The sequence below is a fragment of the Bufo gargarizans genome, chromosome 2, assembly GCF_014858855.1.
Source record: "Bufo gargarizans isolate SCDJY-AF-19 chromosome 2, ASM1485885v1, whole genome shotgun sequence".
In the NCBI taxonomy this organism is placed as follows: domain Eukaryota; kingdom Metazoa; phylum Chordata; class Amphibia; order Anura; family Bufonidae; genus Bufo; species Bufo gargarizans.
This window is the reverse complement of record NC_058081.1, coordinates 703,273,610-703,345,451: the sequence shown is the minus strand read 5'-3', so window position 1 is coordinate 703,345,451 and position 71,842 is coordinate 703,273,610. Positions and strand designations below refer to the sequence as shown.

Genomic DNA, 71,842 nt, shown 5'->3' with positions numbered 1-71,842 from the left:
TGCATTGAGGAGTGGGGTAAAATTTCCTCAGACCGATGTCGAAGACTGGTAGATGGCTACAAGAACCGTCTCACTGCAGTTATTTCAGCCAAAGGAGGTAACACTCGCTATTAGGGGCAAGGGTGTCCTATCTTTTTCCTCAGTTAGAATAGGCATTTTTGTAGAATGACATTTACAGAAGATCTTGAAAAGACTTTTCTTCAGTTTTCTTTGTTTAGTCGGATTACTTTAATCTCTCTGTATTGTTGAAACGGAGATGAAATAACCTTTTATTAAAAATGTTACAAAAAACCACATGCTTTCAAAGGGTGTCCTAATTTTTTCACATGACTGTATATCTTAATATGCACCTTGTGTTTTGTCGTGCGCGTGAATCAGTCAGCGCCGACCAGCACCCCCATAAACCCCGCCCACCCCCTAAGCCCCACCCCACCCGATCCCTGGAAAAATTGTCTAACATGAAACTGGTCCTTGGTGCAAAAAAGGTTGGGGACCACTGTCATAAGGGAAACAGGTTCTTGGCAATAACCAAAGACAATTACCTTTCTCAACTGGTTCAGGACCCGACTAGAGGGACGGCCATACTGGACTTAGTATTAACCAATAGGCCTGACAGAACAACAGACGTGCAGGTTGGGGGACACCTGGGAAATAGTGACCATAAAGTAATAAACTTCCAATTATCATTCAAAAGAGCGTTTCTACAGGGAGGAACAAAAATAGCAAACTTCAAAAAAGCTAAATTTAGCCAACTAAGAGAGGCCATAGGCCTAACTAACTGGGACAAAGTCCTCAAAAATAAAAAAAAATACAGCCACAAAATGGGATATTTTTAAAACCATCCTAAAATCTATTTGTGAGAGGTACATACCGTATGGGAATAAAAGGTTAAGGAACAAGAAAAAAACAATGTGGATAAATAGAACTGTAAAGAAAGCAATAAATGACAAAAAGAAAGCATATTAATCACTAAAACAGGAGGGGGGCGAGGAAGCACTGAATAACTAAAAGGAAAAAATAGAATACCGTATTTTTCGCTTTATAAGACGCACATTCTCCCCCAAAACAGTTGAGGGAAAATGTCTGTGCGTCTTATAAAACGAATACTAGAGAGCGCTTCCATTATGGAAGCACTCACTAGTGTGTATTAGGAGCGGGGAGCGAAGCACCGCAAGCGCAGGTAATACTTACCCTCCCTAGTCTGTGCCTCGGCTCCTCTTCAGCTGTCGCGCTCCCATCTTCCCGGCCTGTGCTGCACTGTCCTGACCCCGTACAGCATCAGGACGTAGTGCGCGCACTATGACCTGGCGCTGCACACAGTCATGTGACAGTGCAGCGCAGGTCTGGAAGATAGGAGCGCGACAGCTGAAGAGGAGCCGCAGCGCAGGACAGGTAAGATGATTTTTTATGCTAGTCTGATGGGGGTACTCGATGGGCTATTCTGAGGTCTGGGGGTACTGATGGGCTATTCTGAGGTCTGGGGGTACTGATGGGCTATTCTGAGGTCTGGGGGTACTGATGGGCTGATCTGAGGTCTGTGGGTACTGATGGGCTGATCTGAGGTCTGTGGGTACTGATGGGCTGATCTGAGGTCTGGGGGTACTGATGGGCTAATCTGAGGTCTGGGGTACTGATGGGCTGATCTGAGGTCTGGGGGTACTGATGGGCTAATCTGAGGTCTAGGGGTACTGATGGGCTAATCTGAGGTCTGGGGTTACTGATGGGCTGATCTGAGGTCTGGGGGTACTGATGGGCTGATCTGAGGTCTGGGGGTACTGTTGGGCTATTCTGAGGTCTGGGGGTACTGTTGGGCTATTCTAAGCTCTGGGGGTACTGATGGGCTATTCTGAGGTCTGGGGGTATTGATGGGCTGATCAGAGGTCTGGGGGTACTGATGGGCTAATCTGAGGTCTGGGGGTACTGATGGGCTATTCTGAGGTCTGGGGGTACTGATGGGCTGATCTGAGGTCTGGGGGTACTGATGGGCTGATCTGAGGTCTGGGGGTACTGATGGGCTAATCTGAGGTCTGGGGGTACTGCTAGGCTAATCTGAGGTCTGGGGGTACTGCTAGGCTAATCTGAGGTCTGGGGGTACTGATGGGCTAATCTGAGGTCTGGGGGTACTGATGGGCTAATCTGAGGTCTAGGGGTACTGATGGGCTAATCTGAGGTCTGGGGGTACTGATGGGCTAATCTGAGGTCTGGGGGTACTGATGGGCTATTCTGAGGTCTGGGGGTACTGATGGGCTAATCTGAGGTCTGGGGGTACTGATGGGCTGATCTGAGGTCTGGGGGTACTGATGGGCTGATCTGAGGTCTGGGGGTACTGATGGGCTAATCTGAGGTCTGGGGGTACTGATGGGCTATTCTGAGGTCTGGGGGTACTGATAGGCTAATCTGAGGTCTGGGGGTACCAATGGGCTAATCTGAGGTCTGGGGATACTGATGGGCTAATCTGAGGTCTGGGGGTACTGATGGGCTAATCTGAGGTCTAGGGGTACTGATGGGCTAATCTGAGGTCTGGGGGTACTGATGGGCTAATCTGAGGTCTGGGGGTACTGATGGGCTATTCTGAGGTCTGGGGGTACTGATGGGCTAATCTGAGGTCTGGGGGTACTGATGGGCTGATCTGAGGTCTGGGGGTACTGATGGGCTGATCTGAGGTCTGGGGGTACTGATGGGCTAATCTGAGGTCTGGGGGTACTGATGGGCTATTCTGAGGTCTGGGGGTACTGATAGGCTAATCTGAGGTCTGGGGGTACCAATGGGCTAATCTGAGGTCTGGGGATACTGATGGGCTAATCTGAGGTCTGATTGGGGGGTACTGATGGGCTAATCTAGGGTCTGATGGGCTAATGAGAGGTCTGGTGGGGGTCTAATGTGAGGTCTGATAGGCTAATCTGAGGCCTGATGGGGTCTGATGGGCTAATCTGAGGCTTTATGGGGTCTGATGGGCTAATCTGAGGCCTGATGGGGGGTCTGATGGGCTAATCTGAGGTCTGACAAGGCACTGAGTGGGTTTATATGAGGTCTGATGAAAAATATTTTTTTCTTATTTTCCTACTCTAAAATATGGGGTGCGTCTTATCATCGGGTGCGTCTTATAAAGTGAAAAATACGGTATGTAAAAAACAAATAAAAGCAGCCAAACTAGAGACCGAGAGATTATGTCACGGACGGTGTACAGGAAACAAGGCAAAGCAACATGTATAAATGACTCGCTGGATCCAAAAGCTAAGGAACCAAGGGAGACCCCTGCAGAAGACCTGGCACTTTCCCTGGCTGCTCAGCCTATGCAAAGATCCTAATGGTGGAGGTTTGCATATCCACGAACCTTGACTATAAAGCCCTGAGCACCCTACAATAGTGAGGGGACACGACCACCGGCTCCCTACACAATATACGGAGGGAGTCAGGGTCACCTGGGATCCAGCAAACAGAAAATAACAGATAAAGGTACAACACTTAGCTTTGTAGCAAACAGGAGAACAAAGTCAGCATGCACACACACTCCAGGAAGAAATATAAGCCGCCCAGAAAAGCATTCTGGGGAGGAATTTAAAGGGAAGCAATTAGTCCAACACATGACAGCTGAGAGAGGCTAACGAGAGGAGGAACTGAATACCACAACACAGAAACTCAAGGAGGAGGTTCTGAAAGGCCTCTGTCAGAGCTTCTCAGCTGTCTGGTTGTGACAGTACCCCTCCCTCTACGAGTGGACTCCGGACACTCAGAACCCACCTTCTCAGAATGGGACCTATGGAAAGCCCTGATGAGACGAGAGGCCTTAATGTCCGTCACTGGGACCCACATCCTCTCCACAGGACCATACCCCTCCCAATGAACAAGGTACTGAAGAGAACCGCGGACAAGACGAGAATCCACAATCCTAGAGACCTGAAATTCAAGATTCCCATCAACCATAATCGGAGGAGGAGGCAAAGGCGAGGGTACAATGGGTTGAACATAATGTTTCAATAAGGACTTATGAAAAACATTATGGATCTTCCAAGTCTGAGGAAGATCAAGACGGTATGCAACAGGATTGATGACAGACAGGATTTTGTAAGGCCCAATAAACCTAGGACCCAACTTCCAGGAGGGAACCTTCAATTTGATATTCTTGGTAGACAACCACACCAGATCACCAACATTCAGGTCCGGACCAAGCACACGTCTCTTATCTGCCACACGCTTATATCTCTCACTCATGCTCTTTAGATTATCCTGAATCTTTTGCCAAATAGATGACAAAGAGGAGGAGAATCTGTCCTCATCAGGTAAACCAGAAGACCCCTCTCCCGAGAAAGTCCCAAACTGCGGATGAAACCCATATGCACCAAAAAATGGTGACTTATCAGAGGACTCCTGACGACGGTTATTTAAAGCAAACTCAGCAAGGGACAAAAAGGAACACCAATCCTCTTGATTCTCCGCCACAAAACAGCACAGATATGTCTCCAGATTCTGATTGACGCGCTCTGTCTGGCCATTCGACTGCGGGTGGAAAGCAGAAGAGAATGACAACCGAACCCCCAAGCGAGAACAGAAAGCCTTCCAGAATCTGGAAACAAACTGCGTGCCCCTATCAGAGACTATGTCTGAAGGAATACCGTGCAATTTGACAATGTGATCAATAAATGCCTGCGCCAGCGTCTTAGCATTGGGCAAACCAGGAAAAGGGATGAAATGCACCATTTTGCTAAAACGGTCCACCACCACCAGAATCACGGTCTTCCCCGAGGAACGAGGCAGGTCCGTTATGAAGTCCATGGACAGATGTGTCCAAGGACGGGAAGGAATGGGTAAGGGAAGGAGAGGACCTGATGGCCGTGAATGAGGGACTTTGGCACGAGCGCAAGTCTCGCAGGCTGCCACAAAACCCTCAACCGACTTACGAAGCGCAGGCCACCAGAATCTCCGAGCGATGAGATCCAGTGTGGCTCTTATCCCCCGGGTGCCCAGCAAGGACCGTATCGTGGTGTTCTTTAAAAATCTTGTGTCTTAAAGCGAGAGGCACAAACAACCTCCCAGGAGGACAAAGATCAGGAGCCTCTGACTGGGCTGCCTGCACCTCTGCCTCCAATTCAGGAAAAAGAGCAGAGACCACCACACCTTCAGCCAAAATGGGACCCGGGTCTTCAAAATTCCCGCCTCCCGGAAAACAACGTGACAGGGCATCTGCCTTCACATTCTTAACTCCAGGGCGGAACGTGACAACAAAATTAAACCTAGAAAAGAACAAAGACCATCTGGCCTGTCTCAGGTTCAGACGCTTGGCTGACTCCAAGTAGGCCAGATTTTTATGGTCAGTAAATACGGTAATAGGGTGTCTGGCTCCCTCTAGCCAATGGCGCCATTCCTCAAAAGCCAACTTGATGGCCAACAATTCCCTATCTCCCACATCGTAATTTCTCTCTGCGGAGGAGAGTTTTCTTGAGAAAAAGGCACACGGTCGCCAATTGGCAGGAGAGGAACCCTGAGACAAGACCGCCCCCACACCCACCTCAGAAGCATCAACCTCAACTATGAAGGGTAAAGAAACATCAGGTTGCACCAAGATGGGAGCGGAAGCAAAACTCTCCTTGATATCAGAAAAAGCCTTACGCGCCTCTACTGACCAAGAAGAAAAATCTACCCCCTTTCTGGTCATATCAGTGAGTGGTTTAACAATAGAAGAATAATTCAAAATGAACTTCCTGTAATAATTGGCAAAGCCCAAAAAACGCATCAGTGCCTTTTGATTCTCAGGAAGCTCCCACTCAAGCACAGCGCGGACCTTCTCGGGGTCCATGCGAAAACCAGAAGCGGAGAGAAGAAACCCCAGAAATTGAATTTCTGGAACCGCAAACACACATTTTTCCAGTTTCGCATATAATTTATTCTCCCGCAGGATGAGCAAATGTTCCTTATGAGTTTTGAAATCAGGAGAAAAAATCAAAATGTCATCCAAATACACCAATACAAATTTTCCCATCAAATGATAAAAAATGCTGTTCACAAAATGCTGAAAAACGGCTGGAGCATTCATCAAACCAAAAGGCATAACCAAATTCTCAAAATGGCCCTCAGGGGTATTGAAGGCCGTCTTCCATTCGTCCCCTTCTCTGACCCTGACCAGGTTGTATGCCCCTCTTAAATCTAATTTGGAAAATACTTTAGCCCCAACAACCTGGTTAAACAGGTCCGGGATCAGAGGAAGCGGATAAGGGTCACGAATTGTGATATTGTTCAGCTCCCTGAAATCCAGACAAGGTCTTAAAGAACCATCTTTTTTCTTAACAAAGAAAAAACCAGCGGCAACAGGTGACTTCGAGGGTCGTATGTGTCCCTTTCTCAGACTCTCAGAGATATAAGCACGCATTGCGATCCTCTCAGGTTGGGAAAGATTGTATAAACGAGATTTAGGCAGCTTGGCGTCTGGGATGAGATTAATAGGGCAATCGTACTCCCTGTGCGGGAGCAAATCCTGAACTCCACTCTCAGAGAAGACATCTGAAAATTCAGAGAGAAAAGATGGTACAGTCTTAGTAGCAACCTCAGAAACAGATGTCATGAGGCAATTCTCTCTGCAAAAGTCACTCCAACCATTTATTTGCCTCGCTTGCCAATCAATGGTGGGGTTATGCTTAGTGAGCCAGGGCAGCCCCAACACCAGAGGGGTAGGTAAACCGCTAAGAACGAAACATGACACATCCTCAACATGAGCATCACTCACAATTAAACGGATATTGTGAACTATGCCCTTTAATGATTTTTGAGAAAGTGGAGCGGAATCGATAGCAAAAACAGGAATATCCTTTCCCAAAGTGCGCACCTGGAAACCATGAGTTATCGCAAATTGATTATCAATGAGATTGACCGCTGCTCCACTATCCACAAAAATCTCACAAAAAATGTTCTTGCTCTCTAGCGCCACCCTAGCCGGCAGGACAACTACAAGCAAATGGAAAACCTTCAATTTCCGCCTCAACCCTGCCAATAGTAACAGACGGAACATTTTTAAAATATTTTTTCCTGTTTGTTTCTTTATTACTCCCAGAAAACTGCCTGAATCTCCTAGAGGGACAAATATTTGCCAAATGATTTATACCTCCACAACAAAAACAAACCCTCCCATGCGAGCTGAATCTTCTATTGTAAGAAGCAATCAACCCCAGCTGCATGGGCTCCTGCTCAGAAGGGGCTGACGGCGACTGAGACCCCTGCGCACAGAATGGGACCGCTGCACTGTCCTGGGACTGAGTTTGACAGGAAGGGGACATCTCTCCTCTCTCTCTAAGACGCCTGTCAATACGAACGGCCTGAGACATAGCAGAGTCCAGAGAAATAGGCCTCTCATGAGAGGCAAATGCATCTTTCAATCCCTCTGAAAGACCATGGCAAAATTGACTTCGGAGCGCAGCATCATTCCAACCAGTATCAACTGCCCATCTCCGAAATTCTGAGCAGTATATTTCTGCGGATTGTTTACCCTGGCATAATAGACGTAGTTTAGACTCAGCCAGAGCAATACGATCCGGATCATCATATATCTGACCCAGGGCTAAAAAGAATTCATCCACTGAACGGAGAGGCCGTGCCCCCTCCGGCAGCGAAAAGGCCCAAGACTGAGCGTTACCCCTGAGCAGCGATATAATGATCCCCACCCTCCGTTCCTCATCACCAGAGGAGTGGGGAAGAAGGCGAAAATGGAGTTTGCAAGCCTCTCTAAAACGCACAAAATTCTCACTACCCCCGGAGAACGTATCCGGTAGCGAGATCTTAGGCTCAGAACAAACTCCATGAACGCAAACTGAACCGGTCACTTGAAGCTGAGAAAAAGTCTTTGTCACAACCAGACAGCTGAGAAGCTCTGACAGAGGCCTTTCAGAACCTCCTCCTTGAATTTCTGTGTTGTGGTATTCAGCTCCTCCTCTCGTCAGCCTCTCTCAGCTGTCATGTGTTAATTGCTTCCCTTTAAATTCTTCCCCAGAAGGCTTTTCTGAGCGGCTTATATTACTTCCTGGAGTGTGTGTGCACGCTGATCTGTCCTCCTGTTTGCTTCAAAGCTAAGTGTACCTTTATCTGTTAATATCTGTTTGCTGGATCCCAGGTGACCCTGACCCCCTCCGTATCTTGTGTAGGGAGCCGGTGGTCGTGTCCCCTCACTATTGTAGGGTGCTCAGGGCTTTATAGTCAAGGTTCGTGGATATGCAAACCTCCACCATTCGGATCTTTGCATAGGCTGAGCAGCCAGGGAAAGTGCCAGGTCTTCTGCAGGGGTCTCCCTTGGTTCCTTAGTTTTTGGATCCAGCGAGTCGTTTATACATGTTGCTTTGCATTATTTCCTGTACACTGTCCATGACAGTCTTACGGAGATCAGCTACCTCCAATGAAAGACCCTGGAAGCGTTCAGCCAAAAGTGAAACCGGATCCCTGCTAGAGACGGTTCTGGGCGGCTTATAATGTCACGGACGGTGTACAGGAAACAAGGCAAAGCAACATGTATAAATGACTCGCTGGATCCAAAAGCTAAGGAACCAAGGGAGACCCCTGCAGAAGACCTGGCACTTTCCCTGGCTGCTCAGCCTATGCAAAGATCCTAATGGTGGAGGTTTGCATATCCACGAACCTTGACTATAAAGCCCTGAGCACCCTACAATAGTGAGGGGACACGACCACCGGCTCCCTACACAATATACGGAGGGAGTCAGGGTCACCTGGGATCCAGCAAACAGAAAATAACAGATAAAGGTACAACACTTAGCTTTGTAGCAAACAGGAGAACAAAGTCAGCATGCACACACACTCCAGGAAGAAATATAAGCCGCCCAGAAAAGCATTCTGGGGAGGAATTTAAAGGGAAGCAATTAGTCCAACACATGACAGCTGAGAGAGGCTAACGAGAGGAGGAACTGAATACCACAACACAGAAACTCAAGGAGGAGGTTCTGAAAGGCCTCTGTCAGAGCTTCTCAGCTGTCTGGTTGTGACAGATTAATTGCCAAAGAGGAAATCACAGAAATAAGATAATAATGCGCTTAGTAAAGTAGATGCAAGCACTATATATGGACAAAGTCCTCACTCTGATATGATAATATCTGAGACACTTAGCCAATATATTTTGATCAAAACACATCTGAGCCCGCCTACCGAACGCCAAGGTGGTCTCAGGTCAGGCAGGTCCTACACTAAACCTGCCTAAGCCGTTGGGCTTCTATGTTCAGGAGCGCAGACGCCGCACATAGAAGAGAGCAAAACTAACCCTAAAATGTTTTCAATTATATAAATGGTAAAAAGTATAAATCTGAAGGTGTCGGACCTCTACAGAGTAATGAGGGGGGAGTTGCAGAGAGCGATGAGGAGAAAGAAAAGCTATTAAATATTTTTTTTCTCCACTGTATTCACTGAAGAAAATAAACTGTCAGATGAAATGTAGAATGTAAAAGTTAATTCCCCATTAAAAGTGCCCTGTCTGACACAGCGGCGTCTTAACCACTTTCCGTCCGCCCATAGGATATAAATGTCCTATGGGTGGATCTCTATTTCTGAATGGACGTTTTAAAACGTCCGTTCAGAAACAGCAGCTGCATGCTAATCGTGCAGCTGCTGATCGGGTTGCCCGCTGTCAGTGACAGCAGGGCAACCCAGAGATAAGGCAGGGACAGTTCCCAGGTGTCGCTGCCTTCTGGATCGCTGCAGACACAGCGCTCACTGAGCGCTGTGTATGCAGAGCAGGAAGCGCTATGCGCTTCCTGTTCCGGCCCGGCGGTCACATACCGGAGCGTGCAGGAGCTGTGTGAGGTCTTACAGAGACCTCGATCAGCCCTGCTCTGAGGCTGTACAGCGCAGAATAACGCTGTACAGCCTCTCTGGGGGGTGCATTTCTCCTGTAACTGGGGCTACTATGTCAGCCCCAGTTACAGGAGAAATCAACAGTGAAAAAAAAAAAGAAAAAGTGAAGTAAATGTCCCCCAGAGGTCTTGTATGACCTTATGGGGGACGAAAAGTGTAAAATAAAAAATAAAAAATAAAGGGTTGAAAAAATAAAATAAAAAAAGTTTCACATGTAAAAAAAAAGTCCCCAAGTAAGGAATATTTTTTTTTTTTTTAAATAGAAAAAATTAAATAAAATAGACATATTTGGTATTGCCGCGTCCGTAAAAACCAGCTCTATAAAAATATTACATGACCTAACCCCTCGGGTGAACACCGTAAAAAAAAAAAAAAAAAAACTAACAATTTTTGTCACCTTACATCACAAAAGGTGCAACACCAAGTGATTAAAAACGCGTATGTCCCACAAAATGGTACTAATAAAACCGTCACCTCATCCCGCAAAAAATGAGCCCCTACATAAGAAAATCTCTTAAAAAATAAAAAAAACTATAGCTCTTAGAACATGGAGACACTAAAACTTAATTTTTTTGGTTTCAAAAATGCTATTATTGTGTTAAAGTGAAACAAATAAAAAAAGTATACATATTAGGTAGAAAAAAATAAAGGGTTGAAAAAATAAAATAAAAAAAAGTTTCACATGTAAAAAAAAAAAAGTCCCCAAGTAAGGAATAAAAAAAAAGATTTTAAAAATAGAAAAAATTAAATAAAATAGACATATTAGGTATTGCCGCGTCCGTAAAAACCAGCTCTATAAAAATATCACATGAGCTAACCCCTCAGGTGAACACCGTAAAAAAAAAAACTGTGTCAAAACAAGCAATTTTTCTCACCTTACATCACAAAAGGTGCAACACCAAGTGATCAAAAACGCGTATGTCCCACAAAATGGTACCAATAAAACAGTCACCTCATCCCGCGCAAAAAATGAGCTCCTACATAAGAAAATGTCTCAAAAAAAAAAAAAAACTATAGCTCTCAGAACATGGACACATTAAAACATAATTTTTTTGTTTAAAAAATGCTATTATTGTGTAAAACTTTAATAAATGAGAAAAAGTATACATATTAGGTATCGCCACGTCCGTAACAATCTGCTCTATAAAAATGTCACTTGACTGAACCCCTCAGGTGAACGCTGTAAAAATAAATAAATAGAAACTGTGCTAAAACAACCAATTTTATGGTCACCTTGCCCCATAAAGTGTTATAATGAATGATCAAAAAATCATATGTACCCAAAAATAGTACTAATAAAACTGGCACCTTATCCCCTAGTTTCCAAAATGGGGTCACTTCTTGGGAGTTTCTACTGTAAGGGTGCATCAGGGGGCTTCAAATGGGACATGGCATCTAAAAACCATGTGGAGTTCCTTTTCTTCTGCGCCCTGCCGTGTGCCCATACAGCAGTTTATGACCACATGTGGGGTGTTTCTGTAAACCGCAGAATCTGGGTAATAAATATTGAGTTTTGTTTGGCTGTTAACCATCGATGTGTTAAAGAAAAAATTTGATTAAAATGGAAAATCTGCCAAAAAAGTGAAATTTAAAAATTTGATCTCCATTTTCCTTTAATTCTTGTGGAACGCCTAAAGGGTTAACAAAGTTTGTAAAATCGGTTTTGAATACCTTGAGGGGTGTAGTTTCTACAATGGGGTCATTTATGGGGGTATCCACTATGTAGGCCCCACAAAGTGACTTCAGACCTGAACTGGTCCTTAAAAAGTGGGTTTTGGCAATTTTCTTAAAAATTTGAAGAATTGCTTCTAAACTTCTAACGTCCTAAAAAAATAAAATGACATTTCCAAAATGATGCCAACATAAAGTAGACATATGGGGAATGTTAAGTAATAAATATTTTATGAGGTATCACTTTCTATTTTAAAAGCAGAGAAATTGATATTTTGAAAATTGCGAATTTTTCAAATTTTTGGGTAAATTTGGGATTTTTTCATAAATAAAGGTGAAATATTTTGACTCAAATTTATGACTATCATGAAGTACAATGTGTCACGAGAAAACAATCTCTGAATGACTTGGATAAATAAAGGCGTTCCAAAGTTATTACCACATAAAGAGAGATATGTCAGTTTTGCAAAATTAGGCCTGGTCAGGAAGGGGGCAAATGGCCCAGATTGGAAGTGGTTAAAAAGATTAAAATAGTAGTGATGTCCCGAACAGTTCCCGGCGAACATAGCTTGTTCGCGTTCGCCGCTGCGGGCGAACATATGCGATGTTCGGTCCGCCCCCTATACATCATCATTGAGCAAACTTTGACTCTGTACCTCACAGTCAGCAGACACATTCCAGCCAATCAGCAGCAGACCCTCCCTCCCAGACCCTCCCACCTCCTGGACAGCATCCATTTTAGATTCATTCGGAAGCTGCATTCACAGTGAGAGGAGGGACAGTGTAGCTGCTGCTGATCTAATAGGGAAAGCGTTAGCTAGGGCATTGTTCTGTGTCCACAGACTCATCTGCTGTAAGGACAGCGTCCAGACAGCACCCCAAAAAGCCCTTTTTAGGGCTGGTACATCAGTCTGCTTTTTTTTTTATTTTTTTATATATATATATATATATATATATGTATATTGCAGTTGCCTGCCCGTGTGTGAGAGGCTGCAGGCTCAGTCACAGACAGCACTGTGTGCACAACATTCATACAGGGTGTGACAGAAAATACCTTGCAGATAAAACCTGACCGTGGATTCAAACAAAGGGGAGGGAGCCAGCGTTTCTTTAACCATCTCCCCGTTCGAAAAATCAATTCAATTCACCTTTCGGGGACCCTTGGTGTTGTACGTGGCTGGGTGGAGGAAGAAACCTTCAATGACATCAACGGGACATGGCTAGCTTGGTATCCAACCTTGTGCAAATGGGGAGTTTGCGGTTGGGCAAATGGACTGTTTGCGGTGCATTAAAAGGAGAGTTTGGTCTCTCAATGTGTGTGAAGCGGGCGTAACCCTTACACTACCTGATCGATACAACATCATACCTGATCGTATACACACACTGGATGTTTTAAACCACGTTGTTCAAAAAAATTTTGGATTGTTAGGTGATTTATGCGCTTTATGGATTAAAATCCAACTCTGCGTCAACTATGTAATTTTCAATGGGAGTTTTGCCATGGATCCCCCTCCGGCATGCCACAGTCCAGGTGTTAGTTCCCTTGAAACGACTTTTCCATCACTACTGTGGCTAGAAAGAGTTCCTGTGGGTTTTAAAATTCGCCTGCCTGTTGAAGTCAATGGCGGTTCACCCGGTTCGTGAACATTTGCAAAAATTTGCGTTCGCCGTTCGCGACATCTCTATAAAATAGACAAATCACCAGGACCAGATGGCATACACCCCCGTATCCTAAGAGAATTAAGTAATGTCATAGCCAGACCCTTATTTCTGATATTTAAGGACTCTATACTGACAGGGAATGTTCCACAGGATTGGCGCATAGTAAATGTGGTGCCAATATTCAAAAAGGGTCCAAAAACAGAGCCTGGAAACTATAGGCCGGTAAGTTTAACATCTGTTGTGGGTAAACTGTTTGAAGGTTTTCTGAGAGATGCTATGTTAGAGCATCTTAACGGAAATAAGAAAATAATGCCATATCAGCATGGCTTCGTGAGGGATCGGTCATGTCAAACTAATTTAATCAGTTTCTATGAGGAGGTAAGTTCTAGACTTGACAGCGTCGAATCAATGGATGTCGTATATATGGACTTCTCCAAAGCATTTGACACTGTACCACATAAAAGGTTAGTATATAAAATGAGAATGCTCGGACTGGGCGAAAATGTCTGTATGTGGCACAAAGGAAGAATAATTAGTATGTGGGGGCATTAAAGGGAATCTGTCACTAGCAATTTACCCCAATTTTTTTTCATGCATCTATGTTTAATAGAGTACCTTTTTTCGATCTGTCTTGTTCTTTTTATTGTGAGTCTTGTCATTTCTTCAAAAAATCAAGCAAATGACGCTGTAAGGAGCCCAGAGGGCATCCCAAATCCCGCGCAGGTGCAGTGTCGGCGATTGCCTGCGCTATGATAAGATGACTGACGGCACTGCGCCTGCGCGGGATTTGGGATGCTGGCGAGAGGAGGATCGGGGTGTTTGCCGCAGAGCGCGGTGCTGGGGTAAGGGGGGGGGGGTGTTGAGCACTTAGCCGCGCCTCTGGGAGGCGATTTAGCTGAACTTGGAGGCATTATTAGTTTTCAAATTTAGGCGGGCACGGCACTTCAGAGGGGCGTTCCTGGGCACCGTGGAGAAAGAATAACGCCCCTCTGGGCTCCTTACAGCATCATTTGCATATCAGAAGAATCGATTTTTTTAAGAAATGACAAGACTCACAATAAAAAGAACAAGACAGATTGAAAAAAGGTACTCTATTAAACATGGATTCATGAAAAAAAAAAATTGGGTAAATTGCTAGTGACAGATTCCCTTTAAGGGGAATGGGTGTGTATAGTTATGTTTTGGGTATTGCTGTGGCACGCTGCGCACGTATATGTCCCTGTTTCTGTTTTTTCAAAACTTGGAAGGTTCGTGTACAAAAGTTTAAGACCACTTGAAAATGGCAAAAAATCCTATTTAGCATGGCTGGATCTTAACAAGGTTCCCAGTAGAGCTTCAACTTGCAACAAGAAGAAATGGGAGTGAGACAAAAAAAAATTTGAGCATTCAATTTAATGAAAACAATGAATAAACTGAAACAGGCTGTTTTTCAGCTGATCAAAAGTTTAGGACCACACCTCCAAAAAAAAACTAAACCCCCCCAAAACAGAAATCCAACTTCCAAACATGAACTCAGTAATGAGTAGCTCCGCCGTTATTGTTGATCACTTCAAAAATTCGTTTCGGCATGCTTGATGCAAGCGTTTGCATGAGGTGAGTGGGAACATTTCTCCAAGTGGTGAAGACGGCCGGACGAAGGCCATCTACTGTCTGGAACTGTTGTCCATTTTTGTAAACTTCCCTTGCCATCCATCCCCAAAGGTTCTCCATTGGATTTAGACCAGGGGAACACGCAGGATGGGCCAAAAGAGTGATGCTATTCTCCTGGAAGAAGTCCCTTGTCCTGCGGGCATTGTGTACTGTAGCGTTGTCCTGTTACCACACAGACGAGGGCCCTCAGTCATGAGGAATGCTCTCTGCAACATATGGACATAGCCAGCGGCCGTTTGACGCCCCTGCACTTCCTGAAGCTCCATTGTTCCACTGAAGAAAAAAGCACCCCAGACAATTATGGCGCCCCCTCCACTGTGGCGCGTAGAAAACCTCTCAGGTGGGATCTGCTTGTCATGCCAGTAACGTTGGAAACCATCAGGACCATCAAGGTAAAAAAAAATCATTAGAGAATAAAACTTTCTTCCACCTTTGAATGTCCCATGTTTGGTTCTCTCTTGCAAGGTCCAAACGAGCAGTTCTGTGGCGTTCAAGGAGACGAGGTCTTTGAAGACGTTTTTTGTTTTTGAAGCCCTTCAATCTCAGATGCCGTCTGATGGTTATGGGGCTGCAGTCAGCCCCAGTAAGGGCCTTAATTTGGGTCGCGGATAGTCCAGTGTCTTGACGGACAGCCAATTGGATCCTTCGGCTCAGTGCTGATGACATTTTTTTGGGGTCTTCCACCCATAACCTTCAGGATCATTTAAGAAATTCCATATGACTGTCTTACTGCGTCCCACCTCAGCAGCGATGGCGCGCTGTTAGAGACCCTGCTTATGCAGTTCAACTACCCGACCACGTTCAAAAAGGGAGTTTTTTTTGCCTTTGCCATCACAACATGTGACTACCTGACAGAAAATGACAATGAATCCACATCTTTGCACAGATTTGGCCTTTTAAAGGAATGTGGTCCTAAACTTCTGATCAGCTGAAAAACACCCTGTTTCAGTTTATTCGTTATTTTAATTAAATTGAATGCTCAAAAAATGTTTTGTCTCACTCCCATTTCTTCTTGTTGCAGGTTCAAGCTCTACTTGGAACCTTGTTAAGATCCAACAATGCTAAATATTATTTTTTGCCATTTTTCAAGTGGTCTTAAACTTTTGATCAGGACTGTATAATGTAATCTAATCATCAGGAGACTATTTAGGGCTGGGCCACTGATGCCCCCGAAACCCCGCATTTCTTTCTCATTTAATCTCTGCAGACTGCCGCTGTGTTTGCCCTCTGCCCTGTCTGTGTTTTCGTCTCACTCTCGCTTGGGTAAAGGAGCCGGCTCTTTGTACCGGATCTGTCACAAACGACCCATTGCTACTCAGGAGACGTGATGTTCCAACAAGATGACGCCGCCACTCACTGCCCGCTCTACACAACGTGCTCTTCAGGGTCTCCAGCAGCTCCATCACCAGATCTCCCCATGGAAAATGTCTGGGACTGGATGGCGCGACGGTTCTATGTACAGCAGCGACAACCACCTTGTCCAAGGTGAAAGATCTTGGAATGACCACAGGACATCCAGCGTCTGTATGACCGTCACCCTGTCAGAGTGGCCGCCTGTATCCCAGCAAGAGGAGATGTCACCCAGTATTAAAGTGACCTCATCATATACCCTGCTGCAGAACCCAAAATGATGGGGGCACCACCCTGGTTGTGTGACCAGTGACCGAGCTCCACTAGCAGTTTATACTTGGTCAGTCTCAGCTCAGTCACTTGGTTTTCCAGATGTTCTTCTCACTTCTGGTAGACGGGTAGCGTATGGCGGTGCTCACATGGAGAGATCAGCCATTGATGGTGGCCGCAGCTCGCGTATTGATGAAGCAGCCGCAGTGTGACTGAGCGACAGAACGCAAGACGAGCGATCCCTCAGCGCTCTGTGCATCTGATAATTGGGAACCAACAAAAAGCGTCATTTATTATCTATAATGAATTGCGAGATCCCCATAATGCGGTAGTACAGAATCATCTCCAGGGACATGCGCTTCTGAATCTAAGCCTGTCATGTGTGATACTGCCTGCAGTGCTGATGTATCTAAGTTTATAGCATGTCATACTGTCTGATGAGCTGTTGTATCTAAGCCTATCATGTGTGAAACTGTCTACTGAGCTGGTGTATCTAAGCCTATCATATGTGATAGTGCCTGCTGTATCTAAGCCTTTAATGTGTGATACCGTCTGCAGAGCTCTGGATCTAAGCTTCTCATGTGTGACACTGTCTGCTGAGCTGCTGTTGTGTGTGATAGTTTGCTGACCTGGTGTATCTAAGCCTCTCATGAGTGATACTCTCTGCAAAGCCTGTATGTAACAATGTGTGACACTGTCTGCCAAGCCGCTGTATCTAAGGGCTCTTTCACACCTGCGTTCTTTTCTTCCGGCATAGAGTTCAGTCGTCGGGGCTCTATGCCGGAAGAATCCTGATCAGTTTTATCCTAATGCATTCTGAATGGAGAGAAATCCGTTCAGGATGCATCAGGATGTCTTCAGTTCCGGAATGGAACGTTTTTTGGCCGGAGAAAATACCGCAGCATGCTGCGCTTTTTGCTCCGGCCAAAAATCCCGAACACTTGCCGCAAGGCCGGATCCGGAATTAATGCCCATTGAAAGGCATTGATCCGGATCCGGCCTTAAGCTAAACGTGGTTTCGGCGCATTGCCGGATCCGACATTTAGCTTTTTCTGAATGGTTACCATGGCTGCCGGGACGCTAAAGTCCTGGCAGCCATGGTAAAGTGTAGTGGTGAGCGGGGGAGCAGTATACTTACCGTCCGTGCGGCTCCCGGGGCGCTCCAGAGTGACGTCAGGGCGCCCCACGCGCATGGATGACGTGATCGCATGGACACGTCATCTATGCGCATGGGGCGCTCTGACGTCACTCTGGAGCGCCCCGGGAGCCACACGGACGGTAAGTACACTGCTCCCCCGCTCCTACTATGGCAACCAGGACTTTAATAGCGTCCTGGCTGCCATAGTAACACTGAACGCATTTTGAAGACGGATCCGTCTTCAAATGCTTTCAGTTCACTTGCGTTTTTCTGGATCCGGCGTGTAATTCCGGCAAATGGAGTACACGACGGATCCGGACAACGCAAGTGTGAAAGAACCCTAAGGCCTCTTTCACACTTGCGTTATCCGGATCCGGCGTGTACTCCACTTGCCGGAGGTACACGCCGGATCCGGAAAAACGCAAGTGTACTGAAAGCATTTGAAGACGGATCCGTCTTCAAAATGCGTTCAGTGTTACTATGGCAGCCAGGACGCTATTAAAGTCCTGGTTGCCATAGTAGGAGCGGGGAGCGGGGGAGCAGTATACTTACAGTCCGTGCGGCTCCCGGGGCGCTCCAGAATGACGTCAGAGCGCCCCATGCGCATGGATGACGTGCCATGCGATCACGTGATCCATGCGCTTGGGGCGCCCTGACGTCACTCTGGAGCGCCCCGGGAGCCGCACGGACGGTAAGTATACTGCTCCCCCGCTCCCCACTACACTTTACCATGGCTGCCAGGACTTTAGCGTCCCGGCAGCCATGGTAACCATTCAGAAAAAGCTAAACGTCGTATCCGGCAATGCGCCGAAACGACGTTTAGCTTAAAGAGAGTCTTTCACCTAAAATGACCATTATACACCACAAACATCATGATATCCATTACATTCCCCATATTATAATCTTACCTTTCATATTGCTGTCCGTCGCCTATTCTCTCTTAAAAACGCTTTTAATCCATATGCTAATTAGGTTCTGAAGGTGCCCAGGGGCGGCGTTTATGCGGCCGGTGCCCAGGCTCCACGGCGCTGTTCAAATCAAACCCCTCCCCTTTCACCCCTCTGGCCCGCCCTCGGTTCTTGAGATACCATCCTCCAGTCAATGACAGATCCGGCGCCTGCGCACTCCATTACCCACTAGGACAGAGGCAGCAGAGCGTTTAATGCGCATGCGCCGGCCCGTACATCCCGATATTTTGGCAGTTTACTTCCGCCGGCTAGATCGGGCCGGCGCATGCGGATTAAACGCTCTGCTGCCTCTGCCCTAGTGGGTAATGGAGTGCGCAGGCGCAGGCGCCGGATCTGTCATTGACTGGAGGATGGTATCTCAAGAACCGAGGGCGGGCCAGAGGGGTGAAAGGGGAGGGGTTTGATTTGAACAGCGCCGTGGAGCCTGGGCACCGGCCGCATAAACGCCGCCCCTGGGCACCTTCAGAACCTGATTAGCATATGGATTAAAAGCGTTTTTAAGAGAGAATAGGCGACGGACAGCAATATGAAAGGTAAGATTATAATATGGGGAATGTAATGGATATCATGATGTTTGTGGTGTATAATGGTCATTTTAGGTGAAAGACTCCCTTTAAGGCCGGATCCGGATCAATGCCTTTCAAGGGGCATTAATTCCGGATCCGGCCTTGCGGCAAGTCTTCAGGATTTTTGGCCGGAGCAAAAAGCGCAGCATGCTTCGGTATTTTCTCCGGCCAAAAAACGTTCCGTTCCGGAACTGAAGACGTCCTGATGCATCCTGAACGGATTTCTCTCCATTCAGAATGCATTAGGATAAAACTGACCAGGATTCTTCCGGCATAGAGCCCCGACGACGGAACTCTATGCCGGAAGAAAAGAACGCAGGTGTGAAAGAGCCCTAAGCCTATCCCGTGCGATACTGCCTGTGACTGACATATTAGCGCCCCGCACACAGAGGGGAGACCTTTTCAGGCATATTGCGCCCTGTACAGACTGTGGGATATCAGCAGAACAGGGGAGAACGGCCGCAGGAGGTCTCCATGGCAACAGAGCGCTCTCCCTCGTTCCATCACGTGACCTCACGATGACTTGACACCGCCGTTATCGGAAGTCACGTGGGGTAAGGGAATCTGACGAGTAAAGGTTTTCTGACAGAACTCCGTCCGGGGGAGCTGTGGGGATTGGAACGTCCGGAATGCGGGCCGGAAGTTCTGAAGCTTTCGTTCTGAGCGGGGGGGATATTTGTGTGCACCAGGGCGGAGCTCAGCTTCGTTCTCATTGGCTGGGTGCCGGCGGAAGCGGCTGCTTTTTTAGGGTCTGGAGGTTCCGGTGTTGTAGAGCTGTAGCACGATGGCGACTGATTCCTGGGCCCTGGCGGTGGACGAGCAGGAGGCGGCCGCGGAGGGGGTAAGGAGCCGTTCAGACTCCGCCATTATACCTGTGACACCCCGGTGGACACCTCCTCACCCACTGCCGGGGGTGCAGTTATCTGGGTGCTGGCACCCTCACTATACCTGACAGCCGGGGCAGGGCTCCTCAGTATCAGAGATGTTCTCCAGTGACCTGCTGACTGCCCTGTATCCAGTAGGGATGCTCCATACTGGTCTGTGGACCTACCTGAACCTCTGCCCCAGGACCATGTACATATTTTTTTTTTAAGATGTTTCACTACTGGCTTTCTCAATCTGTGGCATTAATGGGTTATTTCACTTAAAGGGGTTGTCTGGGTTCGGAACTGCACCCGGTTATATCCCTTTTTTCACCCAGGCAGCCCCCCTGATATGAGCATCGGGGTATTTCATGCTCTCCTTTGCTCAGCGCTGAATCACTCAGGGCAAGGGCTTTTTTTGGCGATTCGGTGACGTACCGGGCTCTCCATAAGGACTGCTAGGCAAAGGCTTCAGCCTAGCAGTGAACCCGGTGATGTCACAGGCACTGATGGGCACCCTAGCCTGTAAAATGGCTAGGGTAGCGCTAAAGCCTGCCCCTCAGTGCCTGTGATGTCACTTGCCTCCATGACTGAAGCATGAGTCGCCAGCATTTAAAGGGGTTGTCTCACTTCAGCAAATGGCATTTATCATGTAGAGCAGGCATACTCAACCTGCGGCCCTCCAGCTGTTGCAAAACTACAACTCCCAGCATGCCTGAACAGCCTACAGCAGGGCATTGTGGGAGTTGTAGTTTCACAACAGCTGGAGGGCCGCAGGTTGAGCATGCCTTATGTAGAGAAAGTTAATATAAGGTTCTTCCTAATGTATTGTGATTCTCCATGTTGCTTCCTTTGCTGGCTGGATTTTTTTTTTTTACATCACAGCTTGTATCCATTGGACGAGATCTGCTCCGCATGCGCGCTCCTATTGCATGACCTGTTACATGTGCACTTGGCAGCTGAAGGCATCTGTGTTTGTCCCATGTTCATATGTGCCTGCACTGATGGGAAAAATTGTGTTTTAATGTATGCAAGTGAGCCTCTAGGAGCAAAGGGGGTGTGGCCATTGCACCTAGTTCCAGAGAATACAAAGCCTCTATCAGTCCTTCTACACTTTAACAAAACCGGATGTGATATTTTCACTGCTTGGTCCCGTCAAAATGCAGAGGGCGCCTTAGTTGCAGAGATAGTGGAACCGCTAGGTGTAATGGTAACGCCCCCGTTGCTCCTAGAGGCTCATTTGCATATAGTAAAACCTCATTTTTCACTTAGGAACATGGCACCAACACAGATTCTTTCAGCTGTTAAGTGCACAGACAACCCATTAGGGGGATAGTGACGTGTTCCTCTGTCTCCTGAAAAATGTATGTGTGCATAGAAGATGGGAAGGAGGGGGATGCAGCTGAAGTTTGTGTCTGAGACTGCATGCTGTGAAGGGGAGGAGGAGGAGCGGGCGGCAGACATCAGAGCACACTGGTTCCATTACAGCAGGAAGAGCTCGCCTATTTGGCAGACATGGAGGGGGAAGAAAAGGGAAGGAAAAATACCCTAAATCACTGGCCATGCATCAGTCTTCATGACAGTCGAGCCTCGGAGGAGGTGTCCTTAACTTATAGGCTCTGATGAGGAGCAATGGTAACATTTGTTTTGGGGGTAATTACTCCATACCTAAACTTTATAGAGATTGGATGGACATTAGACGTGAGCGCCCGTGTTGGGGCTTTGGCTGTGATTGGAGCAGTTTTCAGTTGTAGGATTTATTAGGGTTGAATGTTGTTGGCGGATGGTCACTCCTCGGTGTCACTTATGGCTTACATCAGGGAAGAGTCGATCGCAGCAGACGTTGGGGGTCATTTATCAAAGCTTGTCTGGCTTAAAAATAGTTGCTAAGGCCATTTTGTGACACATTGGGGGTGTGATCGGTATCTTAACGCCTGCCCCGGGAAATCTACTACTTTTTCGCCTGGAAACGGGCAGCTCAGGGGGACAAATAAGATTAGGTTAGATTTGTCCTGGGGCCAATTTAAGGGCTCTTTCACACCTGCGTTATTGTCTTCCGGCATAGAGTTCCGTCATCGGGGCTCTATGCCGGAAGAATCCTGATCAGTTTTATCCTAATGCATTCTGAATGGAGAGAAATCCGTTCAGGATGCATCAGGATGTCTTCAGTTCCGGAACGGAACGTTTTTTGGCCGGAGAAAATACCGCAGCATGCTGCGCTTTTTGCTCCGGCCAAAACTCCTGAACACTTGCCGCAAGGCCGGATCCGGAATGAATGCCCATTGAAAGGCATTAATCCGGGTCCGGCCTTAAGCTAAACGTCGTTTCGGCGCATTGCTGGATCCGACGTTTAGCTTTTTTAGAGTGGTTACCATGGCTGCCGGGACGCTAAAGTCCTGGCAGCCATGGTAAAGGGGAGCGGGGGAGCAGCATACTTGCCATCCGTGCGGCTCCCGGGGCGCTCCAGAGTGACGTCAGGGCGCCCACACGCATGGATGACGTGCTCGCATGGCATGTCATCCATGCGCATGGGGCGCTCTGACGTCACTCTGGAGCGCCCCGGGAGCCGCACGGACTGTAAGTATACCGCTCCCCGCTCCTACTATGGCAACCAGGCTAATAGCGTCCTGGCTGCCATAGTAACACTGAAAGCATTTTGAAGACGGATCCGTCTTCAAATGCTTTCAGTACACTTGCGTTTTTCCGGATCCGGCGTGTAATTCCGGCAAGTGGAGTACACGCCGGATCCGGACAACGCAAGTGTGAAAGAGGCCTAAAGGGGAGGATAAGTCATCAGTATTAAAATCCCAGAAAACCCTTTTAAAGGGAACCTGTCACAGGGATTTTGTGTATAGAGCTGAGGACATGGGTTGCTAGATGGCCGCTAGCACATCCGCAATACCCAATACCCAGTGTGCTTTTATTGTGTAAAAAAAAAAAAACAACGTTGTTATAGACATGTAAATGAACCTTAGATGAGTCCTGTCTCCTCCATGCTTGAGATGAGTCCAGCGTGAAGGAGCCCAGCACCGGCCCGCATCTTCCGAATCTCCTTCTTACTCCCCGACGTCACAAAGCTAGAGCACCCTAATCTCGTTATGCACTAGCTAGCGCATGCGCAGTGTCGGCATGGTGTTGCTTCCCTGTGCTGGCATTAGCCTCAGGGAACGAACTGCGTATGCGCTAGATTACGGCGCTCTAGCTTTGTGACGTCGGCTCGCCATACCTTTTTTATATACCCACCGAGCCAGCTCACCACACGAGACTTCCTTCATGAGCTACTTGCTGCCAACGTCGAAAGTAGGTGGCGATAATAATGGGACTCTGTATGCTGTGTGTAACTCAGTCTTCAGAATTAAATATTTTCAAGCTATTTAATACACAATGAATGTACACAACCTAGTGATAAGTGCAACTCCTGTACTGGTAATGGGGTGACGTAAGGAGGACTTATCGGGTGCCAGCTGTACCTCTATGTGTATGTATACAGTGACTGCACCAGCAGAATAGTGAGTGCAGCTCTGGAGTATAATACAGGATGTAACTCAGGATCAGTACAGGATAAGTAATGTATGTACACAGTGACTGCACCAGCAGAATAGTGAGTGCAGCTCTGGGGTATAATACAGGATGTAACTCAGGATCAGTACAGGATAAGTAATGTAATGTATGTACACAGTGACTGCACCAGCAGAATAGTGAGTGCAGCTCTGGAGTATAATACAGGATGTAACTCAGGATCAGTACAGGATAAGTAATGTAATGTATGTACACAGTGACCCCACCAGCAGAATACTGAGTGCAGCTCTGGAGTATAATACAGGATGTAACTCAGGATCAGTATAGGATAAGTAATGTATGTACACAGTGACTCCACTAGCAGAATGGTGAGTGCAGCTCTGGAGTGTAATACAGGATGTAACTCAGGATCAGTACAGGATAAGTAATGTAATGTATGTACCCAGTGACTGCACCAGCAGAATAGTGAGTGCAGCTCTGGGGTATAATACAGGATGTAACTCTGGATCAGTAATGCATGTGGAATATGGTCCAGTTTCTTATAGAGATTAATCCTGTCAGTGTTTTCCCTCTAGTGATCTGTTATAGCTAGTTTGCTGTGTAGATATTTGAGCAAATCAGTAGCTTTAGGGTTTTGGACCTTTTTTTTTCTTCCAGACGGCCCTGTAGCTCCCTATATTGCAGTAGGATCCACCCTATAATCCCATCCACCCCTCTAACTCCTCCTATACATCTTGTAACAGGAATATTGAACAGAAAGTTAATTGTACGTTGGGAACCTGCTGCAGTGAATGAGGCCATTCATCCCTCATATACAGGGCAGACTGTTTCCGTATTGACAGTCGTCTGTATATAAGGTTTTTCTATATCCATGACAGGGAAGCGAAATGTCCTGCAGTGTACTGGAAGGTGAGGAGAGCTGTGCAAGTTGTATAAGATGTAGGGCTCATCCACTAGTATATGTATAAACATTTGCCTCACTGTTGTTAAACTCTCTGCTTGTAGGCAGTGAATAGAACATTCCTGTTGAAATCTGAAGTAGTGTGACAAACCCTCAGCTGTAAGAAGTATTACAGGGTAGACATCTCGTGAGCTTCACCGTAAGCCTACCCTTGAAACTGGAGCATTGCTCTGCTTTTAATACACATAGGATTGCTTACACTGATACACGGTAAGGCTACTTTCACACTAGTGTTAATATTTTCCGGTATTGAGATCAGTCATAGGGTTTCAATACCGGAAAAAAAAAACACTTTTGTTTTGCCCCCATTCATTGTCAATAGGGGCAAAACGTAACTGAACAGAACGGAGCGCTCCAAAATGATTCCATTCTCATACCGGAGAGCAGCATGCTGCGGTTTGCTTTCCGTCCTGGGATGCGGAGTAAGACGGATCAGTCATGACCCACAATGTAAGTCAAAGAGGACGGATCCGTTTTCTATGACACAATAGAAAAGATCCATCCCCCATTGACTTTCAGTGGAGGTCATGGCGGATCCGTCTTGGCAATGTTATAGATAATACAACAGGAGCCGTTCATAACGGATGCAGATGTTTGTATTATCAGTAACGGAAGCGTGTTTTTATTTTATTTTTTATAGTTTTTTTGCTGACAACGCTAGTGTGAAAGTAGCCTAACAGAACACCGCTGTGAGAGCAGAACCAGTTCTGGACGTCTCTCTCTGAATCTTAAAGGGCTTGTCTAGGATTAGAAAAACATGACTGCTTGCTTCCAAAAAAGCAGAGCCCCACCTATCTCGAAAGCCGCCATGTTTTTCTAATGCTGCACAACCCCCTTAACAATGTCTTCAGTCACTGGCAGCAAGTAGAAATCCCCTTTAAATGTTGTGTGCTCTTCTGCTCCAGCGGTAACCATGTTGAAATGAGTAGGAGTCTAAAGCGTCGTAACCGGCCAGCGGTATTGTACGGATGTGAGCGGCCGTAGGTCTTGGCGTACTCGTACGTTCAGTTGGTTTCTTTCTAAACGTCTGTTCTCTCTCTCCTCAGCTAAACAAGCTGCAGCTGAAAGAAGATAAGGTTGAGACACCTAAACCTGAGAGTAACGGTGAGTACCAGCCCGTCTGCTGCGAGATGCTTCACATGTTCCTTAGAACTACAGCCTCCATCTTCAGGGGAAACCACAACTCCCAGCATGCCCTGACCGTCACATAGAGGTTGCTGCCTAAAGGTGCCCATTATTGGGACCAGCTGGCATTGTGTGTCGGAGTGTCCCGGCCCTGCTCCTGGTGGCGGATGTTGGGGGAAGAGGGTTTAGGAATATAAGATTTGGCCGTGCCCATCCTCCGATCTCACACAATATGTCCGCCATCGGAGGAGCCGAATAGCAGCTTATTTTCCCCTCTCCTGTGCAAACCAGTGTACGTGTACGGTCACCAATATTTCTGCAGTGTTGTGAGGTGGGGGTTTCTGAGGGGATCTACATGATGAGGTCTCTCTCATCTCACGCCTGCAGTGCGCCCCCCTCCCAAGCAGTATAGCCTGCATGTCCTAAACGTGCGGTGGTAGCAGCCATGTCCCCAGGCGCATTTGGTAGAGATATCATTGGAAGGGAAAACTGATTTTTAAATACACAGTCTGATCTGCTGTACTAAAATAATGCAGAGGCCTTGTGCGCATGCACAGCAGTCCTGACAGTGTATTTCGAAGCAGCTCTGAGCGCTGACTGAAAAATTCAGTATTAGGCCTCATGCACGCGGCCGTGGCCGTATTGTGGCCTGCAAGCGGCAGGTTGGCAATCCACGGCCACCGACTGTGTGCACTACTCTTCACGGATGCGGACTCGTTCACTTGAATGGGTCTGCAATTCCGGAGATGCGGAACGGATTCACGGCATGGAACACACAGGAGCACGATGGAGTGCTTCCGTGGTGTTTCTTTCCGTTGTTCCGCACATGGATATGACTACTTTTTTTTTTTTTTTTTTTTTTTTGCGGTGCGGACAGACTACGGACCCATTCAAGTAGAATGGGTCCGGCCCGCTGCATGGATGCGCGGAACGGCCGCCCAACGGCTGTGTGCATGAGGGCCTTACTGTAGATAATGGTCTAGAATTTCCCTTTAACAAGAAACTGGACCACCCAAGGAATAGCCTGAAATAAAGAATTGGGAGATACTTGCCTAGCACAGTGTTTCCCAACCAGTGTGCCTCCAGCTGTTGAAAAACTACAACTCCCAGCATGTCTGGACAGCCTTTGGCTGTGCAGGCATGCTGGGAGTTGTAGTTTTGCAACAGCTGGAGGTACACTGGTTGGGAAACACTGGCCTAGCAGAAGCAGCTCCAGTTTTCAACCCTGGGCTCTGTATGCCTGAGCGCACATTGTCCACAAGTGACCGGTGCTCCAAAGAGGCCAGTGAATGGCCGCCATAGTCGCGTGTTATCGATGTGACATCTGGAGAACCGCAGCAGCAGAACTGGATCAATTATTCACAGTAGGCTATTCCAGGGGGGTGCTCCTGTTTTCTTGTTGAAGCCAGAAAACCTCTTTTAAAGGGGTTCTGAACTTTGTTTTAACTGATGATCTATCCTCTGGATAGATCATCAGCTTCTGATCGGCGGGGGTCCGACACCCGGGACCGCCGCCCATCAGCTGTTTGAGAAGGCCGCGGCGCTCCTGGAGTGCCGCTGCCTTCTCAAACAGCTGATCGGTGGTGGTCCCGGCTGTCGGACCCCTGCCGATCAGAAGCTGATGATCTATCCAGAGGATAGATCATCAGTTAAAACAAAGTGCAGAACCCCTTTAAGCATCAGTCTAGATGATGAACCTGGTAGAGGAGTCCAGACCGGGTAATCAGAAATGTCTGATTCCAACATGCAGTTTTGTACATGGAGGGGTCAGATTTTGATGAATGTTGCATACCTATAAAAACTTCCAGACCGCATGAAGTCGATGGTATACTTTATTTACAAAATTCATGAGAGTTAATGTATTAAAAAAACAGTGCAAGGTAATGGCGGCATCAACCGAGAGGGGCCCAAATGGTAACAATTCATACTATTCCAATGAAATAAAATCCAAGTTAAAGTGCAAAAATAATACAAATATGTAAAGGACAGAATCAATTACCCATAATCTGCCTCCTCCGCGTTTTGGCGAACCTTCGTCTGGGGGTGGCGTCATCACTGCAGGACACACACTAAATACTCACAAACACCAATCGCAACGTTCGATACCCATCATCAAATGCATAATTATGTACACCTGAATCCCAAAGCTCATACGGAGCGGGCTGCATGTATGTGACAAAACACGTCACCCGACGAATCAGTCGTGTGACTAAGTATCAGGTCACATGATGGGGTTGGCAATCCCAACGGCGGCATCAGATTATTGCGCAGGCCTAGCATTACCCCGCTCACAATATAAAGTTAATTCAAACCATATAATTTATTACAAAAATGAGCAATAATGTGCATCTATGTAAAAAATCATGTGCAAAAAATTAAAAATGATCATGAATAATAACAATATGACGAATGTTGCAACAGGACACATATTTGGACAAGCCTTACAACTGTGGCTTTCCAGAGGAAGCTGAATTTGGGCCTACAGCCCCGCAGAGCTAGATTGTATGGGCAACATGGCTATGACTTAAAGGGGTTGTGTCAGTTTATCAAATGGCATTCATCATGTAGAGAAAGTTAATACAAGGCACTTACTAATGTATTGTGATTGTCCATATTGCCTCCTTTACTGGCTGGATTCATTTTTTCCATCACATTATATACTGCTTGTTTCCATAGTTACAACTACCCCACAGTACAGCAGTGGTGGCCATGCTTGCACTGCGGGGTCGTTGTAACCATGGAAACGAGCAGTGTATAATGTGATGGAAAAATGAAGCCAGCCAGCAAGAGGCAATATGGACAATCGCAGTACATTAAGGCTGTATTACACTGGCTGATATTATTATTTTTTTGTTGGCGATCATCTTGCAGTGTAATACTGCCGCCGATTGCCTGATGAACAAGCATGCTTAAAAATCAGCACTTGCCGGCAGCAGATCGCGCTGTCTATTTACCATCTTGTGCCGACAAATCACTAGACAGTATGGGGACGAGCTATAACGATCGTTCCTCCCCATGTTGCGGAGGAGCTTGCTGGGTGTAAGGGTCCATTCACACGTCCGTATGTGTTTTGCGGATCCGCAGAACACTGACACAGGCAATGTGCGTTTCGGCACTCTCATCAAATGCCTTTTCTTGTCCGCAATTGCAGACAAGAATAGGACATGTTCTATTTAATTTTTTGGGCGGATCTGCAAATGCGGATGCGGACAGCACATTCCGGACCCATTGAAAATGAATGGGTCCGCACCTGTTCCGCAAAACTGCGGATCGGATGCGGACGTGTGAATGGACTCTTATGGTATTATTTCCTCCGCTAGCTAGCAGGTGATTGCTCAATCGGCCTGTGTAATACAAGCATTAGTAAGTGCCTTGTATTAACTCTACATCATAATGCTATTTGCTGAAATGAGACAACTCCTTTCAAAGTGTTGTCCGTTCTGGTTTCATGGCGGTCTTCACTGGACTTCTGGTCCTCGTCTGTGAACTTCAGCACAGACAGCGTCACGTGTGCCACAGCAACCAATGACTGGCCTCAGTTGTGAGGTGCCGCTCTGAGTGTGGGGAGGCAATGTCTCTCTCTCTCTCATTTAATACATGTGATCTGAACATACATACAGTATCTCTGGGAGGGTCGGGGAAGATGACCGTCAGCCAAATGTATGGGTGGCCATAGTGACATGGATGGAGGGGACGCCCCGTTGCTCACTGCATCTGTTCTTATTATCGCAGGCACAGATCCTGTCGACAATGGAGGAGCTGAGAAGACTGAAAATGGAGAAGAGAAATCTGAGGAGGACGATAAAGGTGAGATGCCGGATTGTGCGTGTGTTTAGTGCATGTTCCGAGCCTTCCTCGTTTACTGACCGTAAGCAGAGATATCAGTAGCGGCAAATCATCGAAATGCGAAGCCTATTGGAAAGTTCCAGAAAGTTTCCATTATCTAATAATGAAATATTTCCATACAACAAAAAGCACTCGGGTGACATTTATCAATCCGATTGTGCCAGAAAAATTGTGTTAAATTCACAAAATAGTGGGGGGGGTTTTATGCCGCTCTCTCCATCATCTTTCCAAAATGAAGCGTGGACAGTGTGGGAAACGAGGCCTGGCCAACTACAGGGACCAATTAATCTTATTTAATGAAGCCAGAAATCTATGGCAGCTCAGATTTCCGTTTAGATGAACGGACTGCCAGAGGATGCACCTTATTTACGATGCAGCCTGCGCCTCGTCATAAATTAGATGCGTCCTTTAGCAGCGCCGATCTTGATAAATCTCCTGCTTAGACTTTTGACAGCAATTTGATAGCCTATACTGAGCTGCTTCTGTCGAATATTAATTCTAGGGATCGACCGATTATCGGTTTTACCGATATTCAGGATTTTGAAAGTTATCGGCATCTATTTTGCCGATATTCCGATAACGAATCGGGAACAAGGATCGCGCTGCTGACAGCGCTCTGTGTTCCCTCAGCAGCATAGGGGAGAAGGAAGCAGTGTCTGCCTCCCCCCTGTGCCGCTGCCACCAATGAGGACGGAGGACAAGAGGAGGGAACGGGCTGTGGCCACTGCGCCACCAACGAAGATACCTTTTATTAATTCATATACAGGAGCTGGCTGCAGAATCACATAGCCGGCTCCCGACCTCTATGACAAGTGGCTGCGATCTGCGGTAGTGCGGCACCTGAAGGGGTTAACTGCCGCGGATCGCATCTACCGCTCATTCTGCAGCCAGCTCCCGCCTCCTGTATATGAATTAATGAGTTATCTTCATTGGTGGCGCAGTGCGCCCCCCAGTATTAATCATTGGTGGCAGTGGCCACAGGGTCCCCTCCCCCCTCTTCATTGGTGGCAGTTCCCATCGGTGCCCCAGCAGTGTAAGCTATTGAAGCCCCGGCTGCCATAGTCGGCTCCCTTACTGCTGGGTGCACAAAGCACAGGGCAGCAGGGACAATGTGAGGTCCTATTCACCCTGATACAGCTCTATTAGGGTGAATAGGACAAGGGTTCTAGTCCCTAAGGGGGCTAAAAGTTAGTAAAAAAAAATTATAATAATATTTAAGTATAAATGAAAATATTTACAAAAAAAAAAACCTACACGTTAACAATAAACGTGTTCATTTTCAGCAGATTTGTGTAGGAATTCACAGAATATCAGTATAAATTATTAGCTATCGGCTCTAAAAAAATCAATATCGGTCGATTCCCTAATTAATTCCATAAGTGTTACTTTTTTCCTTTTTTTTTTTTCTTTTTTTTCTTCCCGCCGTGAAACCTAAAATTGCCCTGGACCTTGACTGTGTAAAGGGGTTTTTCCACTCCCTCCTCAATTCACATCATGTGTGATGTATATGTTAGTTCCTTATCTTATGGGCACCGCAGATAAGTGTTGTATCCATGGCAGCGTGGATAGTACAACACCAATTAATTATCTTAAACTCGTTATATCTGATATTGCTGCTGCAGTTTATTGGAGAGAAAATGGCAGGAGTGAGAACCTGGGGCGAGGTGATAAAATTGTATACGTGCCTGTTCTCTATACCCACCTGCTGTACATCTATGACCCCTTTCCTTGTATCGTTCTCTCCCTTCAGAGGATAAAGCCGCTCAGTCCTTGCTCAACAAGCTGATCCGTAATAACCTGGTCAACACGACCCACCAAGTGGAGGTTCTGCAGCGTGACCCAAACTCTCCCCTGTACTCCGTGAAGTCCTTTGAAGAGCTGAGGCTGTAAGTTCTGACATTAAAGATGGGGGGGGGGGGGGATTCAAACAGTTTAGGATGGTGGTCTGCAATATATAGCGCTCCAGCTGTGGCGGAAATGCAACTTTCTGCATGTTGGGAGTTGTAGGTCGGCACCAGCAGGAGACAGACTGGTACTCGTCATCTGCTGGAGCTCCAGTGCAGACGGTGATGACTGCAATGCTGGACGTGGCAGACTTTCGTGACTGATGAGCGAACCACATTAACCCTTTTCTTTGCTGGTGAGGACCCCCACAGAATTTCCAGAACATGCCAGATTATCAGATTTTATATCTGGTTTTATACAGTACAGGGTGATGTTCCCACCCGGTAGTGTTCGGAAGTGCACGGCGAGGCGTCTTCCCTGCTCGGTAATGTGCAACCGCTGCGAAGGAGCAGCGCTAATTACATTACCGAGCCAAATCTCTCGCCTGCGTCTCCACGGCAACTGGCTCCAAAGGAGCCTACTCCCCTGCGTGGAGCCTCTTGGGCCTTTAATGACTGGCGTCAGGCCCCCTGCTCACATGTGCTTCTTAAGCGCTGGATAAACTGGCCATTATCTTTTTTTTATTAGTGTTGAAATTAACTTAATGTTCGCAATTTATTATTATAATTTTTTTCCTGTAACTTCATAGCTAAAATGAAGCCACTGGGAGACATTCGTGTATAGCTTTGGGTCGATCTCTGTGGTAGCACAGGGGGGTGGCTAGTCCTAGATCCCTGGAAAGGGGATGGCGGGGGTTGTGGACGCTTGTCATTATCTATTTAGGCCACCCGCACATGTTACCCACACATGTTTTTCAGCACAAATTCCTGTGTGAAAAACAACCGCGTAATACAGCACCGGCAAAGTGTATGAGATTATATGTATCTCATGTACACTCTGCGGATAGTGTGCACTGCAAATCTGCAGCATGTCCATTATGTTTGCGGTTTTAGCTGCCGATTCTAACCTTTTCCCAATGAAAAGTGAGATCTGCGCAAAACCGCGTCTAATCCACACCAAAGTGTGTAATTAGAAATGGCGGACTTTGGTGCGGATATGTTGCAGAAATGCACATAAAAACCGCAGCGCAATTCAGTACCAGCAAAGTGTATGAGATTAGACAGATCTCATGTAGACTTTGCTTTTTGCTTAGGTGCGGAAATTGACCTTCTCTGTGGATTTTGAAATCTGCAGCATTTGTGCTGTGTTTTTTTTTATTGTTTTGTTTTTTTTTGTTCTGCAGATTTCACCCTTTTTAATGGAAGGGTGAGATCAGTGGAAAATCTGTGTCAAATCCACACCAAAAAGCCCGGTAAGAAGCGCAGTTTTGGTGTTGATTTTCTGCATGTAAATGTGTACCGTGTGCAGCCATCCTTAGGGTCCATCTTGGCTTTCAAGTCTGTCCCTCTTCTTTGCTCTCAGTCGTAAAGGGGCTCTGCACTTTCATTTAACTGATGATCTATCCTCTGGATAGATCATCAACTTCTGATCGGCGGGGGTCCGACACCCGGGACCCCCGCCGATCAGCTGTTTGAGAAGGCAGCAGCGCTCCAGCAGCACCGCGGCCTTCTCACTGTTTACCGCCGGCCCACTGACATCACGGCTAGTATCAACTAGCGTGGGCGGGGCTAAGCTCCATTCAAGTGAACAGAGCTTGGCCCCGCCAACGCTAGTTTATACTAGTCGTGATGTCACTGGGCCGGTGGTAAACGGTGAGAAGGCCGCGGCGCTGCTGGAGAGCCGCTGCCTTCTCAAACAGCTGATCGGTGGGGGTCCCGGGTGTCGGACCCCCACAGATCAGAAGCTGATGATCTATTCAGAGGAGAGGATAGATCATCAGTTAAATGAAAGTGCAGAACCCCTTTAAAGATTTGGGATTTGATATTTTATTATCTATTTTTTTTTTTTTTTTAGGAAACCTCAACTTCTGAAAGGAGTTTACTCCATGGGATTTAACAGGCCTTCAAAAATCCAGGAAAATGCATTGCCGATGATGTTGGCAGAGCCGTAAGTATCTAGGCCATGCGTGTAGGTGAGGGTGTACAAACTTCTGGAAGGGGGGGGGGGGGGGGTTCCTTAGTACTGCATTCATATCAAATACATTGATACTCTAGCTAGGGCTCCAAGAGTCGAATTTACTAATGTGATTGCACCTAGACCTTGTTTATAAGGCTAATGTGCGAAAAAGAATAATCCACAGCACCTAGGTCGCCCGTTTTGGTTTACCAGCTTAATGATTTGGCAGAAAGAGGCATGGTTTAAGACCCAACACAGTGGACCACAGAAGTGTCCCACTTAGCCGTGCCCCAAATATATCACTCTGATGAATCTGGTGTGTCTTTAATGCCTATTTAAAAAGCATCTGTCAGCAGTTTTGTACCTATGACACTGGCCGACCTGTTACATGTGCGCTTGGCAGCTGAAGGCATCTGTGTTGGTCCCATGTGCCTATGTGCCCGCATTGCTGAGAAATGAGGTTTTAATATATGCAAATGAATCTCTAGGAGCAACGGGGGTGTTGCCATTACACCTAACTGCTCTGCTCTCTGCAGCGCCAGTGCTGTGCCAAGAGGCTCATTTGCATATATTAAACCGCATTATTCACCTCCCCAATGACAGCACCACAGAGAGAGGATCCGCCCCCAGGGACAGGAAACCTGCAGAATAAAAAGGTGGCGCCTCTTTCCCACCTCAGTGGTTTCCTGTCCCTGAAGCGGGAGACCTGCAGTTTTTTTTCCAGGTTCTACCCATATCTTGGAAGTCCCAGAGATGCTCTGGAGGGCTATGTGGCACATACCTACTGGGGTCTATCGCCCATATGTTGGGCTAGGCAGGACCCTAGGAGCCGGTGGTGGTTCAGGCTGCCTCCTGGCTCTTGCGGCAGGTGCGTGTGCGCTCCCCAATGGGAGTGAGGCCACAGGGGAGCAGTATGGAAGGAAATGGCCTCATGTGGGGTGCTGTATGCGGCCTTGATTCAGCAGGCGTTGGATCGTCCGAGCAACGTTACCTTGCATATGGTCCAGAGGAGAAAAATGTGCGAGAGGTGGACGCCACTTCCGGCAGGGCGTGCTTTCCACGTGACGAGCCTCCGGTAGCGCAGGAGCACCCAGCGCCGACCCCCTTCCCCCGTCTCATACCACTAAGCTGAGCTCTCCGACCCGAAGGATCCATCCCCCAACACTTCACCCGGAAAGAAGCAATCCTGACGTTGCCACCTGTGACTGACGAGGGGACATCCTCTGCGTCTGGAGGAAAGAAGGTTTGTACACAAACATAGAAGAGGATTCTTTACGGTAAGAGCAGTGAGACTATGGAGCTCTCTGCCTGAGGAGGTGGTGATGGTGAGTACAATAAAGGAATTCAGGAGGGGCCTGGATGTATTTCTGGAGTGTAATAATACAGGCTATAGCTACTAGAGAGGGGTCGTTATCCAGGGAGTTATCTGATTGAAGTCGGGAAGGAATTTTTTTTCCCCTTAAGTGGGGAAATTTTGGCTTCTACCGCAGATTTTTTTTTTTTGTGTGTGTGTGTTTGTTTTTTTTCCCTCTGATTCAACTTGCAGGATAACAGGCCGAACTGGATGGACAAATGTCTTTTTTCGGCCTTATATATTATGTTACTATGCTGATGGACTCGTTAGCGTGCCTGGATATTCTGTTTGCCTTTTTTGGGGGGAATTCACTGTTTCAGCCAACTCAAGGCCTAGGAAGATATAATGGTGGCGTAGTCGCCACCTGTTGGTCATGATTGTTTTTCCTTTTTCTGTTCTTGATCTATTGGTTCTGCTCAGGTTATCTCCGCTGAAGTACCTGGGGGTTTATATTGCCCCTACATATCTCACTGTACTCCAGTAACTTCCCTCCCCTCTTTCGTGGGCTTAAGTTCCTCCTCGTAAAATGGAAACCCCTATATACATATCATTGCTAGGCCGCATAGCATTGGTGAAGATGTCCCTCCTCCCAAAATTGCTTCATTACTTTGAGACTTTCCCAGTACGAATCCCTATGTCAGAACTACGCCTCCTCCAACAGGCCATTCTCTTCTTCATATGGCAAGGTAAACATCACCGCATCCCCCGCAAGGTTATGTTCGCGGCCACGGAGGTGGCCTATCAGTCCCTAATATCATGCACTATTACTGGGCTTCTCATTTGCGTGTCGTTCCTTATTGGGCGTCCCAACAGGCATACACCAAATGAATAGAAATCGAAAAGCTCTGGATTGCCCTGGTTCCTCTGAACCCCCTGCTATGGCAGTAGACCCCCGTAGCCCCCCACACTCCCCTCCTGGGGCCTATGGCCTTTACCAAACACATATGGGACACCTGCCACAGCCGATTTGCCTTAGCCTCCCAGCTATTCCCTCCAGCTTAACTGCCCCTATGGTCCGGGTCTGGTCGTCGTTGGGTCTTTTCCGCCTGGCGGACATTGTGGATGCTTCTACTCTGACGCTGAGATCCTTTGCGCAGCTTCCGGACCAACCGAAAGTACCGGCGACGGAGGGACTCCACTACCTCCAGGTTCGTCACTATATGAGCACTACTTTTGGTTCGCTTAAGGTGTCACTCCCTTCCCCATTTGAGCATCTGTGCCGACTGGGCACCGGGACGAGAGATCTGATCTCTCTCATCTACCGCTTTTGGCCACATCCGCGGAGGACGAGATCCTACATCATGGATAAATGGGCTACCGCCCTCGGATCGCCTCTTTCTCGCAGCGCCTGGCAGACTGTATGGAATAGGGCAGCCCAGTCATCTATTTGCACCACGTGTAAGGAGACGCAGTATAGGCTGCTCATGCACTGGTATCCTGCCCCTGCACTCCTACATTCCATAAACCCCACTGTTCCATCTGTCTGCTGGCGGTGCTTGAACGATGTGGGTACCATATTTTTGGGATGTGCCCCAGTATCGCCTCATTTTGGGGGGAAGTGAGGGATGTGGCTCATTCCCTTTTTGGATCCCCCGTACCGCTAGACCCAAAGGTCTACTTGCTTAACCTACCACCTCCCAGGGTTGAACAAGCACTCCTCCAGGCTGTTCCTCTCACTATGTACTGCAGCCAAATCCTTGATCGCTAAATCCTGGAAACAGACTACCCCTCCCACCAAGTCCATGCTTTTAGTCAGGGTCCGTGACTTCAGGTTTATGCAATGTCTCACGGTTTCCCTTTAACAATGCCGTGGAACAATTCCAAGTGATATGGCTACCCTGGGATACAAACCTGGCATCCCCCCTAATTAATGGTCTCTCCCCCTTACCTGTTCCTTTCCCTTTGTGTTCTGTCAGTTGTCTTACCCCCAGTCCTGAGTTTTATGGGTTACTTCTTTGGGTATAACTATGGGACCTGTACTGCTGTACACAATGTTTTTTGTGCATTTTCCCATTTTGATGGTCTGCTAAATGACTCTATAAGCTATGTCGTACAATTTAATGTTGTTCCTTTATTCTTTTCTGTACTATTGAAAATATGCACATTTTGTGCTAATAAAAAAGTGGTTATTTCTTCTCTCTAGACAAGGCCGAAGAAAGTTTTTTGGCAAATAGAAAAAGAGTGCGCATTATGTAGATGTCGCCTATCTTCCTCATATGAAAAGAAGCTGTGTGAGCAGTGTATAGAGAAGACTGTGGCGGAAGAATCGCCTAGTCTTTTTAAAAGTATAAAATCACTCATCTGGTTGGAAGTGAGTTTCTCTAAGGGCATGTAAACGCCAAAAGAGATCAGGAGAAGATTAGGGGTCAGAGGTGAATTCTTCAAATGATGGCGAAGAAGTAGTAGAAACATATGACTCAGAATTCCTCGGATGAGGCGATGGAGGGTAGACCGGTTGAAGACACTGACAAATTGTTAAAAGCTATACGTTCCACTCTAGACTTAGAAGATGTGAAAGATTATAAATCTGTAGTTGATTTGGTATTTGAAGGCCTTCAGGAGAAGAGACGCAGATGTTTTCCGTTGCACAAAAGTGTGTTAGGTCTCATTGATAGAAAATGGAAGAGACCGGATAAAAAAAACCTTTTTTACTAAAGGATTTAAAAGAAAATATCCATTTTGAGGCAGAAGCTTCTTCCTCTTGGGATAAAGCCCCAAAGATTGATGTCGCCATTTCCAAGATCTCCAAAAAAAATCCTCTCTCTCCCCTTTGAGGATATGCGATTCCTGAGGGACCCATTAGATAAGATTGATTCTTGTCTAAAAATCACCTGGGAGGCTGTGGCCTCCGCATTTAGACCGTGTATTGCTGCCACTGTCACGGCCAGATCCATGGACATCTGGTTGGAATGTCAGATTAGAGAAGTGTTCAAGAGAGCAAATTTTGGCCTCCTTACCTACTCTACAGAGGGCCACTGATTTCATTGCAGATGCCTCTGTGGATTCAGTTAAGCTGGTTGCGCGGGCTTCCTCCTTGTCTAATTCTGCCCACCGAGCTCTTTGGCTAAAGAATTGGAGAGGTGGAGATTTGTCCTCTAAACAGATTGTGCAGCATTCCCTGTCAGGGTTGGTTTCTGTTTGGTCCAGAACTAGATGCCCTCTTAGAGAAGACGGCAGATAAGAAAAGGGTTTCCGGGGTTTTCTCCTGGTGCCTCCTCGACTCCATTTTCTAGATCCAGACGGCCCTTTTGTTCATCATTTAGATTTCAGAATGGGAACAAATTAACGATAAAAGCCAGAACCCTAGATCAGGGGGAAGGGCTTCCGGTTTGGTGGTTCCTCCTCCCAGCCTAAGAAGCCATCACAGCAATGACGCCAGAAGTTCGGTGGGAGAAAGGCTAAAATACTTTCTTCCCGGGGGGGGGGGAGAAGATGGCAGGAGATTGGGGCAGGAATATTTTAAGAGAAGATTTAAATTTTGTGCAAATCCTCCCCAAAGGTTTGTAGTCACAAAGACGCAAAGTTTAGTTATGGAGAAGGGGTTTTACTCTCCGCTGTTTCTAGTGAAGAAACAAGACTACGCCTTTCGCACGATTATAAATCTGAAACATCTAAACAGATACCTTCTCTTCAGGAAATTCAAGATGGAAACGGTAAAATCGTCAGTTCATCTTCTGTATCACAAATGTTTTATGGCGGTACTGGATTTTAAGGACGCATATTATCACATCCCTATTCATCCTGTGCACCAACAGTTCCTCAGAGTGGCAGTGACTGTAGAAGGAAGTATTTGTCACTTCCAATTTCAGGCTCTTCCGTTTGGCCTCTCTATGGCCCCCAGAATATTTACAAAAGTGAGTAGACTCGTTTATAAGAAAGGAGAGCATCCTATTCCTGCCCTACCTGGATGATTTTCTAATCCTAGCAGGCTCTCAGCAGGATTGTGTGATGGCAGCTCAGGAGGTGAGGAAGATTTGGGATGGATTCTCAATCTCAAAGTCCAGAATGGTGCCAGAGACTCGTCAAGTGTTTCTAGGGCTTCTCCTGGATTTGGTAGTGCAGAGGATCTTTCTGACCGAGGAGAAGATTCTGCAAGTCCAGACAAAGCTGCAAATGTTAGGCTACTTTCACACCTGCGTTAGGTGCGGATCCGTCAGGTATCTGCACAGACTGATCCGCACCTATAAATGCAAATGATGGTATCCGTTCAGAACTTGCACCATATTGGGTCAACGTCAAACGGATCCGTCCCCATTGACTTACATTGTAAGTCAGGCCGCATCCGTTTGGCTCTGCACGGTCAGGCGGACACCAAAAAGCTGCAAGCAGCGTTTTGGTGTCCACCTCCAGAGTGGAATGGAGGCGGAACGGAGCCAAACTGAAGCATTCTGAAGGGATCCGTTTGGGGCTAAACTGATCCGTTTGGGGCCGCTTGTGAGAGCCTTGAAACGGATCTCGCAGGCGGACACCGAAACGCTGGTGTGAAAGTAGCCTTAGACTGCCCAGAATTTGACAGTCAGAAAAGCTATGTCTTTTCTGGGGTCACTAACCTCCTGTATTCCGGTAGTGGAATGGGCCTAATTTCATACTCGACAGCTACAGAAAGAAATACTCCTATCATTGAGGAAAACTGGAGGATCTTTGGACTCAAAGATAATAATCTCCAAGAAAACTTTAGAAGATCTATCCTGGTGGGAAAACGGCACAAACTTGAATAGGATTCCTTGGGGGTACCCCGATCCAGTAGTGATACCGGGTCAGTGGTCTCCATTGCAGAGGATGTTCTCCTCAAACAGGAAAGGGCTGCTAGCAAGAAGACTGGCCTTGGAGACGGCGTTACCCTTTATTCATCTAAAACATGTCAGAATAATAATGTCAGACAATCTGTCTGCAGTAGCTTACATAGACCATCGGGGGAAACAAGATCGGTTATTCAATTTTTAGGAAGGAAAGGAGAGTCATCTGTCTGCTCTTTGCATAAGGGGCCAGGAAAACTTCCAGGCGGATTTCTTGAGCAGTCATCAGCTAAGACTGGGAGAATGGTCCCTCAACCCTTCTGTATTCTCACGACTAGTATCAACTAGCGTGGGTGCGGCTAAGCTCCATTCAAGTGAACAGAGCTTAGCCGCGCCCACGCTAGTTGATACTAGTCGTGGCGTCACTGGGCCGGCGGTAAACTGAGAAGGCCGCGGCGCTGCTGGAGCGTCGCTGCCTTCTCAAACAGCTGATCAGCGGGGGTACCGGGGGTCGGATCCCGGCCGATCATCTATCCAGAGGATAGATCATCAGTTAAATGAAAGTGCAAAACTTCTTTAAAATACAGGTCTCTGCCCTGGGGGGTAAAAGTTTTGCTGTTGACCCTTGGGTACGAAGACCCAGGTGGAAAGAACATTTCACTGCCTAGATGTAAGAAGTCGTAAGCATTATCTAGAAGTCTGCCCTGTTTGTGTGTTTGTTTTTTCAGGCATAAATAAGGGTAAGGTGGCCTCAAAACGTTCCCTAGCCAGGTGGATTAGGGCAGTTATCTCTGGCCTACTCCCTTTCTGGGAGTTCTCCTCTTTCTCTGAAAGGAAAATGTCTCTCCAGCAAATCTGTAAGGCTGCCACGTGGTCTTCTACCTTCTACCGTCACTATTGGCTTTAACTAAATCCTGTCTCTGATCTTCTGTTTGGGAAGAAAGTTCTAGAAGTTGTTTCCCACCCTTAAGGAGGGTGTTCTCTGTAATCTTTCTCTGTGGTGCTGTCGTGGGGGAAGGGAAAAATGATTGCACTCCCCGGTAATCGGATTTTCCAGACCCCGCGACAGTATCCTTCCTTATTCCCTCCCTGGTGTGACTGGTGCTAAGTGTTTTGCACAAGGTGTAGCAAAAAAAAAAAAAAAGGAATTGTATAAACTAACCCAGTTTGGAGTCCCTCATGTTCTGTAAACCACTGAGGTGGGAGACAGACTCCACCTTATTATTCTGTAGGTTTCCTGTCTCTGGGGCGGATCCTCTATCTCTAGTGCTGTCGTGGGGTCTGGAAAATCCGAATACCGGTAAGTGTAATCATCACTTTTCTCAGCAATGCGGACAACACAAATGCCTTCAGCTGCCAAGTGCACATGTAACAGGTCAGCCGGTGTCATGGGTACAAAACTGCTGACGGATGCTCTTTAAGTTTATGCCGTCTATGTTTTTAACAATTGATAAATCTGCCACATTGTCTGACTCTGTTTTATAGGCCCCAGAATCTGATTGCTCAGTCACAGTCTGGTACAGGAAAAACTGCCGCCTTCGTTTTGGCAATGCTCTCAAGAGTTAACCCTGCCAATAGATACCCACAGGTAAGTGTGAAAAGAGTAGAATACATCTGAATAAAGAGCTTAGTCAGTGTACATACATTACTAACCCTGTACTGGTCCTGAGTTACATCCTGTATTATACTCCAGAGCTGCACTCACTATTCTGCTGGTGCAGTCACTGTGTACATACATTACTAACCCTGTACTGGTCCTGAGTTACATCCTGTATTATACTCCAGAGCTGCACTCACTATTCTGCTGGTGGGGTCACTGTGTACATACATTACATTACTTATCCTGTACTGATCCTGAGTTACATCCTGTATTATACTCCAGAGCTGCACTCACTATTCTGCTGGTGCAGTCACTGTGTACATACATTACTTATCCTGTACTGATCCTGAGTGGCATCCTGTATTATACTCCAGAGCTGCACTCACTATTCTGCTGGTAAAGTCGCTGCACACACATTGTTCTGATGGCACTGCACACTCCTGTATTAATGTGAAGGTTAGTGTTAATGTCAGTCATTTTGTTTCTCTCCGCAGTGCCTGTGTCTTTCTCCCACATACGAGCTCGCCCTGCAAACCGGAAAAGTCATTGAACAGATGGGCGAGTTCTATCCCGAGCTGAAATTGGCTTACGCTGTACGAGGGAACAAATGTGAGTGCTGCCCAGTAAATGGCATCAGATGCTGTTGTCTAGAACAGGTTCCTTCTGAGGGTCACTGCACAGACACGTCGGCGTATTCGGGCGCTGCTTGTGAAGTGGCAGCTTGTTGCTAAGGAGCAGCTGCGACTCTGAATGTCATGGATAATGGCGGATCTTGTCCTTTTATGAAATCTCCCCTTTAGCTGCAGATATTTGGACCTTTTCAGATGCGCTGTTTGTTATGGTATCGCTCTACGTCTTTTGTATAGGTCACTAGCTGTCTCCTCTCAATTGAGGCATTGCTGGTTGTGAATGCATCTGGTAAGTGCTGATCAAGAAGCAGAAATCTAGTGTGGTATTTGCAGACCACTACGACTCCAGGCATGTTCTATTGTAGCGGGCTAGATATTTTAAGGGATTTTCCAAGACCGAGAAATCATGGCCTGGGTCAAGTGCAAATGTAAAAAAAAAAAAGTCTTGCATCTCATGAGCGCTCGGGGTCCAGTGGCAACCTGTCTGCACGGTGGGCTTTGTGGTAACCTGAGGCGACGTACATGTATGTTTGATTTTTCCGTTTTCATTTTTTACTTCCCGCCTTCCTGGAGACCTATTTTATTTTTTATTTTTTTTCTTCTTCCATTTCACATAGCCATGTAAAGACTTGTTTTTTTGCGGGACAAGTTGTACTTTTTTTTTATGGCACCGTTTAATATAACATACAATGTAGTGTAAAGTTGTAAAAAAAATAAAAAAAAAAAATAGGGTGGAATTGGGGGAAAAAAACGCAATTCTGCCACAGCTTCATGGGTTTTGTTTTTACGGTGTTCCCCACACAGTAAAACTGACTTGTTACCTTTTTTTTTCCTCTAGGTCAGTACTATTACAATGATACCACATTTATATATTTTTTGAATACTGAAAAAATAAACTTTGGGAAAAAAAAAAAATCTTTTAATCTCCATATTCTGACCGCCATAACTTTTTTCTTTTTTTTTTCTATGGAATTATTAATTATTATAATAATAATTCCATAGACATAAAAAATAAAAAAATAAAAAAAAATATTATTTATAATATATCTTTTTTTTTTTGAGGGACGGTCTGTATTTTTAATTGATGCAAATAAAGTGTGTATGACTTTAGTCACTGTTTATAAAAACAATAATTTTGGGGCGTAGGAGAAGTGCTAAAAAAAATTATGTTGAGCCATTTTGCCACAGGATTATAAGTGCTTTGTATGGCAGGTGCCTGTGCTTTCTGACTAGTGTCTCCTTTCATGTCTCCGCAGTGGAGCGTGGGCAGAAGGTTGCAGAGCAGATTGTTATCGGGACGCCGGGGACCGTGCTGGACTGGTGCTCCAAGCTGAGGTTTATTGATCCCAAGAAGATGAAGGTGTTTGTGCTGGATGAAGCCGATGTCATGATAGCAACGCAGGGGCACCAGGACCAAAGCATCCGCATCCAGAGGTGAGTGCTGGGCGAGCGCTGTGTTGCCTGCGGCCTCAGTATGGGCTGGAAGTTGATGAGGCGTTCTGTATTTCAGGATGTTGCCTCGGGACTGCCAGATGCTCCTGTTCTCCGCTACATTTGAGGATTCGGTGTGGAATTTTGCTCAGAAAGTCGTTCCTGAACCCAACATCATCAAACTGAAGCGAGAAGAGGAGACTCTAGATACCATTAAACAGTATTATGTGCTCTGCAACAGTCGGGAAGAGAAGTTTCATGCCCTCTGTAACATCTATGGGTCTATCACCATAGCACAGGCCATGATCTTCTGCCATGTGAGTGCAGCCACCGGCTGAGCGGAGGGGAGGGGGGGGGGGGGTGGGTGTGTGTATTTCTGTATTAAACCAGTAAAATTAATATATAATTTTCACTGCAGACCCGGAAAACTGCCTCTTGGCTTGCAGGAGAGCTGTCTAGAGAAGGCCACCAGGTGGCGTTACTCAGCGGTGAGATGATGGTGGAACAGAGAGCAGCTGTAATCGACCGATTCAGAGAAGGCAAAGAAAAGGTTCTAGTTACCACCAACGTGTGTGCCAGAGGTGGGTAAAACAGAACTGCCGCCATGGTGATTGGATAGATCCCAAGTCTAAAGCTCCACCTGTCTGTATAGAACCTAAACGAGATAATAAAGTCAGGGTCATACTTTAGGTGTGAACTGTGCTGAATACAGAAGAGAGACCCAGGAGAGTCTGATCTCCTGCAGTTGCTGACAAGACATGGACTGCGGACTATAGGGTGTTGTAAGAGGAGAACTTGTGTAGGTAAAATGATTCTTCCCCATTTCTCCAGGCATCGATGTGGAGCAGGTCTCTGTGGTGATCAACTTTGACCTCCCTGTGGACAGAGAGGGGAATCCAGACAAGGAGACGTATCTGCACAGAATCGGGCGCACAGGGCGTTTTGGCAAGAGAGGGCTGGCCATCAACATGGTGGAAAGCAAACACAGCATGAACATCCTAAGACAAATTGAGCAGCACTTCAGTAAGTTGTTCTCCACTCATGCAAACGACCCAACCCGGGCCACTTGAATAGGGTCCGTGAACCGCATCTGACGGTGCATGCAGTACTGTTTTGCGGTGCAGAGGCACGGCCAGTAGCACTCCGTAGTGCTTCTGTGGGGTTCCGATCCGTGCTTCCGCACCGCATCTCCGGATTTGCTGACCCACAATACGGCCGTGTGCATCAGCCCTAAGGGTGGGTTCACATCGGCATTTAGTACGTCAGGCTTAGTAAATGGGTTAACCTGTTCGAGATGCACCAAATTTATGAAGAGTACATGCCCCTTAATATTTTTGGCGCATCTGCAATACTAAACTGTGTGGGACCAGGTCGCAAATGGTGTAGGTTTCAGATTTAATCAATTTTATAGCAGTTTTCTGGTGCAAATTATACTAAATATAAACAGGTGGCCACTCCACCCCCGGTTGCCATCATGCTCCTACAGTGACATCTCTTTAAAAAGTAAAAGAACCGGTGTGTAAAAAGGGGAAAAGTCACCATTTTTGTGACTTGGCTTCCAGAAGACACAAAATTGTGTCCCTCCTTTTTTTTTTTTTTTTTTTTTTACAAAAATGGACGTACAGCTCATGATACATTAGGTCCTATATTTTTTGGGGGGTGCGCAATAGAAAATTTTCCCATAGACTTCTCTATAGAGACAAAACAAGAAAAAATAGTGACTTAAAATGCTGCACCATAAAAAGCTTGTTTAAAATTTCATTGTGGTTGGTTATTTTTTTGCAAGCCAAAAAGCTCCCAAAAGTAACAGAGTGTCAGCACCCTAACCAAGGGCTGAAAGATGAGGTAGAAGGTGCAGCAAAACTGTATTTTTGGGGAGGAGGAAGAGTTCTTTATATACTTCTAAGCACATTTTACAATGCTGCAGCTTGAAGGGTTTTTAAAGGGTTGGTCCATCTGGGACATGAATGGCAGGTGGTGGTCCCATCTCTCCATGACATTGCCCCCGAAGTGAAGGAGAGCAACATGCATGTGCAGCATGCTTTCTATTCACTCCAATGGGGGATCTAAAAATATAAAAAAGTCGATCCAGTGCTCAGCTATTTTTGGAACTGCCATAGCGATGAATGGAGAAGTGACCGTGCTTGCACCGCGTGGTCTCCTTCACTTCAGGGGGCCTATTTTGAAGATGGGTGTAGGTCACAGAGATGACTCGCAGGTCCTAGCGATATGCCATCAATGTCTGAGATGGGAATACCCCTTTATTGTAGGAGAGCGAGCGGCAATCAAATGGAGCAGCCTCCGATGCTCACGTGTCTCTTCTTCTTCTTAGATAAACCCATTGAGAAGTTGGATACAGACGACATTGACGAGATTGAGAAAATCAACAACTGAATGAACCTGCGCTCACCTTCGCCCCACTCCCAGGAGGATGTCTCCCATCAGACGCCGAGGCGACATGCGGGACCCAATGTTTTTAGCCTTGTGTTAAAAAAAAAATTCTTAAACTTTTTTATTTATTTTTTTTCCTCCCCGGACCACACATTAACCCCTCCTCTGCTGTCAGGACTTTTTCTCCCAGCATTGGGGTTAATTAATCAACTGCTTAACCTGTTACCCATTCACACCAGCAGATCACTCTTTTCAGTCACTTGGGAATACGCTACGATGAGAATTTTCACCTGGACAGAACGGGCACGAAGTGACGGCCGCCTCCATTCATCATCTGGTGGCGCTGGTCACTTGGTGAAGAGACTTTCAGTTGTTTATCCAAATTATATTTTTTTTATCCAGATTCCCCCCCGTCTTTATTTTTGTCTTCCTCTTGATATTTTAGCTCCCCTTGGAGGACTTCAAGCATGGTATACGCTATTTATTTTATGTTGGTCCTTTACTATAGCTATTCTATGCTTCAATATAGATTTTGCTCTTAACTACTTTTAGTAGCCGGTGACTCTCTTGTAGAGAGAAGTCCCAGCATTCCCTGCTGGTTGGGCAAGGCAAACTGGGATATGGTAGATTATGGGGTGAGGTGGGCACAGCTGTCAGGTAAGCGGACATCATTGCAGGCTGTCTCCTGGGGATCTGTCTATCTGCTCCTCTGCGTGACCGTGGACAGAAGATCCATAAGTCATCAGCCGGTCCATCTCTCCATTTGCTGGGTCATGAGCTGGGTACCTACCCCCCTGTGTTAACACGCTAGCATGTTTTTTTTGTTCATATAGACAAACAAACAAAAACAAAAAAGCTTCAGAACAGAAGCAGGAAATTTTTACCAAGTAAAATTTATAGGCTAAAAAAAAAGGATCTGTACCTAAAGTTTTAGGACAATGGACTATTTTAATTAGATGAGAAAATTGTAGATGAATCCGCAGGAGCGACATTTGTGCCGGGGAAGGATGGATTCCTGCTGCTCTGCTGTTTCCTTATGTTTGAATAATAAAGAATGTGATGAGATCAAGCGGCTGGTTATGAAGTTGTATTTATTACCACTCAACTGGGGGAGGGTCTAATCCGTATGGCCACTGTTTGGGGCTATGCCCCTCCTGGGCAGACCCGTTCACCGACGCTGCCTCCCTGAAACTTCTCCCTTTGGCCTCTGCTTCTCTGTACAGCTCCCTGAATGTAAACTTCTGTTTTTTTTTTTTTACGTTGCTGGCTGCAACGGTGACCTGCTCCCCTGGCATCAATTGACCAATAGATGTGATGCGTGGGGGTAAAAATGAAAGTTTACATTCGGGGAGAGCTTAACCCCTTTAACATTCAGCCAAGCCTGCTGATTTTAGCGAGACGTTCATCTAGTGCAGGGATGCTCAACCTGCGGCCCTCCAGCTGCTGTAAAACTACAACTCCCACCATGCCCTGCTGTAGGCTGTCCAAGCATGCTGGGAGTTGTAGTTTTGCAACAGCTGGAGGGCCACAGGTTGAGCATCCCTGATCTAGTGGATGTTGGAGGGACGACTTGAGCAGGTGTATTTTTAAAGGGGTTGTCCAATTAAGACTATGTATCCACAGGATGGGGGGGGGGGGGAGAGATGTTTGATCAGCAGGGGTCCAACCACACCACTGAGGGCCCAGACAATTACAAGAAGGGGGTCCATACTCCCCATTTTAATGGAGTGTCCACAGCTACATTCAGAGCTACAGGACTGACAGAGAGCCAAGCACTTGTACTCTGCAGCAGTCCCGGGGTGTGACTGCCGCTCCAAATGGGGGGGGGGGGGGGGGGACCCGGACCCCGTTCTTATGATCGACTACTGGTTCCCTGCCGATCACTTATCCCCTTATTGTGTGGCTAGAGCGGGGATAAGCAACCTCCGGCACTCCTGCTGTTGTGGAACTACAACTTGCAGCATGCTCCCCATTCACTTCTATGGGTGTTCTGAGAACAGCAAAGCAAGTGTGCATGATGGGAGATGTAGTTTCACAACAGCAGGAGTGTTGCAGAGCTCTGGGCTAGGGCATAAGTTGTCTTAATGGGACAAACCATTCATTTCAGCGTGCCAGATTCTTTGTTCTCAAGTACCATAAGCTGATGCTAAAGGTGTCTGTCAGCAGCTTACTCCTCCTCCTCCCCCCCCCCCCCCCCACTGCAAACACATGAACCATGCGGCCCAAGGCAGTGTCCGCCGATGCATAAGTATGCACTTGGTAAAATTTTGTGAATGTGTGTAAGGAGGACCAAGTAGCCGCCTTACACAACTGTGCAGCCGAAGCGCGATTTCTTCGAGCCCAAGATGCACCCACCGCTCTGGTGGAGTGAGCCATGACACCTAAGGGCGGAACCCGGGCGCGGTAAGCCTCCGCAGTTGCAGCCCGAATCCAACGTGCGATTACACCCCTTGGAGGCCGCCAATCCCTTGAGAGGACCCTCCGAAATGACAAAAAGGGAGTCCGTACAGCGGAAGGGAGCGGAGGATGCTAAATAGATCCTCAGAGCTCTGACAACATCAAAGTAATGCAACTCCCTTTCCTTAGGGTGTGAAGGAGAGGGACACAGAGAGGGAAGGACAATTTCCTCGTTGATATGGAAGTCGGTGACCACCTTCGGAAGGTACGGGCCGGAGAACCGCTTTATCCTTCTGAAGAACCAGGAAAAGTTCCCTAAAAGAAAGGGCCGCCAACTCAGGCACTAGCCTGATGGAAGTGATAGCCACAAGGAAAACCACCTTCCAGGACAGGAGACAGCGAAAAATCTCCCACAGAGGCTCAAAGGGGGAAGCCTGGAGCGCTAAGAGGACTAAATTCAGATCCCAAGGCGGTAAAAGGAGGAAAGCACGGAAACCGCATGCGCCACTCCCTGAAGAAAAGTCCTTACAGGCCCGAGGGGGGCAAGAGGGCGCTGGAATAAAATAGAAAGCGCTGAGACCTGACCCTTCAAAGAGCTAAGGCTCAAACCAAGGTCCAACCCTGATTGAAGAAAGGACAGGACCGTGGGAAGAGAAAAACAAAGAGGAGGAATATTTTGGTTCTCACAGAACCCCAGGAAGTACTTCCAGGTCCTGTAATACATCCTGGAAGAAGCAGGCTTCCTAGCCTGAATCATAGTGCGGATAACATCCACCGAAAAACCCCTTCGCTTTAGAATGACGGTTGAAACCACCAAACGAAGAGACCTTAAATGCTGATAGAAGACCGGTCCCTGAGAAAGCAGGTCGTCTGAGTGGCAGTGACCAAGGGACGTCTCCCAGAAGGAGAATGAGGTCGGCGTACCACGCACGACGGGGCCAATCTGGGGCGATGAGGAACGTCGGAATTCCCTCCGTCCTGATTTTCCGTAGAACTCTGGGAAGGGGGGAAACACAAAGGAGGGAGAACCCCTGCCAAGAGGAGATCAGGTCGTCCACACCGCAAGCTTCCAGATCCCTTGCGCAGTAAAGGAAGGTGGGAAGTCCACAACGGGGCAACCCCAACGGAGACAGATTGCCTTGAATACTTCCGGGTGGAGGGACCACTCGCCCAGATCTATCGTGGTCCTGCTGAGGAAGTCCGCAATCCAGTTCTCCACACCCGGGATGTAGATCGCTGAAAACCGCATGTCTGGGTGATCCCAAGCGTGGGAAACCACTGCCGAAAAATCTGGATGGTGAGGAAATACCTTTTGAGGCCTGTTTCAGACGAAAAAAGGACACCCCATGCTGGTCGGGGGGGGGGGAGAGAGAGGAATCATCCTGCACCCGGAAGGTGTCACGGATGGCAGCAATGAGGCTATCCACAGTGGAGGCCAACTTAGAAGGCTGCTACACATCCAAATCCGAATACTCAACCTCACCGTCGGACGGCACGTCTCCAGGAGAAGAGAAACCTGAGTGAGACCATACCCGTGGTGGAGAGGGAGATGCGTCAGAGGAAGAAACATGGTGTACTCTGGGACGCTTTTGTGAATGCCGTGCGCTGACTGAATCACCGGGGGAAAGTGACCTAGGGGGGTCTCCCGAGCCAGATGCTCTGGAGGGTGCATCTGAGGGCGGATTCTCAACCAAGCGACCCACTATAGATAGGGTGGATTGGGAGATTTGAGAGAGTGTTTTGACCCAGTTGGGTAACTCAGATGCCAGAGGGGGAGCAGCGGTATGGGCTGAAGGGGGGGGGGGGGACCCCTGCCTGAGCGTCTGACAAACAGTGCAGACAGAATCCTGTTGCCCGCAAGGGAATTTAACCTGCCATATAGAGCAGGCATAGTGAACAGCTATTGGCCACGGAAGAACCCCAGGGGGATCAGACATGGTGAAAACCGCAAGATATCCGAGGCTGGAGGGATACAGTGACCTGAGGAGAGGAGTAACAGCATTTACCAGGACCAAGAGATGCCGGAGAGAACTGGCCAAGCGCTGAGGTGAGAAGAATAGGCCCGGTCCCCTCAGGTCCTGCATCTCTCCAGAGAGCCGCTGCGATTCGCGTGTGTCCATTAACCCCTGCATTGCTGGAATCGCCCCCCCCCCATTGTGACCCCCTGCTTGCTAAAGTAGCGCCATATAGCAGGCGGACGCCCTAACCTTATGTGAGCAGGATCGCTGCCAGCCCTAGCCGAGAATCGGCTTGTAAGCGCTCCTGCGCTTGGCTCCGCTCACCGATCGGATGGGGCCCATGTCTGTGCCCCAACGCTAAACCACCGCCGAAGTTAGGCGGCCGCCCGTTCAGGGAGGCACATGCGATAATAAACAGTATTTTCAGGGGCCCAGAGTGTTGCCCAGAGTGGAATACATGCAGCTGCTGTTGAGATTAACTCCTTGCAAGAGAGGTTGGGCGGCGTACGATGGCCTGGAGCAGGCATCTACTTATCTGTCCAGCCGCCATCTTCACCCTTCCTCTGGTCCAGCAGGGTCACCCCTTCAGCTACTGGCACCGTAGTGGCAGGAAGCTGGAAGAGGGACTTGGACGGGTGACCCCTTGGCTGGCGGGATGCAGCTTTTACTAGTGTCAACGCCTCCTATACCCACGGTCTCTTGTCCTGCCTTGATAGCTTTAACTATCTGGCCCTGATGGGAGTTGTAGTTTTACAACAGCTGGAGAAGCCACAGGTTGGAGATAGGCTAACTTACCTGTGTTAATTGGTTCTCCCAGGGGTTGCTCCCCCGACTGCAGCCTGCACCGTATTATATAGATCAGAGATGCCCAACCTGCGGCCCTCCAGCTGTTGCAAAACTACAACTCCCAGCATGCCCACAGCAGGGGATGGTTGTAGTTTTACAACAGCTGGAGGGCCGCAGGTTGAGCATCTCTGATATAGATCAATGACTGACGCTGAAAAGGACTTGTCCAATCTGTTTATTAAGTGCGATTAGTTCCGCTCTGCAGGAGAAATACAAGGATGAACTCAGCAAAATGCACAGGATGAGCGGAGGACTGAGGCGATCCGGGAACGTGACACTGGATCTATGCATCAGCCTCGCCGACCTACATATTCGGGGTGACCCCCCCCACAGAAGCACCATGTCCTTCTCCTCACTTGGCAAGAGGATAATATGAGGGTCTCTGCAGTCACCATGAAAGTTCAGGTGGTCTCTAAACTCTCTCTTCAGCCACGTGCTGGGAGTTGTAGTATCGCCACAGGTTTTGCAGTGTGTGGGGGGGGGGGAACACAAATTTACTGTCGCAAATTGGAGTAAGTTAGAGTTAAAGGTACACCAGCTCATGGTGCGCGGACTGCCAGGAGACTTGCAGAATTTATTAGAGCGGCGGCAGGACACTAGGATATGCTACCACTGTCAGATGGGAGCGAGTCCCAGAGGTGGGACTTAAATGTTGTCTAGAATAGGCTCCCAAAGTGAATGCGAGCGCACCGTTGATGTGCTGCTTGCCCTCCATTCACGTCTATGGGAGTTCTGAAAATAGCTGAGCAGGCGCTCGGCTATTTTCTTAACTCCCGTAGAAATAAATGTAGGACGGCCGTGCGTGTGTGGTGTGCTCTCATTCACTTTTGGGGCCCCTTTCTAGAGAGAGGTGCGGTGGGACCCACACCTACCTGACATTGGTGGCATGTCCTAGTGATCTGCCACAGCCCCTTTAATAAATCCGGCGCGTGCACCATGAGCTGCTGTAGATTTTGCTCTATAACGCCAGTTCCTGACAGTAAATCTGTTGGGCTGGGGCGAAATCTCTTACTCCAGTGCGGTTCTTAGTAAAGGGGTTTTTTATTCCTCAGGATAGGTCATCAGTATTGATCTGTGGGGGTCCGGCGTCCCCGCCAATCAGTTGTTTGGAGAGGTTGTGGTGCTCCCTCTTCACAGCGCCGTCCATTGTTTAGTGGCCGTGCTTGGTATTGCAGCTCAGCCCCATTCACTTCAGCTGCACCTAGACCATGTGACCGATAAACGTGACGTCACTGGCCGAGGAAGAGGTCACAGTGCTTGTTCAAATAGCTGCTTGGTGGGGTCTCAGGGGCCAGACCCCCCCCATATCAGATATTGATAACCTATCCTGTGTACAGGTCCTCATTTTTTAAACTCTCAGACAACCCCTTTCGGACTGAAGTATGAAACACCTTAAAGGGCATCTGTCAGCAGTTTTGTCTCTGACACTGACTGTCCTGTTACATGTGAACTTGGCAGCTGAAGGCATCTGTGTTGGTCCCGTGTTCCTATGTGCCCACATTGCTGAGAGACATGATGTTTTAGTATTTGCAAATGAGCCTCTAGGAGCAACGGGGGCGTTACCATTACACCTAGAGGCTCTGCTCTCTCTGCAACTGCTAGACTTTGATTGACAGGGCCGGGCATGAAGATTTCACTGCCTGGTCCTGTCAATCGGCAGTTGCAGAGAGAGCTGAGCCTCTAGGTGTAATGGTAACGCCCCCGTTGCTCCTAGAGGCTCATTTGCATATAGTAAAACATAATTTTTCTCAGCAATGCGGGCACATAGGAACATGGGACCAACACAGATGCCTTCAGCTGCCAAGTGCACATGTAACAGGTCAGCCGGTGTTATAGGTACAAAACTGCTGACAGATGCCTTTTAACAAATCCTCCCTTTGTATTTCACTTCACCGTTTCCAAGATTGCTGTCAGTGAACGAGAACATCCACAGGCTGAAAACTCATGTGGACCAAGTCTTGCTTATGCAGCAAAGGGTGAAGTGTTCGGTCTCATCCTGTGTATACAAGCAATAATAATGCAATTCACTGATTGGAAGCAGATATACTGAATGAAACACAAATTCTATTACAAAGCAGCAGAACCATTCATTAGAAAGCGACTCGAGGGGTTTTCTGGGACACGACAGGCCCTGCTAACTCGCCTTACTTACACACAACACCCCCGTAGGAGAAAGTTTGGAATATAGCTACCAACCCGTGGATCGGACTATCGGTGATCTGGTCACGTGACAATCCTCTTCCGAAAATCCAGCTTCTGCCAACGCCACATCCTTTACCTGGTTTCCGGCCTGGGCTCTGGATGGGGCGTCACTTCCACCCATAGCCCAGGCCGGAAACCTGGTAAAGGACATGGCTGGGGAAGCAGAATTTTCTGAAGAGTAGGGTCGTGTGACCGGGAGCCCGTACAGCAAGTACTGAATATTACACAGTGTCCTACAGGAGTGCCATGTCTGGTCACAGCGGGTTAGTGGGACAAGCCCGGTCCCAGAATACCCCTTTTAAAGAGGACCTTTCATGGGTCCAGACATTATGAAATAACTAGCAGGATATGTAGGGCACTGTGCAGGGATGAAATATCGCTTACTGGTTTGTCTGGGCGCCATCTGCTGTGCCCCCCGTTCACTTTTCCCGCCTGGTATGCTAATGAATAGCATCGGTACAGGGAGGAGGAGATTGACCCGTTTCTCAATTGGCGTCTCCTTCTCCGTGGCTGTAGCGCGGTCCAATCACAGCGGAGAGCGTCACAGCCAGGGAGAAGGAGACGCCCATTGAGAAACGGGGCAGTCTCCTCCTCCCCCCTGTACCGATGCTATTCATTAGCATACCAGGCGGGAAAAGTGAATGGGGGAAACGGAGCGGCGCCCAGACAAACCAGTAAGCGATATTACATTCGTGCACAGTGCCCTACATAATGTGCTAGTTATTTCATAATGTCTGGACCCATGAAAGGTCCTCTTTAAGCCTCATTTATAGAAGACTGGCCCTTTAAGAGATGAAAGTAGGGAGATCATTGTAGGGGGCTGCGGCACATATACAACACTGTAGATATTGGCCGGTTAATAACACAATCATCTTTAAATATAGGGGGGGGGGGGTTCTGCTCATCAAACACGGATGCGGTAAATAACACGGAGAAGTTGTAACACTCAAGAATCAACAAAATAATCTATTTGAACGATGTACTGGAGGAGGTAACCGAGCAGCTCCAGAAAATCCTACAAATCCTGGCAAACCGTCATGGGGGAGGGGGCTATTATCTACGGTGGGCATCTGAGACTTCAATAATAAAAGAGCATGGGGCAGCGCCCAGGGTCGCCATCTTGCCAGCCGTGTTAAGACGTATTAAGCATTCCTGTCACCGAGTCGCTCTCTTAAACCAGTACGGCCTTGACTACAACTCCCATTGGATTTGCCAACCAGCTTTTCTTGGGCGAAATGTAAAAATAAGTCTGGAAAATCCCCTCTATGTGCAAGTTGAGTTCTGACAAAAACTGGTTCCAATTATCTCTGTTTAGTGGTTGTCAGAACAACTCCTACAGGGGAAGGGATTCCTCACAGCTTCTGACTGATCTGCCTGGTTTTCACATCAGTATGGAACCATGGTATCCATTCCAGTCAGGGGTCTGGGAAAGCAGAGTGGTGACCCCCGGAGAGATATGAATGCAGATCAGTGTCAGTGATGACCCAGCTTTTCTGTATTGGGAGGGGGGTCACGGTCTCAGGGTCACAGTGTCGGTCGATGATGTATGCATTTAAGGCACCGCAGGTTCAGTTCCTTCCAAGCCGATGGATGCACACTACAGACTTGTTGGGGATCCGACACTCCTGTAAGGTCTGGCTGAGGTCTGTGAAGCTCCGTCTTGGTATCTCCATTGATTCCACACTACAGTCCTTACATGAGACCCCCGTCTTCTCCTCCGCCGCCACTAGGATGGTGAACAGTGTGTCCGAGGGGCGGAAGAATTGCTCAAACCTCTGACCGGAATGGGACCTGATGGCCAGGAGAAGCCTGGGCTCCTGTTCGGATGGTGGCTCCTGTCCTTTCGCTTGAGAGTCCTCCATATTGACTTGGCCCTGGTGGTTGCTCATCTGGTGAGGCTTGTTCTGCTCCCGAAACAGTGTCTTGGTGTTGTGGCGATCGTGGACCTCGGGGGTCAGCCTCATGGCGCTGGTTTTATAGACAAGTTGATCCCCTACGTTCTCTGGACCACCTACTGTGCCAATGGAGGGGAGCACTCGATAGCGGTTGAGGCTGGAGGATGGTGGCCTATATGGAAGCTGGTGGAGAGGCTCCGATATCTCGTCCTGTGCCATCCTGGGACCAGGCAGGGCTCTTGCTGATGACACCCTGGGAGTAGGTGACGTGCGGCAGGGGTAAGCCTCCATGTTGTGGGTGGTGCCCTGCAGGGTGGTCCTGGTGCGACCTTTAGCAGATTTGGGTCTGGTGACGTGCATCCTCTGGAGGGGGTCCCCTGTGGCAAGAGAATTAAGGCCGGTCGGAGCAGATGCCATCTCTATTCACTCTACCTGCAAAACGTGGAAACAAATCAGCGTCCTCCACAGAAAAGTCTAGATGCCCCTACCCCCCCCCCCCCCCATAAAAAATAAAAAATAACTATTTACTGAGGAGGCACCCCATGTGTAATGAGTGTGCCATCACTACAGCAACAGGCCCCCCCAAAAGTCACCCCCAGGACTGAACGGTGTCCTCCTCCTCAATACGCGGTACAGGAGGGAACCCCAACGCGTCAAAGGGCCCCAAACAGAAAACGGCTCCATGCACTTACCTCTTTCATGCCAGCCGGAGCAGATAGAAGTCCTGATCATTAAGTGCAGGGTCTGTGACGTCCCCAAAACAGGAGCTACGTGCAACTCCATGCAAATGTCTCAAAATGGTGGCGCAGCATGAAAGAGGCAATAGTAATGCATCACCAGAGTCACCTCCACCTGCGGAGTCAGCTTTCTGCAGGGCACTACCCTACCTACAGAGGGCACCCTATTTCTGCATAGCCAGAACCTAATTAGTCGCCCCCCTCACTCCAAAATATATCTACCACCCTGTATAGCATATGACTGACCAAACACCCCCATAAATAGTACACCCCAAGCGGGGCAGCTCATACAAGCTACGACTGATCGGAATAACCCACTAATTGCAGGGGGTGGAGACATAACCGACCCCTAACCGGTTCCCCCCACATAACACCGCACTAGTAGCCCACGCTCCTCACGACCCGTGTAGTGACCCGTTTATTCGCCCACTAAGAACCCGCCTCGGGTTACCTGTCCTGGGCCGCTCCTACGGCCGCCATCTGCCCGTCCAGTAGCGGCTAGTAAACAACCCCGTCTCCCGGGGTAACCAAGCGTCAGGCGCCCGGCCTGACGTCACCGCGTGCACGCGAATGCCCGGATTGTGTAGCCATGTCGCTGTGCTGGCGGCGGCCATGTTGTTGGTGGTTTACTAAGGCGAAAGGTTCCCGTGAGTGATTTGGGTTTTGTATGTAAGGGGGCTCTAAGGCCAGTTATTCTGGATCATGCTATTTTTTATGATTATTTTTTGCGATGAGAACACAAAAAGAAAGAGACATAAGCAAAAAGTCCGTTTTATAATAATAGTAATGTCATGCCTCCCAAGTGTCCCTCATTTTGACCCGGGTCCCTCTGTCCCTCTTTGATCCTTTAATGTCCCTCTTTTTGACCCGGGGAATTAATGCATAAATGTGTATTAGGCTTCGTTCACATCACCGTTCAGCCTTTCCGTTAAACGGGGCAGGAAAACGGAAAGGACGGATTCGGCACATAACGGAGCCCACGGGCCCCATAGACTATAATGGGGTCCACTAAGTTTCCGCTCAGAAGATGATTTTTGAAGCGGAGAGAAAAGTCCTACATGCACAACTTTTGTCTCCACTACAAAATCTTCTTCTGAGCAGAAACCTAGCGGACCCCATTATAGTCTATGGGGCCCGTGGGCTCCGTTATGTGCCGAATCCGTCCTTTCCGTTTTCCTGCCCCATTTAACGGAAAGGCTGAACGGTGATGTGAACGAAGCCTTAGTAAAGTTACTAAATAGCTCCTTACTAAACTATCTGTATGGTTTTTACCTGTATATTAGACCATAACATTATTTTGACCTTAAAATATATATAATCCGCAGATTTATATGCTAATATTTAAAGGGAACCTGTCACCTGGATTTTGGGTATAGAGCTGAGGACATGGGTTGCTAGATGGCTGCTAGCACATCCGCAATACCCAGTCCCCATAGCTCTGTGTGCTTTTATTGTGTAAAAAAAAACGATTTGATACATATGCAAATTAACCTGAGATGAGTCAGAGCTTGAAAATATGACTCTTCTCTGGTCAACAAGTAAGATATGACTCTTTTATGTTAATTTGCATAAAAGGCGGGAAGTACAAAAAGGCATAATAATTATTGAATTCGTCTGCAAATGAAATTAAAAGTGTAATTTATATGTTTAGGGTAACACAATAAACATTTAGAAACGCTCAGTGAGGGTAGCATAGTAGAGGTGACAGGTTCCCTTTAAATGGATATTGAAGCACAAGAAAAAAAAATAGTCCAGGGGCTCCCAAATAACCGCTCTCCAGCTGCTGCAGTTGTGACGGGGTCAGTAATTATTCTTTGGGCGGAGTTAGAGGCGTGGCTTAGTATGAAAAAACTGCTGTGATACACGCCGAAAATAATGTCCCTCTTTGCGATTTTCAAAAGCTGGGAGGTAGGTAATGTCAGTCACTTGTTACAGCCAACCTCTGCCCCATGGTCCAGGGACTACTTATGGGGTCCACAGACTGTGTGGGGAGCACTTATAGGGGCCTATTGGACTGTATTCAGACTACGCTTTTGCCTGTGTCCTTGGCGCACCAGTGTCTCTGACGCCTGTGGGTCAGCAGCCAACTACACCAGGACTACTCCAGGAGGTAGTGGCCTGGTTGGTTCCCTGCAGCAAAGTCCAGATCCCTGTATGGGGGTAAAAGGTGAACACCAGGGGACTGGTGGTGCAATGATTTCTAATTTGGGAAGCTAGTAAGGTTCCTAGATTAGATGAGGTACTTGAGGCGGGTACATTACTTAAATTTGAAAATGTACAATCTAGGGCTCTAGCCTTGCGGTTGTCATGGATGGAATATGAACAATTACGTTTCTTCTTGCGCAGTACATTCCCTAAGAAAGATGAGATTCCCTTGCTGTCTGCGTCTGATGAGCTGTTTCTCCTTTCCTCTCGAACTTCAAGAAATGGAAGGAAGAACTAGGGATTACCTTTTCTGGACCTTAGGTTCTGAAGATGTGTACATTGACGCACAATATGTCTCTGGCGTCCCAGGCAACTGAGAAGAACTTAAAAATACTAATAGGATGGTATTATTGCCCGGTGCTGGTGCATTGCATGTACCCGTCAGTCCCGGAGGCTTGTTGGCGAAGTGGCATGGAAAGAGGTACAGTGTTGAACATCTGGTGGGCTTGCCCTGATATCAAAAGGTTTTTGGAGCGCATCCTCCAGCTCTATAGCCACTTCTCAGGGAAACATATACCTAATACCCCCCCAATGCTCACTCCTATCTCTCATACCTGGAGCTTGGGCCCAAGTCAAAAAGAACATATTGCATCACCTACTTGTGGCAGCTAGGATGGTAATCCCTAGACACTGGAGGTCCACTATGTATGAGTGGTATGAGGAAATCGGGCGCATTCATCAAATGGAGGAGTAGTCGCAGCTGCACATGAACGCACTTCAGTGTTTTTGGCACTTTGGAATCCATGGTTGATAATTATAGGTTTGGGTCATTTTTTGATGGCATCTTGGTTAATCCGCTTCATACAGGAGGTTGAATGTTGACTGAGGCCCTAACTGTAATTAGCTATTTTTTAATTACATAACTACAAACCAGATTCCAAAAAAGTTGGGACACTAAACAAATTGTGAATAAAAACTGAATGCAATGATGTGGAGATGGCAAATGTCAATATTTTATTTGTAATAGAACGTAGATGACAGATCAAACGTTTAATCCGAGTAAATGTATCATTTTAAAGGAAAAATACGTTGATTCAAATTTTCACGGTGTCAACAAATCCCCAAAAAGTTGGGACAAGTAGCAATAAGAGGCTGGAAAAAGTAAATTTGAGCATAACGAAGAGCTGGAAGACCAATTAACACTAATTAGGTCAATTGGCAACATGATTGGGTATAAAGAGCTTCTCAGAGTGGCAGTGTCTCTCAGAAGCCAAGATGGGTAGAGGATCACCAATTCCCACAATGTTGCGCAGAAAGATAGTGGAGCAATATCAGAAAGGTGTTACCCAGCGAAAAATTCCAAAGACTTTGCATCTATCATCATCAACTGTGCATAACATCATCCGAAGATTCAGAGAATCTGGAACAATCTCTGTGCGTAAGGGTCAAGGCCGTAAAGCCCTACTGGATGCCCGTGATCTCCGGGCCCTTAAACGACACTGCACCACAAACAGGAATGCTACTGTAAAGGAAATCACAGAATGGGCTCAGGAATACTTCCAGAAACCATTGTCAGTGAACACAATCCACCGTGCCATCCGCCGTTGCCAGCTGAAACTCTACAGTGCAAAGAAGAAGCCATTTCTAAGCAAGATCCACAAGCTAAGGCGTTTTCACTGGGCCAGGGATCATTTAAAATGGAGTGTGGCAAAATGGAAGACTGTTCTCTGGTCAGACGAGTCACGATTCAAAGTTATTTTTGGAAATCTGGGACGCCATGTCATCCGGACCAAAGAGGACAAGGACAACCCAAGTTGTTATCAACGCTCAGTTCAGAAGCCTGCATCTCTGATGGTATGGGGTTGCATGAGTGCGTGTGGCATGGGCAGCTTGCATGTCTGGAAAGGCACCATCAATGCAGAAAAATATATTCAGGTTCTAGAACAACATCTGCTCCCATCCAGACGTCATCTCTTTCAGGGACAACCCTGCATTTTTCAACAAGATAATGCCAGACCACATTCTGCATCAATCACAACATCATGGCTGCGTAGGAGAAGGATCCGGGTACTGAAATGGCCAGTCTGCAGTCCAGATCTTTCACCTATAGAGAACATTTGGCGCATCATAAAGAGGAAGGTGCAACAAAGAAGGCCCAAGACGATTGAACAGTTAGAGGCCTGTATTAGACAAGAATGGAGAGCATTCCTATTTCTAAACTTGAGAAACTGGTCTCCTCGGTCCCCAGACGTCTGTTGAGTGTTGTAAGAAGAAGGGGAGATGCCACACAGTGGTGAAAATGGCCTTGTCCCAACTTTTTGGGGATTTGTTGACACCATGAAATTCTGATTCAACATATTTTTCCCTTAAAATTGTACATTTTCTCAGTTTAAACTTTTGTTCCGTGATTTATGTTCTATTCTGAATAAAATATTAGAAGTTGGCATCTCCACATCATTGCATTCAGTTTTTATTCACGATTTGTATAGTGTCCCAACTTTTTTGGAATCCGGTTTGTACATATGGAGTGGAACCTTGACATGTCCAGACTGTATTGAGGTTCAAGAAGCCGCTAGTGGGAGCATGCACAAGGCGGGTTGGCGTTCTACTGACGAGCACCAGCAGAGGGAGTACAGCGATGACTGTTAAAAGATTGCAATGTTATGACCAGATAAGATATGTTCTCTATGAATAACTTTGCACTTTTTGTATTGATAAAATATTAATAAAATCAGATTATACCATAAAGGGGGCATTTATTCTACTGGCACACATTGTAATGGGATATTACTGTACTGGCAGACATTATAAGGGGGGCATTTTTATGTACTGGCACACATAAGGTGGTATTCTTGTACTGACACATTTTAAGGGGAATTAATACCTTTATTACTGTGAGACTAGGGTTAACATGATTACTAGTATGTAATCTATAGAGGACATTATTACTATTGGGGGCACTTTTACTACTAAGAGAATTAATACTATTGGTGGGACTTTTCGGATCTGTATTTGGGGGCAACCTGGAACAATAATGGAAGGGGTGACTATCTGCGTAGTACTAGTATTTTCAGGGGGAGTTATCTGTTTCTGCAGTATAGTATTGGGAAGCATAGCAGGCACAGTATTCGGAGTGGCAGAACAGGGTGTTCAGAAGGTGATGGGAAAGTAGGAAACTAAGATGTCTGTGTGTCAAACTTTGGAGAGACAAGACGTGGTTGAAAGAAGTCATCATGGCGGTCTGGTCCGAATGGAGAAGATGAGGAAAGACAATGTCTACATAAGAGTATTCTCCTGAATGTTTGGTAGTGTGGAATGTAATTAAAATAGTAAGTCATCCATCACAGGTATTAAAGGGAGTCTGTCACCTAATTTCCACCAATATAACTAAGAGCACTGCTCCGCAGAAGATTGCAGACACATCCCAGACGTACCTGTGTGCACTATGTGTCTGTATTATATGTCCAGGAAAAGCACCTTTATTCTGCTGGAAAACAGCTCCCAAGTGCCAAGATATAGCAGTTAGAAATCGAGTCAGGAGTGAAAGCTGTTTTTACTTTCACTCCTGTCTCGATTTCTAACTGCTATATCTTCTGATATAGTGGATATAATGTTATGATTCTGGTATCGTTTGAAAGGTTAGAATACCAGCTTTCAAACAAGGTTCATATTTCTAGTGGCTACCAATCCTAATATATTGGCAGCTACAGCAGCCCTCCCCTCTTCAGTCTGGTTTGCTTTGGGCACTTGGCAGCTGTTTTCCAGCAGAATAAAATAGCTTTTCCTGGACATGGAATACAGACACAAAGTGCACACAGGTAGGTTTGGGATATGCCTATAATCTTCTATGGGGCAATGCCCTTAGTTATATTCATGAAAAACAGGTGACAGACTCCCGTTAATGTGATATCTGTTATTTTAACAGGAAAAAAGTTCTGCATACTGTTCTAATCTCTATGTCAAACCTAAAGGAACTGCTGACAGAGGCTTAGAACAGAGTCTCTGACAGTGGCGTGAGAATAGCCTGGGGTCGGGGGGGGGGGGGGGAGGGGTTATAGGTTGGCCCTTAGCTTTCCCAGTTCTTGAGGGGATTATAGGTCGTCAATAGCTTTTTCAATTCTTGTGGGGGGAGCTCATAGCTAGTGTGTGGTCTCCTCCAGCAGTGTATCACATTAATGTAGAGGGCGAAACTCAGGCACTCACTTTGTATATGCTGCACAGCCGCCACTACTACTACTACTGACCCTAAACAGCCACACACATCTAACTTATCTTTTCCATGCTTTGTTGCTACTGCTGCCGCTACATTTGTGGCCATGATTACCCTACCCTGTCCACATCCACACTGTACTGCTGCTCCCAATTCATTTTTCCAGGATTGTTCAGAAAAAGTCACTCTTTCGTCTGACAATTAACCCTTGTGCGTGTATAAATACTGGTAGGCATTCTGCCCCCATTAAAGCATCTTTTTAAATGCTTGTGCAGAACAAGACAATGGGGTCACTTACCAATGGCTCTATAGGGAGTGCAGAATTATTAGGCAAATGAGTATTTTGACCACATCATCCTCTTTATGCATGTTGTCTTACTCCAAGCTGTATAGGCTCGAAAGCCTACTACCAATTAAGCATATTAGGTGATGTGCATCTCTGTAATGAGAAGGGGTGTGGTCTAATGACATCAACACCCTATATCAGGTGTGCATAATTATTAGGCAACTTCCTTTCCTTTGGCAAAATGGGTCAAAAGAAGGACTTGACAGGCTCAGAAAAGTCAAAAATAGTGAGATATCTTGCAGAGGGATGCAGCACTCTTAAAATTGCAAAGCTTCTGAAGCGTGATCATCGAACAATCAAGCGTTTCATTCAAAATAGTCAACAGGGTCGCAAGAAGCGTGTGGAAAAACCAAGGCGCAAAATAACTGCCCATGAACTGAGAAAAGTCAAGCGTGCAGCTGCCAAGATGCCACTTGCCACCAGTTTGGCCATATTTCAGAGCTGCAACATCACTGGAGTGCCCAAAAGCACAAGGTGTGCAATACTCAGAGACATGGCCAAGGTAAGAAAGGCTGAAAGACGACCACCACTGAACAAGACACACAAGCTGAAAGGTCAAGACTGGGCCAAGAAATATCTCAAGACTGATTTTTCTAAGGTTTTATGGACTGATGAAATGAGAGTGAGTCTTGATGGGCCAGATGAATGGGCCCGTGGCTGGATTGGTAAAGGGCAGAGAGCTCCAGTCCGACTCAGACGCCAGCAAGGTGGAGGTGGAGTACTGGTTTGGGCTGGTATCATCAAAGATGAGCTTGTGGGGCCTTTTCAGGTTGAGGATGGAGTCAAGCTCAACTCCCAGTCCTACTGCCAGTTTCTGGAAGACACCTTCTTCAAGCAGTGGTACAGGAAGAAGTCTGCATCCTTCAAGAAAAACATGATTTTCATGCAGGACAATGCTCCATCACACGCGTCCAAGTACTCCACAACGTGGCTGGCAAGAAAGGGTATAAAAGAAGAAAATCTAATGACATGGCCTCCTTGTTCACCTGATCTGAACCCCATTGAGAACCTGTGGTCCATCATCAAATGTGAGATTTACAAGGAGGGAAACCAGTACACCTCTCTGAACAGTGTCTGGGAGGCTGTGGTTGCTGCTGCACGCAATGTTGATGGTGAACAGATCAAAACACTGACAGAATCCATGGATGGCCGGCTTTTGAGTGTCCTTGCAAAGAAAAGGTGGCTATATTGGTCACTGATTTGTTTTTGTTTTTGAATGTCAGAAATGTATATTTGTGAATGTTGAGATGTTATATTGGTTTCACTGGTAAAAATAAATAATTGAAATGGGTATATATTTGTTTTTTGTTAAGTTGCCTAATAATTATGTACAGTAATAGTCACCTGCACACACAGGATCCCCCTAAAATAGCTAAAACTAAAAACAAACTAAAAACTACTTCCAAAAATATTCAGCTTTGATATTAATGAGTTTTTTGGGTTCATTGAGAACATGGTTGTTGTTCAATAATAAAACTAATCCTCAAAAATACAACTTGCCTAATAATTCTGCACTCCCTGTATGACTATTTTTAGCATAAAAAAAACTGTTACAAGGGTCTTTTTTGCTACTTTTTAAACATCCAAGCCAATATTTTGTTGCACAGGCATTTTGTACTGTGTTCAACATTTGGGCTTGTGGAGGTGTAGGGAGGGTCGGGACAGATTTACCAACATTTACTCCTGGAAACGGGGGTAAATGTTGGTGAAAAACTACTTCAGTCAGGGATTTAATCCAAATCTCAAGAAAAACCAATGAGCTAAATACATTCTCTTAAAAATACTTTATTAATAGATATATATACATTTTTGTTCTTAATATATATATATATTTCCCACAAATGAATGTAATATGGATACAGGACCAAAAAATTAGGGAAATAACATAATAAAATAGAAAAAAGCACGATTACAGTTAATTGGAACACTGTCTTTTTAAATATGATATAGTGATAATGGCATTAAATCCCCAAAATTGTGGCATGAATGAGGTGGTTATGACCACCCTGCAATCCATCAGCAGTGGCCGCGCTTGCACACTATAGGAAAAAGCACCAGTCTATGTGTGCTCCCACGGTCCCGGCCACCAGAGAGGGCGGCACTTTTTCCTATAGTGTGCAAGCACGACCATTGCTGATGGCTTGCAGGAAAGTCGTAACCATGGAAACGAGAAGTGTATAATGTGCTGGAAAAATAAATCCAGCCAGCAAAAGAGGCAATATGGACAATCATAATACATTAGTAAATACCTTGCATTAACTTTCTCTACATGATAAATGCCACCTGCTGAAGTGAGACAAGCCTTTAACCCTCTAAGGACCGGGCTCATTTTCACCTTCAGCACCAGGCCATTTTTTGCAAATCTGACCAGTGTCACTTTATGTAATGATAACTTTAAAACGCTTTGACTTATCCAGGCCATTCTGAGATTGTTTTTTCGTCACATATTGTACTTCATGACACTGGTAAAAATGGAGTAAAAAAAATAATTATTTTTTATTTATAAAAAAAATACCAAATTTGCCAAAATTTTTTAACAATTTTCACATTTCCAAGTTTCAATTTCTCTACTTCTATAATACATATTAATACCTACAAAAATAGTTATTACTTTACATTTCCCATATGTCTTCTTCATGTTAGGATCATTTTGGGAATGACATTTTATTTTTGGAGGACGTTACAAGGCTTAGAAGTAAATCTTAAAATTTCTCAGAAATTTTCAAAAACCAACTTTTTAAGGACCAGTTCAGGTCTGATGTCACTTTGTGAAGCTTACATGATAGAAACCAAAAATGACCCCATTCTAGAAACTACACCCCTCAAGGTATTCAAAACTGATTTTACAAATGTTGTTAACCCTTTAGGTGTTCCACAAGAATTAATGGAAAATAGAGATACAATTTCAAAATTTTACCTTTTTGGCAGATTTTCCATTTAAATTTTTTTTTTTCCCGTTACAAAGCAAGGGTTAACAGCCAAACCAAACTCAATATTTATGGCCCTGATTCTGTAGTTTACAGAAACACCCCATATGTGGTCGTAAACTGCTGTACGGGCACACAGCAGGGCGCAGAAGGAAAGGAACGCCATATGGTTTTTGGAAGGCAGATTTTGCTGGACTGGTTTTTTAACACCATGTCCCATTTGAAGCCCCCCTGATGCAACCCTAGAGTAGAAACTCCCCAAAAAGTGACCCCATCTAAGAAACTACACCCCTCAAGGTATTCAAAACTGATTTTACAAACGTTATTAACCCTTTAGGTGTTCCACAAGAATTAATGGAAAATAGAGATACAATTTCAAAATTTTTCTTTTTTGGCAGATTTTCCATTTTAATATTTTTTTTTCCAGTTACAAAGCAAGGGTTAACAGCCAAACAAAACTCATTATTTATGGCCCTGATTCTGTACTTTACAGAAACACCCTATATATGGTCATAAACTGCGGTACGGGCACAGGGCAGGGCGCAGAAGGAAAGGAATGACATACGGTTTTTGGAAGGCAGATTTTGCTAGACTGTTTTTTTTGACACCATGTTCCATTTGAAGCCCCCCTGATGCACCCCTAGAGTAGAAACTCCAAAAAAGTGACCCCATTTTAGAAACTACGGGATAGGGTGGAAGTTTTGTTGGTACTAGTTTAGGGTACATATGATTTTTAGTTGCTCTATATTACACTTTTTGTGAGGCAAGGTAACAAGAAATAGCTTTTTTGGCACCGTTTTTTTTGTTATTTACAACATTCATCTGACAGGTTAGATCATGTGGTATTTTTATAGAGCAGGTTGTCACGGACGCGGCGATACCTAATATGTATACAAATTTTTTATTTATGTAAGTTTTACACAATGATTTCATAAAAAAAAAAAAAAAAATCATGTTTTAGTGTCTCCATAGTCTGAGAGCCATGGGCCTCATGCACAAGACCGTTTTTTTTGCGGTCCGCAAAAACGGGTCGCGTAGTTGTGTGATCCGTGTCCGTTTTTTCTTCCGTGGGTCTTCCTTGATTTTTGGAGGATCCACGGACATGAAGGAAAGTAAAAAAAAAAATCGTTTTGGTGTCCCAGACGGATCCATCCTGACTTACAATGCAAGTCAATAGGAACGGATCCGTTTGACGTTGACACAATATGGTGCAATTGCAAACGGATCCGTCCCCCATTGACTTTCAATGTAAAGTCAGGGTATATTTTAACTTGAAGCGTCCCCATCACCATGGGAACGCCTCTATGTTAGAATATACCATCGGATTTGAGTTAGATCGTGATAACTCAGATCCGACAGTATATTCTAACACAGAGGCGTTCCCATGGTGATGGGGACGCTTCAAGTTAGAATATACTAAGAACTGTGTACATGGCTGCCCCCTGCTGCCTGGCAGCACCCGATCTCTTACAGGGGGCTGTGATCCGCACAATTAACCCCTCAGGTGCGGCACCTGAGGGGTTAATTGTGCATATCATAGCCTACTGTAAGAGATCAGGGGCTGCCAGGCAGCAAGGGGCAGACCTCCTCCCTCCCCTGTATTAATTTCATTGGTGGCTAGTGCGGCCCCCCCGGCCCCCCTTCCCTCTACTGTATTAATTTCATTGGTGGCCAGTGCGGCCCCCCCCATCATTGGTGGCAGCGGAGAGTTCCGATCGGAGTCCCAGTTTAATCGCTGGGGCTCCGATCGGTAACCATGGCAACCAGGACGCTACTGCAGTCCTGGTTGCCATGGTTACTTAGCAATATTAGAAGCATTATACTTACCTGCTGCACAGTCTGTGACCGGCCGGGAGCTCCTCCTACTGGTAAGTGACAGGTCTGTGCGGCGCATTGCTTAAAGCACAGACCTGTCACTTACCAGTAGGAGGAGCACCCGGCCGGTCACAGACATCGCAGCAGGTAAGTATAATGCTTCTAATATTGCTAAGTAACCATGGGAACCAGGACTGCAGTAGCGTCCTGGTTGCCATGGTTACTGATCGGAGCCCCAGCGATTAAACTGGGACTCCGATCGGAACTCTACGCTGCCACCAATGATGGGGGCGGGGAGAGGGGAGGCAGAACTGGCCACCAATGAAATTAATACAGGGGAGGGGGGCTGGGGGGGCCGCACTGGCCACCAATGAAATGATAACAGTAGAGGGAGGGAGGGGGGGGGGTCGCACTCGCCACCAATGAAATTAATACAGGGGAGGGGGGCCGGGGGCCGCACTGGCCACCAATGAAATTAATACAGTAGAGGGAGGGAGGGGGGGCCGCACTGGCCACCAATGAAATTAAAACTGGGGAGGGAGGGGGGTCTGCCCCCTGCTGCCTGGCAGCCCCTGATCTCTTACAGGGGGCTATGATACGCACAATTATCCCCTCAGGTGAGGAACGACTGCAGGACGAGAACGCTCGTCCTCGAGCGCTGAGTGCCGGCGATTGAGGACGAGGGTCGTTAAGGGGTTAAAGGGAATGTGTCATCAGAAAATGACCTGCTGTTTAAATCACTTTTTTATCTTTAGCATACAGTTATGGTCTTCGGATGGGCAGACCTTTAAAAATGTGAAAATAATAAATACCAGATCCGTTTTTCTGGATGACACCGGAGAGACGGATCCGGTATTTCAATGCATTTGTCAGACAGATCCGGATCCGTCTACAAATGGTATCCGTTTGCATACGGCTTTCCGGATCCGGCAGGCAGTTTCGGCGACGCAAGTGTGAAGGTACCCTAAAGAATTTTTAAACTCAATCCCTTCCCTTTCAGGGGCTCAAAAGTAATTGGACAAATATGTTGATTTCTAATACTTGGTTGAAAACCCTTTGTTGGCAATGACTGCCTGAAGTCTTGAACTCATGGACATCACCAGACGCTGTGTTTCCTCCTTTCTAATGCTCGGCCCGGCCTTTACTGCCCCGGTTTCCAGAGTTGCTGTTTGTTTGTGGCCTTTCTGTCTGAAGTTCAGTCTTTAACAAGTGAAATGCTCTATTGGGTTCAGATTAGGGCTGCAACGATTAATCGAAATTATCGATAATATTCGATAACGGGATTAGTTGTCGACGAATACCGCTATCGAATAATCGGCCGATTCGTTGCTATGCGGGCGGTCAGGCGCTATGCCTGCGGGTCCTTAACCGGCAGCAACTTTTACTTGAACTTTAAATCAGTGCATCTTTATTACCTTATAATTAAGCTCCGGTAACAGGCAGAGCGGGCGGTGGTGTAACGTCACTTACTCACGTGACGCGCTTGCTCCGCCTGCTTCATTCATAAACTGGAGCTGGCGCGTCACGTGAGTGACATTACGCCGCCGCCCGCTCTGCCTGTTACCGGAGCTTCATTGTATTTGTAAGGTAATAATTATCATAGCGCTGATTTAAAGTTCAAGTAAAAGTTACTTCCAGTTAAGGAATACTCTTTAGATATTATACTGCTGTGAGCGGCGGGGCCGGTGTATTGGGAGACACTGTTATGGGGGAGATCTGTGGATGACACAAGATGCTATATAGTGTCATCGATAGATCCCCCCATAGCAGTGTCATCCACAGATCCCCCCATAGCAGTGTCATCCACAGATCCCCCTCCCCATAACAGTGCCATCCACAATCCCCTTCATAACAGCGCCATCCACAGATCCCCCATAATAGTGTCATCCACAGATCCCCAAAACAAAGTCTATTTAGGCCAATAACCTCACTTGTCCCAGATATTAAAACTTAAAGAGGACCTTTCACTACAATAAAAAATCTAAACTAAGTATACAGACATAGAGAGCAGCACCCAGGGATCTCCCTGCACTTACTATTATCCCTGGGCGCCGCTGCGTTCTCCCGGTATAGGATCCGGTATCCTCAGATTTTCGGCTCAACTGGGAGGAGCCTGCTCTAGTTCTCCTGGGAGTATCCTTCTCCCAAGCTGTAGTGCTGGCCAATTGCAGCGCTCAGCTCATAGCCTGGGAGAAAAAAAAACTCTCAGGTCATGAGCTGAGCGCTGCGATTGGCCAGCGCTACAGCCTGGGAGAAGGAGACGCCCAGGAGAACAAGGGCAGTCTCCTCCTACTATAACAAGTGACCGAACATACTGGAGGACAAGAATTGGACATGTTCTATAGGTTCTACAAAAAACGCAGTGTTCGCCTGATCTTGTGCGCACACTTGCGTTCAGTCCGCCCCACCGCAGTGACAGAATTTTTTTTCTGATCAATGCAAAAACACCGTAAAATCGCTGCGGCGCTATAAAGATCACTTTTGAGGGGCATGGCGAGTTCATAGATTTTTTTTTTTGGGCACAAGTTAGCGGAAATGTTTTTTTTTTTTTCCTTACAAAGTCTCATATTCCACTAACTTGTGACAAAAAATAAAATCTTACCCCTCACGGTATCCAAATGCGTAAAAATGCCCGGTAAAATCGTAAAGGTACTCATTGGAATTTGGGCCCCTTTACGCATCTTGGCTGCAAAAAAGTGTCACATGTGGTATTGCCGTACTCAGGAGAAGTAGGGCAATGTGTTTTAGGGTGTATTTTTACATATACCCATGCTGGGTGAGAGAAATATCTCTGTAAATTGACAACTTTGTATAATTTTTTTTTTAAAAGTTGTCATTTACAGAGATATTTCTCTCACCCAGCATTGGTATATGTAAAAATACACCCCAAAACACATTGCCCTACTTCTCCTGAGTACGGCGATACCACATGTGTGACACTTTTTTGCAGCCTAGGTGCGCAAAGCGGCCCAAATTCCAATGAGTACCTTCTAGGAGGGCATTTTTAGACATTTGGATTCCAGACTTCTTCTCACACTTTAGGGCCCCTAAAATGCCAGGGCAGTATAAATACCCCACATGTGACCCCATTTTGGAAAGAAGATACCCCAAGGTATTCCGTGAGGGGCATGGAGAGTTCATGTAAAATTTTATTTTTTGTCACAAGTTAGTTGAATATGATACTTTGTAAAAACAAAAAAAAAAAAACATTTGCTGCTAACGTGTGCCAAAAAAAAATTACTTCTATGAACTCGCCATGCCCCTCACAGAATACCTTGGGGTGTCTTCTTTATTTATACTGCCCTGACATTTTAGGGGCCCTAAAGCGTGAGAAGTAGTTTGGAATCCAAATGCGTAAAAATGCCCTGTGAAATCCTAAAGGTACTCATTGGAATTTTGGCCCCTTTGTGCACCTAGGCTGCAAAAAAGTGTCACACATGTGGTATCGCCGTACTCAGGAGAAGTAGGGCAATGTGTTTTGGGGTGTATTTTTACATATACTCATACTGTGTGTGAGAAATATCTCTGTAAATGACAACCTTTTACATTTTTTTATACAAAGTTGTCAATTTACAGAGATATTGCTCTCACCCAGCATGGGTATATGTAAAAATGCACCCCAAAACACATTGCCCTACTTCTCCTGAGTACGGCGATACCACATGTGTGACACTTTTTTGCAGCCTAGGTGCGTAAAGGGGCCGAAAGTCCAACAAGTCCCTTTAGGCTTTACAGGTTTGCTCACAATTTAGCCCCGCCCAAAATGCCAAAACAGTAAACACAACCCACAAATTACCCCATTTCGGAAAGTAGACACCTCAAGGTATTCACTGAGGGGCATAGTGAGTCCGTGGGAGATTTTTTTTTTTTTTGTTGCCAGAAGTTAGCAGAAATAGAAACTTTTTTTATTTTTCCTCAGAAAGTGTCATTTTCCGCTAACTTGTGAAAAAAAATTAAATCATACATGAACTCACCATGCCCCTCCGTGAATACTTTGGGGTGTCTTCTTTCTAAAATGGGGTCATTTGGGGGGTATTTATACTATCCTGGCATTCTAGCACCTCAAGAAACATGACAGGTGCTCAGAAAGTCAGAGCTGCTTCAAAATGCGGAAATTCACATTTTTGTACCACAGTTTGTAAACGCTATAACTTTTGCGTAAACCAATAAATATACACTTATTGGATTTTTTTTTATCAAAGACATGTAGCACAATAAATTCTCACACAAACTTGTATAGAAATGTAATTATATTTGAACAATTTTACCAGAAAAAGTTAAAAATACACTTTTTTTTTAGAAAATTGCGGTCTATTTTGATTAATATCAGAAAAACGAAAAATCTCAGCAGCAATCAAATACCACCAAACGAAAGCTGTATTTGTCAGAAGAAAAGGAGGTAAAATTAATTTGGGTGCCAAGTTGCATGACCGAGCAATAAACAGTGAAAGTTGTGAAGTGCCGATTTGTAAAAAAAGGGCCTGGTCACTAGGGGGGTATAAACCTGTGGTCCCTAAGTGGTTAACTTTTACTATAATTATTTTAAAACACTATTCTAGTTACAAGTACATGTGAGCAAAATAAATAGGGTTAAAACTATCTCATGCCTTGTCAGTGCTGAGGCAAATTTGCTGTATCTACTCCCCATATAGTCACACACTTGAACCATAGTTTAGCAGACCAATGCAGCACCGTCCTATATGTATTTTGCTTAGGGATAATACTATGCGGCGAACTATGTTTGCTCTAAGGTGGCTCACTATTAGTTTGCTGCACTAGTTGCCAGAACTGACACAAACATGAGAATATAAAAACACTAGTTACTGTCCCCCAACATGTTTCGCCACCTAACCTGGCTTCATCACCGGAAACGGACAGAATTGAGAAAAGACTCTGG

At 46.5% G+C, this 71,842-nt stretch overlaps 2 protein-coding genes across 3 annotated transcripts; one reads left to right on the top strand and one right to left on the bottom strand.

Moving 5' to 3' along the window:
• Positions 1-19,753: 19,753 nt before the first annotated feature.
• LOC122929055 (ATP-dependent RNA helicase DDX19A) lies at positions 19,754-46,536 on the top strand. Its single transcript, XM_044282498.1, has 12 exons — positions 19,754-19,953; positions 25,502-25,559; positions 29,313-29,387; positions 31,177-31,312; positions 33,225-33,317; positions 40,902-41,004; positions 41,511-41,625; positions 42,902-43,079; positions 43,156-43,393; positions 43,495-43,657; positions 43,908-44,099; positions 45,409-46,536. Exons 1-12 carry the CDS (start codon positions 19,897-19,899, stop codon positions 45,468-45,470), a joined length of 1,470 nt encoding a protein of 489 aa, XP_044138433.1. The 5' UTR covers positions 19,754-19,896; the 3' UTR covers positions 45,471-46,536.
• Positions 46,537-53,610: 7,074 nt separating this feature from the next.
• Positions 53,611-56,009, bottom strand: UBXN10 (UBX domain protein 10). 2 transcript variants are annotated; one of them, XM_044278606.1, is made up of 2 exons: positions 55,954-56,009; positions 53,611-55,197 (listed from the first exon to the last, which is right to left on the bottom strand). In XM_044278606.1, the coding sequence occupies exon 2, from the start codon at positions 55,180-55,182 to the stop codon at positions 54,439-54,441; it is 744 nt and encodes a 247-aa protein (XP_044134541.1). In that variant the 5' UTR covers positions 55,183-55,197; positions 55,954-56,009; the 3' UTR covers positions 53,611-54,438. The 2 variants fall into 2 exon arrangements, with proteins under 2 accessions (XP_044134541.1, XP_044134542.1); XM_044278607.1 differs by lacking the exon at positions 55,954-56,009 and adding an exon at positions 55,458-55,923.
• Positions 56,010-71,842: the final 15,833 nt, after the last annotated feature.

Bases quoted from the DNA above. Each gene is read 5' to 3' on its own strand.
- LOC122929055 (XM_044282498.1), top strand. From the start codon at position 19,897: ATGGCGACTGATTCCTGGGCCCTGGCGGTGGACGAGCAGGAGGCGGCC. The intron at 43,080-43,155 runs GTGAGTGCTGGG...TCTGTATTTCAG, and splicing joins CAAAGCATCCGCATCCAGAG to GATGTTGCCTCGGGACTGCC. The intron at 44,100-45,408 runs GTAAGTTGTTCT...TCTTCTTCTTAG, and splicing joins ACAAATTGAGCAGCACTTCA to ATAAACCCATTGAGAAGTTG.
- UBXN10 (XM_044278606.1), bottom strand. From the start codon at position 55,182: ATGGCATCTGCTCCGACCGGCCTTAATTCTCTTGCCACAGGGGACCCC.